Consider the following 71486-nt stretch of genomic DNA (forward strand, 5'->3'; position numbering starts at 1 on the left):
GGTAACACTGTATATTGAGTATAGTATTGTATAGGTGTACTGAATATAATGTCAGAAAAATGTCAACTTACTTTGAATTTTCACACATAAATGCCAACCCACAGTAGTAGAAACAGAACACCAAAACCCATGAAAATAGAGGCCACAAAAGAAACAACCAATTCCTTTTTAAGATCTCTGGCAAATTTGGTGCTTGTTACTTCATAACTGAATTCAATTAAGGAAATTATTGTGCCAGTTCAACTTTTCATAAACTGTGTGTACTAAACATAAAGACAACCTCTAAATTACGAGTAGGCTAAGTATTAAACTAAGTTCTAAAATTTATTCAATTAAAAAAGGCTAGGACATATTATCAAGAAGGTATGAATAGTAGCAGAATTAATATTCCACCTAATTTGCAAATAAGGCCAACCAGAGTATCTTTCACTAGCGTGTGTGGTAAATCATTCTTTTTAGGTCTACTATTTTTTAATATAAAATGTTTTCAAACATTGGTACTGTAGGCCTACATCTACTAGGCTAAAATTAGAAAGTTTTACAACCTTACTTATTGAAGTTATTGATAACCACCAAACTAAAATTTAAAATACCTGCTACCCTCCTCTACTCAAATACATCCCTAGCACTACTGACAACATTCACTTAGTATGTTTAATGTTAAAATTTCAGTGACTCTAAGATTACTTATCTTAGGCCTATATGGAGTTCCACACTGGTCAACAGTAAACTCTAAAAAATTATTATCAGGCTGTGCCAGACTAAGTCACTGTCAGTTATTTTCTAAATAAGGTAAGGATACACAAAAAACCATGCCATGAAGAAGATGCCAATGCCCAATAAAACCACCGTCAAGTGGGGAAAAACTGCTGGATTAATTGGTGAAACATAACGGCTCATAACTTCAACGTCCAACTGTTGGAATAAAAAATAATAGAAGTTCATACAAATTATAACAATACCAGTGATATTAACAACAGGAATTTTCAAAATATTGCTACAATACAATGTAGCTGCTTTTTCCCTTTTTAGAATATATCAGAAAAACACCTTGATACAATCTGTAGTTATCCTAGCAACCCAAAACGACCAAATTATTTAAATTAACTCATCGCTTACACTTGCAACTACAATAAGTTAATAGTTAACTTTATCTGGAAACATTTTTTTTCAACGGGACATGTATATTTTACATTCACACTCACAGAACATATTATATTTTAGAAAAACAAACACATCACTCAATCTAGAATGCGTGTTGTGCAATTTAATGAAAGTAACAAAAGTTCATGCAGGATAATTACAAGAAACAGAAATGCAAGTTTCAAGTACACACAATTTTAAAGGAAAATAAAGTCAGCAACTGAGATATATTATGTTATGTATAACAGCACAAGTCTGGAACATAACCTTCATGTAAATTTCCCTGAGGTCGCAACCTTCCTGCCACTACAGGGACTACATCATTTTATTGCACTTTAAAATATTTTCTAAAGCCCAATGATAATAACAAAGGTGAGGTATTTTAAAAATCTTTTTCCAGGTTTGAAATAATGTTCATTCAACTATAGCTAATAGCCAAGCCAAAATAATTAAGGTTCAAGTATAATAAGTATAAGCTAAATTTGCTGTGTGTCCTACATGTTCAAAATTCATTGTATTTGCATCTTAAATGTCATCTGATTAATAGTTACCAGCAAAACGAGGTAAATAAACAGATAACTGACCAGACCATGACAAAAAATTAGAAAACATTTTTGGCAAGACTCGATACTTTTTTTTTAGTGCTTATGACAATTTAGCTGATATTTTTAATAAAAAAAGTTTCTGTTATTCCAAAACAACTCCTGAGTCATTTTTAATTTCTATTTCCTAAATAAACTGTTTTTAAATTTCACACTTTAAAAAAAAAAGGATATGAAAATACTATTTACAAACATTAAACCAATTTATTTTTTTAAATTAAAAAAAAAAATGCTGGTTGAATGAAAAGCGCATTGTTTTCACCCTGCCTTAGGGGAAATAAAATAGTTTTGATACCAAGGCCGGTAAATGGTTAAATGCATGCTGTCTACCTAATCGTGATTGTATTGTTAGTAATTTAATTTGTATATCTATATATATAATTCTCTTCTGGGATCAGTTAGAAAACAAGCTGCAAGCGCGCCTTTGCAGTCCCCTCTCTTCCTCTCTATCAGTATAACTACCACCCCCACCCCACATGATCTGGTGAGCGGTGTTCACTCTGTTTACATTTACAATCACAGAGACGGGTTTGGTGACGGCTATTAGGGGCAGATAATTTAGTTTGAAACGATTTTAAACTTAGAGGAGGTAACTAAGAGGAGGCTGCTTTCACGTTGGGGGGGGGGGGGGGGTAGTGTTTTTAAGCAAATATTTTCAATGGCAGCATTGGTACTGTCGAATTCACAAATTATAAATTACTGAAAAGTAGAAAAAAAAAACAACTAAATGGCGTATGATACGCAGCGGGTCGGCTCGTATAATATAAATATGATAAAATAAACCTCGCGTATCTAGGCCTATCTGGAAGGCCAAATATGATAGATACAGGTAACTCAAGACAGGAAATCCAGGTAGGCTTTAAGTTTACAAACACATTTTGTTTGTGTAATTTCTTTCATTTAAAACTGAACAGCTGGCATATAAGTGAACTGAAGTTATCAGATCAATGTTTTTATGTGTGTATTGTGCACGAATTATGATTTTTAGCACATAACTATAAATAAGGGTAAGTAGAACTTGAATACTTAAAATATCAGTTAGCACATAGCTAGTGTATAGCAACAAACAGGTAACCTAGGTCTGATTCTAGTCTAGTCTGTCAAAATTAGATTTCAGGAAAAACATACTTGGCAAAATTTTACTTCAAACAAAACTAGAGTTGAAAAAATGAAAGATATGTATATTAAAATATGTTTAAAATAACAATTAGGAGATAAGTTAGTACATTACATGAGAATACTGTTGTTAGTGTATCAAAACTAAAAGCCGGCAGATCAGGATGAAGAAATATAACAATGGCGTCAACGCGATCTACATACGGTGACTACTTTCAAATGAGTATTTACTAATGGCAAAATATCCAAAAACAAATATTTCTATAAAAATGAGATGTATCTGCTTGTATCTAAGAGGAAACTTTACAAAAATAGAGTTTTTAACGCATTTGAAACTAAACTTTATACAGAGGTAAGACCCAAGCAGAGACAGCATTCAATCAGATCGCAAAACCATCAGAACAACGGAAAAACAACTCTTCTTTTTATTTAGCATTGGGAAATGACCTTTTAAACTTAATTAGGCCTAGGCCTAATTATTAAATTAATAATTACCATAGATTAAAAACTCAGTTTCAAAACCTAATCTCGTGCGCTCTGTATAAAAAAGTAATGGGAGATTTCAGGTCATGTTTTTACCGCTAACTGGGACGATGCCGACAACCCTAAAAATATGGGTTATGGAATGATGTGTCATATTCTATAGCTGTGAGTGACAATAAAAATAGGCCTAGGCCTATATATTAAATTAAGTAATTTAGTTTAAAATGAACTAAAAACCTCAAAATTAGTGCCTAATTTATTAAATATGGACGTCTATTATTCAGTGATCATGTTTAAATTGAAAATTGAGTAGGCTAGGCTCTAAATTTTAGATTTAGTCTTTAGTGTGAGAAAATCTAATAAAATCATCAGAAACTGAGAGGCCTATTGAATCGTATTGCTGGAAAAGTAATTTAAGTACTGGAATGGGTCGAGATCTAATCAAGATAATCTATATCTAATTTAGATTTTAAAATCGGCTTTTATACTAGATCTAGTCTAGTTAAAAATAATAAAAAATTATTTTATTTGGACTCTTGTGTAGTACAACACTACAACCGGAAGTTGAATTCGAATAGGCTGGAGCGAGACGTGGCACCATTATAATTACACTTAGATCTAGAAAATATCTGCTTATTTTAAGTCAAGAGCGAATAATTAAACTTAAGCATATTATTCCGAAGCAAATGATGAGAACAATAAACACATCAGGTTAATAAAAATGAGAAAGCTAGTTTAAACATCGACCATACCATGGTGACTTTTGGCTACGATTGCAGTCGTCGTAAAAAGGGAGATAACTTAAAATCTAGACCTATGTTTACACCGAAGCATGAGCATGCGCAAACGATAAAATGAAGTGAACCTTCTTGGCTACATTGTTCTCATTATGCATGCATTACATTTTTTGTAATTAAATGAATATACATCATTACTGTTATAAAATTTATTAATTAGTAATTATGTTGATGATATCTGAAATATATTTCAGAAATGCCTTTTAAATAATATTTTTAGAAACATTTCTGGTTTCAATTATTGTTGATTTATGAATGATCCCCCCTGCGAAAATGCATTTCCTGGATTCTTAAAGCGTCGTAGGTGATCAATGAAAGTAATTCACTGCAACTTAATTAAATATTAATAAACAAGGCGGGCAAAGAAAGTAAAGAATCCTCTCCTTTTATGGCCTTATAATTTCATAACAATATGGATAGATGAAATGTGTTTAAATCTAGTTAAATCTAGTAGACCCTTTATTTTATTTGCGTGCTTATTAATTTTTATAGTATAAGACAGTATAATAAGTGAATAGGCCTAACACTAAGACTAAGTATTTTTATTCTATATTTTAGTATTTTATACTTTTTTTAGTTGTTAATAAATACTAGTAATAACTTAATAAGTAATATTAGTTATTTAAGTAATTAGTATTAATTAGAGTAGTGAGTAGACTTAAGACAAATAACTGGAAAGTATAAGTAGTAAGTAGTAGTGTAGTAGGGCCTAAACTAAGTATTACTAAGTAAAGTTAAAGTACTTAAAGTAGTGCAGGCTTAAAAATAATCTCATTTTTATTAATTTATTTTAAAAAAATAAAAAGGTTAGTTAGTATTAAGAGAAGTTTCAAGTTATAGTTAAATCACAGCTAAATTTAATAAAGATAATGTCAACAGTACAGATTTGTTGTACTTTACTGCTGTGTTTAATAAAAATAGTAATTATTATTTAAGACCTAGGCCCATACTATTACATAATTAAGCCCTAGCTACTAGCTAGGCCTACATCAATAAGTTTCATATTATACCAAAACTGAGATATTATGATCATTATTTCCAATCACAATACATCTTAAGTAACCCTGGGTCAAGTTACTTTACTAGCCATAAATTGACTTTAATGTAACCTATTTTATTAGAAACAAAAAACAGAAACATAGAAAATCTTATTTCTATCAAGTCAGGATATTTGCAGTGTGTCACACAGCTGCTTTTCTTTGGTCTATGTTGATTTCAAAAGGCTAATGCTGATTATTTTTAATCAAAATGAATGAATCACTTATTTCAGAGGCGTAGCGACCCTTCCCAAACTTATGATTTGCACCCCCCTCAAACGTTCGATTTGTACCCCCCCCCCCCCCCTCAAACTTTCAATTTGGCGCCCCCCTAAGGTCGGCGCCCGGGACATATGTCCCCCCCCCCCCCTTCTCGCTACGCCTCTGACTTATTTATATTCAATAGAAATAATCTCCCCATAATAATCCAATAAACCAGGGGTTGGACTTATGGTAAGCTCATGTAGTCATCAGTGGTTAGGGCTAAAGTTTTACTTGGAGTTTAGTTAGTTTGCAGGAAATCATCGTCATGAATTATTAATTTAAAAATAAAAATGAGTTATAATAAGTCATTAAAATAAAATGTCATCAATTAATACCTTTTTATTTTTCAGATTTAAAATGATTTAAAAGCAACACGTACATGAAAATGGCAATTTATAACTAAGTGCATGATGTCAGTTAATATGTTGAGTTCTCTTTCTCGAGGATATGGACCATGGAATGGATCATTCAATACCTTACCTAATGTAAGTATATAAAATATTAATTACTGTCAAGGATCATACACATATTATTGTTTTACAAGAGGAAGATAGTGTAAATATATGGAGGCCTATATCTGTCTGTCTGTCCGTCTGTTTGTCTGTGTATTAATCTATGAGGCACCCTTCAATTAGGCTCCATTTGATGTAAAAAAATTAATTGCTCTGTATCTCCTATAATGATTACCATGATATTCTCAGCAGGACATTCTTCCAAGTCTAGATCAAAATTCCTGCCAGCATAGACACGGTGTTACGCCACGACCCAGCACAAGTGCTACACTCTCTACTGTGTCAGTTGCTAACGATGGTCACCTAGATTTACCTAAAACTTACCTTACCCGCAAGGGAGCCTTAATGCTGTTCACATCCAATGAAGATATACCACTTGAACCCCCACCAGTACCCACACTCAAGAGAAAACGGCACAAAAACAGGGATTTAATTGACCTTAGTTTAAAACTTAGGACATTAGAAAGACTTTCTATGTCAGTTCTGCAGTTTGGAGATAAGGTATGTATAGTAGTTCATTAACATAGTTAGTAATGCAGCTAGAGTGTGCTGCCTAACATTAATTTACATTGTCACAATAATTTTTCTTTGGTGTTTTTTTTTTGTTTTTCTTTATATAGTACTCAAAATTACAGTTTATGTTTGTTGTATAATTTGACACAAGCACCTACATCATAAAATAATTTTGAAACATTATTTGTATAATTTTCATTTCTTACATAACATAATTACAAATTATATTCAGTTTTTCAAGAATACTGATAACGCATAAAAATAATTCAGATCCACGTGAAATGATAAGACCCCATTATGTTTTATTTCAGTCGTATGATAAGGAAACTGCAAGCATCTCTGATCAAAATACGAGCTTATTTTTTAACTTCCTTCATGACTTGAGCCAAGAAAATGAATTCAATGATGCACACTCTCAACCTGGAGAAGAATTAAAGTTTTACTTGAAAGACCTCAAGCGCAGAGCTAGGTAATATTCTTCTTTGGATTCTTCAGTTTTTTATTCAGAGCTAGATAATTTTCTTTTCTAGATTCTTCAAATGTTTTTTCAGAGCTGGGTAATATTCATCTCCCAAATTCTTCAAAGTTTTTTTATGCAGAGTTAAGGTTTATTCTTATTTGAATTATTTAAAGATCTTTACTGTAAAATACATTTGTATTTACACAAATGATTCTAAAGATTATTTGTGTGGGTGAAATCTTAGAGTTAAGGATTGCATTAACTTGATTTTACCTCTGCTTCATTTTAGTTACAGAGGATATGGAGGTCAAGATGGGTCATTCCATCGGGCCAGGTCTGCAGAGCTACAGGAAATATTAGATGAGTTGGAAAAAGTCTGGCCACATTCCACTAACGTACACAGGGGTGATGTTACTAGCATCGATGGGGATGACTTTTTCTTTGCAACCCCCACTCCCAGCACTAGCAGGTACAACAGCAAGTTATACTTTAGAAGTTGTAACATGGCTTAGAAAGTGATAGATCTTTTTATTGTACCTCTTATACTTATACTTTAGCCATGGTGAAGTCATTGATCATTTATTATTGTGGTTGAAAGCTAAAGATCAAGTTCATAAAATGGGAATATTCATGTTTCTAGACTCCATATAAATAAATCAGTAATATTTACTATTGTAAAGCATTGATTAGTTTTTGAGATTGCCCAAAGAGTTGTGAAGCAATGTTATAGAGGATAATGTCAGTAAGAAAATACTAGTCATTGTGTTAACATTTCTCCATCTTCACCACACAGATCTCTATCTAGGCACAGAGTGTTGTCTAGTAAGAAGCTCACAGGATCACTCAAATCTTTAACTTACATGGGCAGACCTGTCACAGCAGGTAATTTGTTACATGGGCAGACAACGGAGGTGATTTGTTGTATGGGAGATAACTTCACTGTATGTTTCAAACTATAATGTACAAAAACCTGATATTCCGTAATGTAAATTTGAGCTCAGCACTGATTTTGTTCAGATGGACTGCGAGATATTGGGGCATCATACAGAGGCAACAGTGGTTTGGAACATGGTCGACCTAGAAGTGCCTTGACCCAGGCCTGGTCTGAAGGTGCTCCAGCCAAACAGCGCAGGCCAAAGACTTCCCAGAGCTTAAGTCGTGTTGACTCACTCAAGGCAGAGCTGACAAGACAAGCCATGCAAAGTCCAGAGGATGATGGTGACACAACTCACTTCACTCGTGGTGAGTTTATTTTGTGTGATGGTGACACACTTCACTTCACTCATGGTGAGTTATTTTGTGGGATGGTGACACACTTCACTCATGGTGAGTTTATTTTTGTGTGTGATGATGACACATCTTACTTCATGCATGATGAGTTGTTTTTTTGTGATGGTCTAATGGTGAGCATCTTGTCTGTGTATCATAGTGATGCTGGTCACTTTGCAGATGACGTTTCCTCTAATTGAGGTGGTTACATCATTGTCTTTGTAACTTGTTAATATTTTTTGGTATACCTGTAATGTATAGCTGCCTTGACCTAGGCAGTCAATCTAAGTACAGTGATGAGAAAGATTTAATCTGATTAGAAAGATTTAATGTGATGAGAAAGAGTTGTTGTACTTTGCTTTAGTGGGGTTCTTCCTTATTCCAAACTACCCCCAAACACAGATTTATTTTGCTGCCCTAAACTACGCCACTGATTTATTGTTAAAGCTATGTAAGCCTCCCCTCTGGCAAGTTACACACTTTTCATAGTTTGTCCAGCAGTACATTTATTGTTAAAAGTCAAATCTAAGGATCTTTTATAAACATATTTCTTCCCCATGCAGGTTCCTATTGATACTTTTTAATCATATTCTGGATCTCCGTATTGCACTGCAACTTAGTGCATTTTACCTTTGTAACTGCCATTTAACACCTTAAATGAGTGCACTTTAAATTATATTAAATAGCGTTTCTACTCTAGACAAAATTTTGTCCTTTGAAAAAATGCCTTCACCAAAAGCAGGGAACTATTCTTGTCTTAATGACATGCAATCATTATAAGGCTATTTCCTGTCCAGGTAGCGCAGTTCATAGAGACGCCAAGAATAGTACCTGGCCTAGGCCGCTCCCCTCACCCCACCCCTTACACTTAGATCAGGTAGACGTAACACTTAGCGCTGTAGATACAAATCGATAAATCGATTTTAATCAAGCCTATTCTCCCACTGTCACTAGCTGTCTTTGTTAACATTTTTTTGTTGCTGAATAATTTGTTATTTAAAGATATCCATGGCACAATAGAGGTCTGACCGTGTCATGCTAAAGCCTACACCAAGGCCAAATCGATTGGTTTTAGGGAGGTGATAACAAAAGTTCAATAAACGTTTGAATCAAGGCCAAATCGATTGGCTTTAGGGAGGTGACAACAAAAGTTCAATAAACTTTTGAAGCGATCTGCCACGATACTAATTATAGGTAAACGGAGAAGGGGATATTCTGCATCTAAATGTGTTGGTTTCTCCCCCCCCCCCCACCACCAATCAGACGATTCAAGCTGTCATGTTTTGTACTCGCCCGTTCTAACCACGCGGCTTAATACACAAACGTATTCAATGTTTAGTGTGCTAACACTATCCAGTGTTGTGTGTTATCCATAAATGACGTCACACTTTTAGAACTATTTTTATCCCCTCTCTCTTCACCGTCGTCTCGCTTAGTCACAAAAAGAAAGCTACGTCAAATTACGTCACACCTCAGCCTACCATACCATACCAACCGCACCCCTTCATCAAAGTTACACCAAAAAAGTATTTAAAAAACACGAAATAACGGCTAAAATTAATTTACTAACATTCCTTTTTAATAATGGAAAACTGTGTTGTCATACTTTCTGCCACCCCCCCCCCCCTTTATCAAAATTCAGTGCCACCTCTAGGTGTGTGACGTCGTTTAAGGACGCACCCATGGGGGAGCGGCAAAACTTTTTTTAAATAATAAGATTTTCTATAAATCTTGTAACATCCACGTTAAAACAAATGTTAGATATAGAATCTATATCCTTTTCCTATTTTTCTGAGCCAAATCTTTTTACACTGAAAGCTAGTCAATGATGGAGCCACAGTGGATCCCTGAGCCGCATTTTGTCATTACCCGAGTAGCCCATTGATTCAGTGTGTAGGCCGCACTTGTGTGTGTGTCGCCATGTTTGTTGTGACGACACAGATACTGTGTATTTAACAACGATCTGTATTCGCGCAAGAATGAGTTTTCTCTCCGTGAAGACAATAGAATCTTTAATCATGCGTGGAAGGGGGAGGGGGCGCTGAAATAGTTCTATACAAACCCCTTCCTCCCACTTCCTCTTTTAGCCGTGAAACCGCCGCGTGTTCAATAATTCAAACGACATCCCAAGCATTGTATTGGGGCTTGGGGGAAGATGTTGACACGTTGAGTTTTTCCCCATTGTCTTTCAACTAAGAATTGAACGCTGTTCATATTTCAATTTCAACCAAGAAGCCTTGAAGCTCCTCCGCAGCTACTTTAGCACCAGTGTTTCTTTCAGACTTTCTTCTCCGGGGGGGGGGAGCACTTGAAATTTCCGGGAGGGGGGACGACGACGACACTGTTAAAAATATATTTTTTCTATATGAATTCCATTTTGTTCGGGTATGCGGTAGACCCCGAAGAGATGCCTGGAAGAAACTCTGTTTAGCACCTAGCGCCACCTGGGGTCTGGGGTGATATTTGAACCGACAATCAAACTTCTTGAGTGGCATGCTACGGCGCCCCGGTAGTCGTGTGATCCGGAGCGACCCGTGCTCTTCCATGAGAACCATGGCGCCTATATTCGCTTTAACGAGCTGCCTTCACTAGGGATACGGTGGGCTACTACTAAACCAAACCAGCGAAGGCGCCCCGCAGTAGTGACCAACCCCGCACCCCAACGACAAAACCGCAATAAATGTAATATAGACACTGTTTACATTTAAATAACCTGAGTTATAATCAACCGAAAATTATAATTGTAGCATCGAAGAATAGCGTATGGCGCAAACTGATATTAAACGTCACCTCATACAGAAGTGAGGTTTGATGCCGGTCTTAGTAAATAATTACTTGACAACATTCGGCGTATGCATTATTTGAAAGTTTAAACGTTTGAAATAAATAAAACGACACTGTAATGTTTTCCGTTTAAAAATGGACGAGAAGCTTTTTCGTCTTAGATGGCGGCTGGTAAGGTGGTGTAACATGTCGGGGACATGAGTTGGGTTATCAATCTACTAAGTGGGGACATTTGTGGTAGGAGTTTGGTGTAGACTAGTGTAGAGCAATGTTTCATAGCAATGCCTTTTGTTGATTCGTAGTTTTGAAAGAGATCAAATTTCGAATGATCGCAGATCTACATAAAGATCTATAAGTTGCCACACTAGGCTAGTAGCCTACACATTATGTTAAGCCAATAGATGCTTTTCTGGTGATTCTGTTCAAGATGTGAATCCCATATTTTAAAAAATCCTGTGTAGTTAAACTAGTTTCATTTTTTTTGTCGTGGTGCGTGAGTGAAGGGATGGGGGACATATAGGCGCCCTATTTTACGGTACACCAGTCACCATTTTAGTCTCCACTTTGCGGAACACCAAGCACCTATTTAGCTCCCCTCTTTGCGGTTTACCAAGCACCCATTTAGCTCCCTACTTTGCGGTTTACCAAGCCCGCCTTAAGCTCCCCACTTTGCGGTTTACCAAGCACCCATTAAGCTCCCTACTTTACGGTTTACCAAGCACCCATTAAGCTCCCTACTTTACGGTTTACCAAGCACCAATTAAGCTCCCTACTGTGCTGTATAGCGTTACATGTTCAAGTGCTCGAGTGCACGTGACTAGAGCTATCATTGTCACCATCGTAACTGAAGAGTTCTCCTGCTGCGGATTTGTTCAATTATTCATGCCAGCCCCGGTCAAGTGATCTACCAGCTAAGGGAAGGTCACCCAGCGCCATCTAGCGGTGAGAGAAACGTCACGTGGTTTTGCTGAGACAGGGGAGGATAATTACATTACATAATCCACAAGATTTTAAAATTAATTACCACTTTTAAGTTGTTAATTTATTGGCATATTCAGTTATTTTCAACTATAAACGCTCGTACTGTTGAATAGCCGTATGTCCTGATAAAGAGCTACCCCTTACTTTACTCAGCATGATACTTTTTGTTTATGTTTCATTGCGATTGTTTCAGTACTTAGAGATCTATGCATGTACAACCATCTTAACAAAGCCATTGTTTGAATGTTTAAAAATGCAGCCTCGATTGTAGATATGATTATAGAGCTATTGATTAGGGCAGTGTGTATATGCCGCATGGGGAGGATAGAGAATGGGGGGGGGGGGGGGTAGAGTATTGTTGTCATTGTCGGCATCTTTTTGTTTAGACACAATAAACAAAGCCAATGTCGCGTTGATATTTGTGTCCGACCGCTGTGTTTGTGTAAACAGCACGAGAGGTTTAAGCTTCACCCAACTTCAGACTACTGGATCTGTTTCTTGAGTAGCTGATGAGTAGACCAGCCTAGGGTCAGTTTGTGGTCACTTGGTGCTCATCTAGTGAGCTGGTCTTCAGTGAAGTGTAGTATGTACAAGTTTTTCTGTAGTCTTTCGGATCACGTGCTGCCCGCACACCTTCCTACGCTGGGATCTCTTTCCAGTGGTGAGTTTTCTACACAGGGCATTCCGTGACTTGGGCTGGTTCAGTCACCCCACAGGTCCGTGGGCCCGTCACCCCACAGATCCGTGGGCCCGTCACCCCACAGGTCCGTGGTCCCGCCACCCCACAGATCCGTGGTCCCGTCACCCCACAGGTCCGTGGGCCCGTCACCCCACAGGTCCGTCCCTCTGGTCCAGCCACCCCACAGATCCGTGGGCCCGTCACCCCACAGATCCGTGGGCCCGTCACCCCACAGGTCCGTCCCTCTGGTCCCGTCACCCCACAGATCCGTGGTCCCGTCATTCTAGTCCAGCCACCCCACAGATCCGTGGTCCCGTCACCCCACAGATCCGTGGTCCCGTCATTCTAGTCCAGCCACCCCACAGATCCGTGGTCCCGTCACCCCACAGGTCCGTGGGCCCGTCACCCCACAGTGGGCCCGTCACCCCACAGATCCGTGAGCCCGTCATTCTAGTCCAGCCACCCCACAGATCCGTGGTCCCGTCATTCTAGTCCAGCCACCCCACAGATCCGTGGGCCCATCACCCCACAGATCCGTGGGCCCGTCACCCCACAGATCCGTGGGCCCGTCACCCCACAGATCCGTGGGCCCGTCACCCCACAGGTCCGTCCCTCTGGTCCAGTCACCCCACAGATCCGAGGGCCCGTCCCTCTGGTCCAGTCACCCCACAGATCAGAGGGCCCGTCCCTCTAGTCCAGTCACCCCACACAGAGGCGTAGCGACCCTTTCCGGCGCCCGGGGCGAACTTTTAGTTTGGCGCCCCCCCCCCTATATATATATATATATATGTGTGTGTGTGTGTGTGTATGTGTGTGCGACAGTCCGGAAAAAAATTAATAATTAGCTGTATGATTGTCGTTCCCTAAAACTTTACCCCTTAAGATACATTATCCTTAAAAAATGATGATTAGTAATGTCAGAAAAAAATAAAAAATTGTAGCAGGTGCTAATTCTTTTATGACAGTCTTATGTTTTTTTTTCTTTGGAACAGTCTCTTTTATGATATAGTACATATTTGGATTATAAGTTTGTTAGATTAAAGTCATACAAGTGACATACAATAGCAAATTATTGTTCACATTGGAATATGATATGGGTATTTCGTTGACTGGTTGATTGTATAATGAAACAAAGTGGAATCCAACGGACACAACAGCTGAAGTCTTGGATTTATCAGATGTGCGCTGCCTTCTCGCACACAGTCAACAACAAATGCAGAACTAATTGTACTGGTTGAAGAAGCTGTAATAACTGGTTTAATGATAATAGCTGACATTCAGATTAGAATCAGCAGCGATAAAATGCGTATTAACATTCTAAGCTAAATATAATGTATCTTTTATGGTATAGCTCGGAGCTACGTTAAAGACAGTTGAGAATGAAAAGGTGCTGGTTAGGACACAATATGAGAAAGACAAAAAATAACATCACTATGCAGGTGCTTGTGTGAAGTCCATGGGGAAAGAGGAAGAGAAAAAGACTAAATAAGTTCTGAAGGAAATCGTTCGAAATAGAGAAGGGGAAGCTGGATTATTAGGGTTCGATCTTCATAAAAATCAAGTGAGTTGACGAAGTGTTGCCTATGCCTATGTTCCTAATGAAGCCGAAAAGAATAAAAAGAAGAAAATCAAAAGAGTTTAGAACAGTGGGTTCCATCAAACCCAAGATGTTCGGTAATTCAGTCTCAGGGTCTCCGCGGAAGTGATTCACGATTTTATCTGTGTGAACGATACAACTATTAAGAAGGGTTCGGTGAATGTGCATATGAAACTGGTGGGGTTCGGTACCTCCAAAAAGTTAAGAACCACTCAGAGGCGTAGCGACCCTTCCCGGCGCCCGGGGACATACTTTCAATTTGGCGCCCCTTTGGGAGCAAATTTTCGATTTGCACCCCCCTCGAACTTTTCATTTGCACCCCCCCCCCCTCAAACTTTCAATTTGGCGCCCCCCTAAGGTCGGCGCCCGGGGACATATGTCCCCCCCCCCCCGCCCCCCCCCCCTCGCTACGCTACTGGAACCACTGCTTTAGAGTGTATTTTGTAGTAGGTGCAAACTTATTTGGTCTACTTTTGGTCGAGTCTTTAGAACAACTTCGATAATAGTAGGCCTATATTATAATTTTAAGTTATCAGTTAGGTTGAGCAAAGTGTTATGAAAAAAGGAATTTAAAAATGATCTATTCATTGCAATATACCAATTTTCTTCTCTCTTAAAATTTTGGCAAAGTAGAGTGTCGCTTTCCACCACCCTCTCCGACAGTCTGCTATTTTACTTATCGGATAGCGATACAAGAATCCGTGATATTTATTTCTCTTTAATGAAGAGATCCTGGTAAGATGTAATGCAATCAAGTTAAAGTATCTGATCAATCACGATGAAGTTGGACAAAAATGGTAGAGCGGATTTTAAACGTCACTAACTCTTGTTTTAATGTTACACAATCGTAAAATGCGCTTTAGTTCAATGGGTTTCTTTTCTGAGTGATATCGGTTATTTATTCCTTAATCCGGTGTGATATCTTTCCGATTTTAGTTTTCGAAAAAGCGCCCCCCCCCCCCTTCCCACATCTAGGAAAGCTGGAAAGCGGTTTTCCGGTCACGGTTTCTTAAGGATACACGTTTTACAGTTACACAATCAAGGTAGAAAACAGTTAAATCAGTATGCAAAGGCTCTCAGCCGTTAAATTTCTTTACTTTGGCTGTTTATAATTCAAAACTGCAGCTTTAAATGAGCTTTTGAAATAATTTTCTACCCCTTTTGGCGCCCCCCTAGGGTCGGCGCCCGGGGCGGCCGCCCTCCCCGCCCTCCCCTAGCTACGCCTCTGACCCCACAGTACTGAAGCTCAAACATTTGTATTGTAGTGTTCGATTTTTTTCTTATTTAAAAGGTAGCTGAAACAGTATCGCAGGTTCGTCTGTATTTTCTAGAAAACTTGACAGTTTCTCAACAGTTTCATCGCTACGACCTCAAGAAATACAAATTCTTGACACTTCAAATATTACTGCAGTATTCTTATGGGGTCATCCATAAATGACGTCACGCTTTTTTGGAAGATTTTTACCTCCTCCCCTACCCTCCGTCACACGTCGTCACAAAAAGCCAGACCCCCCCCCCTAAAATGACGTCACACCTCAGCCTACAACCCCCCCCCCCCACCTCAAAATTGCAGTTGAATTTTTTTTTAAACATCGATATTTTTCCAAAATCTTGTCTGAAATATGTCAAAATATAGTATTTTAATCATTTCCTATTAAAATTTATTAAAACTGTTTTCTAAAACGCACCATCTGAAACCCCCCCCCCCCACCCCTCATCACACATCGTCACAAAATTACCGACCCCCGACCCCTACGAGTGTGACGTCATTTATGGACGACCCCTATATACTTAATTTCAACGCATCATATACATTATCTATATATATAATTCTCTTCTTGGAGACGTTAGAAAACACCAAGCTGTAACCGCGCCTAGCAGTCCCCTCTCTTCCTCTCTAGGCATATCGCAACCACCCCCACCCCCACATGGTCTGGTGAGCTGTGGTTCACGCTAAATGTTTACAATCGTAGAGCCGGGTTTAGTGACGCCTATTAGGGGGAGATAATTTAGTTTGAAACTTTTAAACTTAGGGGAGGTAACTTAGAGCAGGCTACTTTCACGGGGGGGGGAGGAGGGTTTTAGTGTTTTAAAGCAAATATTTTCTGTGGCAGCATTGGTACTGTCGAATTCACACATTATGAATTACTGTAGAGGAGAAAATAAAACTAAATAACGGCTCGTATACTGTAATGCTAGTGACATACGGACACCTAGCTTAAAGATGACCCTTGTGTTTGATTATGCTAATGACTTCTTACAATGCTCAACAGGCGGACAGGCGTGGGGTGACCAGAGTGAACAAGATGCATCTGAAACACCCCACAGGGAGCAGTCGGCCATGGAGGAAGATGAAAGGGAGGCGATGCTTGCTGAGGCAGCCAGTGTTCTCTCCTCTTTAGCTGAAGAAGGGGACATTGATGTCCCCAATGGTTAGACATTTTTCTACTAATGTGTGGGGTATTTTTATTGTGGGTGCTTGGATCTTTATTTTTCTACTGTATGGGGTATATTTATTATAAGTGATTGGATGGTTATTTTTAATTTTTAAACTGATGTCTGCTATAAATCAACTTTTCCCATTTTTGATCCAGATGATTCGACAGAATGGGATGATGATCAGCTGGAAGATGACCAGTGGCCAGAGGAGGAACAACAGGGACATCTAGTCATATCAATGTTAGTTGGTGTAGTTGGTTACATATATTTTTAGACCGTCAGACATATCCATGTTAGTTGGTGTAGTTGGTTACATATATTTTAAACTGTCAGTCATTCTAGTCATATCAATTTTAGTGGCAGAAGTTGGCTAAATGTATTTTAAACTGCCGGTTATACTAGTCTTTCCAAGTTAGTAAAAGTAGATGGCTAAATGTATTTTAGTTTTAGACTTCACATTATTCTAGCCATATCCATGTTAGTTGGTGTAGTTGACTAAATACATATTGAAAAAGAGTGTCTGATGATTTTTAAATATTAAGCAACATGAATAGGGGAAGTTTAAAAAAAAAGGACAGCATTTTGTTAGTTGAGAGGTTGTTTTTTTCAGTATTACAGTTGAAATTTTTAACCTGTCAGGGGAAGCAGTCTAATGATAAGGGATGCTAATTTATATTTAAATGTTTTTTTTATTGATTAGACCAAGTAAAGTTTATAACCTATTTGTTTGTTTCATTAGAAACATTCAAGTGATTGACTGATCTCTTTGTTTCAGAAACAAAACACCTTATCACCCCCCACAGCAGTGAGCTAGACCCAGCTACAGGACCCTTACATCCACCATATTCTGGTACCTGGCTTACAATGCTTGGCATATCCTATCACTTTTTATAAATGTTGCTGTTTGTAGTACATGGAAAAACCTCTTCAAATGGTTTTTAAACTGTATTTACAGGTGTCCTGGATGGATCTGCAGTGGAGGAGAGGAAAGAGATAGAAGAGTTACACGGTAACTTTTATTTAGAATCTTGTGTTTCTTCTTTCTTATATATTTTTCTTGTCCAAGGTATTGCCAGCATATCCTTTAAAGGTACAGATTTATCCCCTGCACATTAATATATGTGACAAAATATTTACCTAGAACATGTTAAATTTGTTTCTACAAAGATAAAATTTGACCCTGTAGCAGTGTAATTTAAATAGATGAAATAAGATGGCATAATGGCATTGGCCTAGTTGGCTAAGATAGCACAGATGAGAATTCTTGACACACACCCACACTAAAAAAAAGAATATGGATATTACATTAAATAGACATGCAAAAAACAACAACACATAATCTTCAGACTCAGAACATGCCACAACAGACTAAAACAGCACACACATAAAAAACTAAAAGTTGGTCCTAGCGAAATTTGCGCATGTGGCATGGCCCCGGAGAATATTGAGTGCATCTTTCAGGACTGTTCTTTACATAGCCAGGCATGATCCAAACACTGGCCCCTATACACCCGACTCAAGGAAAAACTATACCAAGTAACCGCGGATCTGGAGACCACAGTCAAGTTCATACTTGAAGTTGGACTTGTTGTTTAAATCCTCCACCATAAACTAAACTTAGAGCGCAGAAGAAGAAGAAGTATTCTTGACTAGGGCTAAAAATGTGTTTTTGTATTTTTTGTACTCTGAGGAAGCTTAAGAAAATTTTAAGATTTTTAAAGGATCAATGTTACAAAATTAGCAAATGCAGATAACTTGAAAATTATTACTTTTTGCTTTGAAACTTCATTTCTATTGATAATATAAATTATATGCACTGATAAATCACATTAGTGCATCCAATCTGTAGAAAAGTTATACATACAAAGACTAATCAACTTAAAACAGTATGTTATAATGACCCTGCACATCATTTTTAAAATAATTAATGTCCACTTGAAATGGGCCCATGCCATTGAAGAATGGTTCTGGATTTTGTAATTTAAAAACATTATATATCAAAATGTGATATTTTAAAAGACATTACTTAAAGAGAATAATTAACAGATAATATTATATCCTGTAAGTGTGTAGTAACATCCCTGTCATTCCCTGCTTGTTCAGATACCCATTCAAGGGGAAGCTTTGGTACACCAGTCCCTTCATCAAGGGGAACAACTCCATCAGTCAGGCATAGCAATGCTGAACACAGCCTAGAGCAAGTAAATGAAACCCCAACAATTTTAGAACTAGTTAAGTTTCTTTATCCAGTCTCCCCACACACACCCGACATTAAACAATGTTAACCTTGTTGTACCAGGTTTTATACACCAAGACAGAACTGGACAGAATGCAGGCAGGAGCAAACATTGCCACTGAGTCTGATGTGTCTGTACAACATAGCAAGGAAGCTGAAAGAGGTTAGTAGCTTTTGTCTTATTTTGGTTCTATTGTATGTTAAATACTTATTTACGAGATAAATGGCCCATTGAGGAAGGATACAATGGGCGCTAAGTTGATAGTGCTGTCTCTTTTCTCTAAGATTAAACCAAAATCATGGTCTTAATCAAATTTAACAGGAAATGAAAAATTATGTTGAAAATGCATTTTTATCCAGAATCCGTACTTTAATAGGATTTAAGCTTGATCTACACATAGTTACTGCACATTGGTACTAAATATAGTCGTAGCCATACCCCCAAACCAGGGGTCGGCAACCTGCGGCTCACGAGCCACATGCGGCTCTTTTGATATCAAGGTGCGGCTATTCCGCTCTATGAACAAATATTAATAATTATTTTATTTTATTTTTAAAACTCATTAAAATATTAGTCTGCAACAATCGGTAATGAATGATATATACTTCCTAAAGTTTCATGGCGATCGGATGAAAGGTGTAGTAATGAATAACAGACAATCAGACACACACATATATATGTATATATATATATATATATATATATATATATATATATATATATATATATATATATATATATATATATATATATATATATATATATATATATATATATATATATAGATATATATAGATATATATATAGATATATATATATATATATATATACATATATATGGGAGCCGGACGTTTTCCCGAAAGACACTTGCCCGAATGCCGTTTGCCCGAAGGCCGATTTCCCGAATGGACACTTGCCCGAATGCGACAAATGCCCGAATGGACACTTGCCCGAATGCGACAAACGCCCGAATGGACACTTGCCCGAATGCGACAAATGCCCGAATGGACACTTGCCCGAATGCGACAAATGCCCGAATGGACACTTGCCCGAATGGGACAAATGCCCGAATGGACACTTGCCCGAATGCGACAAATGCCCGAATGCCACTTGCCCGAAGGCCGTTTACCCGAAAAATGTTAATATTAGATAATAAATATTATTTCCAAATAGACATTCTTTAATCAATTTAAGTTTGAAAATTTGATTATAAACACAATTCTAAGCATAAAACAAATTTTTCTATATTTTTAAATTTAGCTTTTATTTTTTTTTCAAAACCGAGAAAGTGCAGTAAGAAAAACTTTAATCTTTAATAAATGTAAGGTGATGTTGGCGGCTGTGTTCTAACATTCTTTTGATGAATGATTTGAACACCTTGTTTAGCCGACGTGTTGCGGTGGTTATATAGCTTTTATTACACGGCGTAGGCGGCGCGGCGTCTCGCAACATTGAACAGAAGCGCGTTTGTTTGTTTATCTTATTATGCCTAACTTGTGTGGTGATCATTTAACAAAAGAATGAGGCGAGGTCTAGGTGGCAAATTTAAAAACTAAACGTAGTCAAATATGTTTGATTTCCATTTAATGCACCTTGTTAAGACAATGTGTTGAAGCGATTACTTAATAAAGAAAGCAAAACTCATTTTACAATCCGGAGATGAATGAAAATTGTATTTTGTCTAATTTCATATATGGAAGAGAAAGTATGATTCTACACTTTTTAAACATCAAATACAAATTAATTTAAAATATCTGCGTGGTAATATATAATATTATTTTTTTTCACTTTCTTTTTGCGTAGATGTGTTTTACTTACCAACATTTTAAATTTAAATTGATTACGAATGATTATTTAGTAATATATAATGTTAACATTTTTCGGGCAAAAGGCCTTCGGGCAAGTGGCATTCGGGCATTTGTCGCATTCGGGCAAGTGTCCATTCGGGCATTTGTCCCATTCGGGCAAGTGTCCATTCGGGCGTTTGTCGCATTCGGGCAAGTGTCCATTCGGGCATTTGTCCCATTCGGGCAAGTGTCCATTCGGGCATTTGTCGCATTCGGGCAAGTGTCCATTCGGGCATTTGTCGCATTCGGGCAAGTGTCCATTTGGGAAATCGGCCTTCGGGCAAACGACATTCGGGCAAGTGTCTTTCGGGAATTTGTCGTAGACCCCATATATATATATACATATATATATATATATATACATATATATACATATATATATATATATACATATATATATACACATATATATATATATATATATATATATATATATATATATATATATATATATATATATACATATACATATACCTAATCCTAATCAAAGGTCGTAATATTGCAATTAAAATGTTAGTGGCTCTTTAAAAGTTGGGAAAATTTGTAAAATGTAACTTTTCACTCTGCTGTCTCAAAAGGTTGCTGACCCCTGCCCTAAACCTTGCACCTAATCTCAATCATGACAAAAGTCACATTTAGAGTTTCTTACAGGCGACTCTACTTGCCCCCCCCCCCCCCCCCCCCCCCACCCCAAACACATCTACCATCCTATTCAACGAAATATAATTTATATAGAAAATATACTTTCACCCTGCCAGAAAGTTTAGTCCATTTAGTTCACCCCCACCCCCTCTGGGGAGGAAAAATGAAAGAAACACTGGTCATATTTGTAGATCATACCGCCTAAAGGTTGAGCCTACCCGAAGATATGCATGAAAGAAACTCTGCAACAAACCACTTTTAAGATTAGAAAAAAAAGGCGTCAAGTTTTTTTTTTTTTAATTACTATGCATGTTTTTACTCGTGTTTTCTTTATAGTAAAAGCATTCCAACAGATACATAGATAGATAGTTAGATAGATAGATACACAGATAGATACACAGACAGCGAAACTATTAGTATTAATGGGTTTTTAAAAAATAAAAACTGTTGGAGGACTATGGATATATCAGTAGCTGATTGAAAGGGAAGAATGTATGATTTGTTGTGTCTCATAGTACTCTACATATCATTCATGCTGCTTATAATATTTTTCCCCAAAGTTATTTCAGCTCCTGTTATAAGCCAATACCTCCTCAATCCACCTCACAGGAAAATTGCTCTTATACTTATTTTTTCTACAATTTCTTTGTTTTCTCTCCACTGAACATTGAATCACCATTTAAATACATACACTTACATTTTCAGGTTTTAAAAATAAAATTGAAAATAGGCATTTTGTATTATTTACAAGTAAACCATCTTCAATGAATGAAAGACCATGTCAGAAAGAAGTCCTCACTAGTCAATGATGAAAACTAATACTAAAGCAATCATGGCAATGCAAATTGACACTGTAAATTACATGTCTGAGGCAAATAAAAAAAAATAAAGCTAATTTTTTAACCAAAAATAATTTTATAGGTTGCAGATCGAAATAAATAAAGCGAGATTTTTATAAATAACTTAGGAACTAGCTTTAGTCCGTTGTTATGAATACAACCAGAAATTGAGGCCCAGCTGAGAATATCCAACATTTGGCTGTACACTCCCCTTGTGTGTATTGGGCTCACCCTAATTGTACATACAGTGCAGTTATCAAAGATCTGAACCTAAGATATTTGATCTAACAATCACAGGCTCAATGCTCTAAAAATATTGGGCTCACCCTAGTCGTACATACAGTGCAGTTATCAAAGATCTGAACCTAAGATATTTGATCTAACAATCACAGGCTCAATGCTCTAAAAATGTTTCTTTCCTTTCTTGCATGATTTGAATAAGATTTGACTTGCCTTGTTGTCTTTATGTTTACATTACATCTGATCTTATTCTTGATATTTTCTCTTGTTCTACATTCACCCAGTGCGATTTTATCTTTTTATTCTCTTTAATTCTGTAGCTGCCAAACTTGCAGCACTTGACTACCTGTTGGCGCCATCAAGTCAGTCAAAGCCCCCAGAGTCTACAACAACAGAAGCCGCGCCTGCCACACAGGAAGAAAGTGATGAAGATGTCATTGAAAAACCAGAGCCACTGGCACCTAAAAGAAGAGAGCGGCCTGCGGATGTGACGATACCTAAGGTAGAAGAGGAGGAGGGGGAGAAGAAGGAAGAGGATGTTGGCAGAAATGAGGAACCTGTGACGTCATATTCAGAGAGAGTGAAGCAAGAGAGGGAAGAGAAGGAGAGAAAATCTGCAAAGCTAAGGGAGGAAAAAGAGAAGGCGGAGGCCAAGAAAAGAGAAGAAGAGGAACTGAGGAGGCTGGAGAAAGAGGATAAAGCTAAGGCTGCAGAGGAGAGGTTGAGGATGAAGGCGGAGGAGGCAGCGAAAAGAAAAGAGGAAGAAAAGAGAAGAGCACAGGAAGTGAGTTTTGCCTACATTTAAAAAAAGTTTTTATCTTTAATATTAGTCAAAAAAATTTTGTATATTTAACGTTTGTTTGCAGCCACAAAATAAAAATTGAAGCCTAAAGTGTTTAAAATTATGACTTTGTGTTGGCACACGTTCCCAAATATTGAGTTGTATACATTTTGAAATTTGATCACTTTTATGTCTGAATTATTACTTGATTTGAATAAGATTCAGTTATTTTAGATGTTGAATCTATTTTCCACATTTTTTAGCCATACTCTACACTTTTCAGTGAGCTGATTATGTTTGTTAAATAAAAATCGTCAAATATGATTATTTCTGGTTCTTCAGGATGCACCTGCTGGTAAAACTCCAGACATTGTATTGAAACCCACCCCTCCCCCAGGTAGGAAGGAATCACCAAGCAGGTCCAAGGGAGGCAAGTCAGTGAAAAAAGTCCCAACAAGGGACAGTAAGGCAGCAAACAAACAGTTTGTGAAAGCCTTGGATGTGTCTAGTGCTCAGCAAGATGGCGCTGCAGTCACAAGCTCTGCTGTAAGTTGGTCTCAAGCCCCAGTGAAGGTTTTATCAAATCAGTAGCAGAGTTTTGTTTTACATAGACAATCATTTATCAAGGCGGGATTAAAAATACAGGACTTTAATTATCTATTTTAGCCGATTTTTAACACCCATCCCCAATTAAATACAAGAAGTCAGACAAACCATTTAAACTGATGTCATTAAATCATAACCCCCCCTCCCCCAAATCAAATAAATAATTGCAAGGTTGCTCCTCTGTGGACAACCCGTTTTAGTTTGTACATAAATTGGGTTTTCCCAATATAATGTAACGTAAAACACAAACAATCATGACATGAAATAGTCAATTCTATTTTCTTTGCACATCTAGAAACCTGCAGCAGACCAACCCAACCAAGTGCGCAGGGGGAGGGTGACAGCTGTGAAGAAAGAGCCAGAAGTTCCAGGTCATCTGATGGAGATGTTGTCCAGAAAAAGTGCCAGTCAGACAGAGCTAGAGATGGAGGAGGAGATCCTCAAAAGTGAGGGATGGGCTGGGTGGGGTGTTATAGGGTCAGTGGTGGGGTGTTGGTTGGGTGGGGTGTTGGTTGGGTCAGGGCTGGGGGTGTTATAGGGCCAGTCAGACAGCAAGAGATGGAGGAGGAGATCCTGAAAAGTGAGAGATGGGCTGGGTGGGGTGTTATTGGGTCAGGGTGTTGGTTGGGCCTGGGGGATTATAGGGCCTGGGCTGGGGGTGTTGGTTGGGTCAGGGCTGAGGGAATATAGGGCCAGTGGTGGGGGTGTTGGTTGGGCCTGGGGGATTATAGGCCAGTGGTGGGGTAATGATAGGGCTGGGTGGGTTTTGACATACATTTTGTAACCCTAAAGAGTGAGGTAGATGGAATGTAGAGCTGTCGGTAAAGTAAAGTTTCCCTTTCAAACCTGACGGTCTATGGGGCAAGTGAAGTAGAGTTCACTTGTTTCTGTGACCTCAGCATATGAATGTAGAGCTGGGCATTATCAAAACTTTTGAAGTGCTGACACAGAATTTATCACAGGGTTAGGTAGTCAACAGTTCCCTAGGAAAGGGTTGACAAACTACCTTGATGACAGAAACCTAATTAAACTCCCGTTATTGCTCATGCAAAGCTCGCCTCTAGAAAACTGGTAATGTATAATTTCAGTGAAAAATGCAGTTGACAATGCCCTGGCAGGAAGTGTTGTTCAAGTAGATGGTGAAGAGGGTTTGACAGAGGAAGATTTCAAGGCTGCCCAGGAAGCTTTAATGGTAAATATGGCGTCACAACTACCTCACACACTTCACAATCCTTTACCATCTTTCCTCTGTTTGAAATGACTGGCCTGGTTTTTGTAACCATTTAAATTGTGTATTACATCTCGTCTTTTAGTTATAAGTTTTTATGACACGACAGTTAAAAATTCGCTTTAATTAACTTTAAAGTAAATGGATTTACGTGAAGACAAATTAGCCTGTTAATTCAATAAAGTAATCAGACAATGGAGAATGTTTGATTTAGCTCTCTATCCCAACTGATCATGTTACGTTTCTATAGTTACAAAATTTAAACCAGGCATCAGTCAATCTTTAACTGTAAGAAAAACAATGCAGAAATAAGTTATTTTCTAAATTTATTTTACTTAAAATATGTTAAGATCAGTAATATCACATATGAATTATATAATAATTCATGTGCCATTAAAATAATTATATGTATGATGGATACAATTCCAATCAACTTTGTGTAAACAACAAACCTAGATAAAGTTCTGAAATAAATGTTGCCATGATTCAGGAAAAGATCAAGAGAGCGGAGGAGGGTATACAGGAGCCCACTAAACAAGCAGGGAAGAAAGGGACGTTAAGCAAAGTCAAACCTGAGCTCAAACCTCGTCTGGGCAAGGCTAAGAAACAGCAGGAAACAGCCAAACGCGATCTAGTCAAGGAAAGGGAGGCAATCAAGGAGCGGGAAAGATTAGAGAAAGAGGTAGGTCACTATTTTTCTCTGGACAATCCTTTCATCCTTATCCTTGTAAAACAGAGTTGGTCATGTGCTGTGCAATGGTTTAAAAGCAACGCCCAAAACAGCAGCCTTACTTTGAGGTCACTGACTTGAAAAAATAAGTTATCTCCTCAGTAGCACAGTGAATCAGGCAAGTTGTAAAAAATCCCTCTGTCTTGATTACCTTGGTCATCATTGACCAACATTTCCTGTCAACTTCAATCAACATAGACACATAACAGTAAACCAGCAGTATATGAAACCCAATTATTTATTAAGTTACATAAATATAAGATGGCACTAATTACATGTTAATTCGAAAATCAGCATGTCAATTTTTAAAAAATTGCAATGTTCCAGTAAAAGATATCTCAATCTAAATTCATTGCTATTGCTCAAGGATCTCTGTATGTAACACAGCTACAGCAAAGAATTTGATACACTTGTGGATGGTTAGAGTGTGCTTTCCTCAGTAGGACATTCTACAAATACCACTTTACTAGGGGTTTCCATATTGAGGTTGTTAAAATTCATAACAGATATCAATGGAATTATAGATGATTTAAAATATATCTGAAATATGAAAATCCTTTTATATCCAATGCTGTAAACAAATGGTTATACAGATAGGTATTAATTTTTCTGTGCGATAATATGTAAACATCTGGAATGAAAAATGTAAACAACAAAATAACAGTAGAGAATCATCACAGATAAAGTAATGATTAAAGTACATAGCTGCTCTCATGTAATGTAAAGTTTACATTTTGCAACAAATAACAGTAACAAAAATACTTGAGTTCAAAACTTGGTTGTCTGCTGCCCATACCTTGGCTATCCTAACTTCTCAACTTTACTTCTGTAAGAATTGGGATTACCAGTTTTTAAATTTGCTATTACCTCACCCATTTTTAGAATCATGTGTTTTGATTGATAAAACATCCAATAAGTTATTTGGTTAGATTTGATGTGTAAAGACAAAATGTACTACTAAATCTAAAAATATATCATTTAAAAAAAATTGAAACACCTTTGCGATACAATATAACAATTAACAGAAAAAGGTTTTATAATCATATGACATGTTTAACTTACAAAATAGGTAAATGTTAGCTTGAAAAAGATTGTAGGATAAATATAATTAAAAGATGTGTGTACAGATTCACAGAATATAATAAAATGATACATCACCGGAAATGACAAGAATATTATAAGATCATTTAGAGCAATTTAAAACAAAATATTCAACAAATTTCTGCATCAGAAAAAACATGGATGATCAAATCCTTAACTTTTTAAAATTCTCGGTTTTGATCAGTTTGAGTTAATAGTAAATCATTGCCATTTATTAATTAAGTAAATCACCATCAACACATGAGATTAAAACAACATGGTTTAGACATGTAGGTCATCAAGTTCTCCTGTAGCTTAGTCCTACAGGGGACAATACAAAAGAATCATTTTTGTATTGTGTTGTGAATTTGGTTCCTAAGGTAACTTGGTACAATGTTATCCTAGAGCACAATCACTGTTGTTGATTAATGTCTGTGCTTGCAGCTAAATCCCATTTAACAACAAGAAATCTCTCACAGCCATAGCCCATACTGATGAGCTGATCAAATGTAATGTTCTTGTAGGTGTTTCTCTTTGTCTTTAGACAGACACGGGCCTCTGTGACCAGCTCTTTGCCTGGCTCAGGCCGCTGTGATAGCCTTGAGTACACCTGCCACAGTTCAGAGAAGCCACTGCCCCCTGACACCTTGGCTGAGATGTAGCCGGTCCCTGTCAAATAAATTGGCAACTCCACCTTTGGCGTAGCTGATATGTGTACGTACACATGTAGGCGTCGGCTTGTTTTATCCAGTTGTAGACGAAGTCGAATTTTGCAAGTGAGCTTGCTGGTCAGGTAGTAAGGGGTTAGGAAATCTTCCTGTGTGTTGTAGAACAAATGGCTCTCTGGTATTTTTGTGATGATGCCATCGCTTGGTATGAATAGTGGTTGAGGCAAGGAGTTTGTAGGTTTTGTAGGCTGATTGGATTTAACAGCTGATTGGGGCACTGTTACTGAATTAGGTGCTGTTGAAGGATCAGTGGATTTAATGGCTGATTGAGGCACTGAGTTTGGTGCTTTCAAAAGATAAGTTGATTTAACAGGTGGCTGAACCACTGATGTGGAACTGGCTGAGTTGGATGCTATTGTAGCATGACTTGATTTAAGAGCTAATTGTGGCACATTTATAGTGCTTACTGAGTTTAGTGATTGTGAAGAATGGGTTGAGGCACTGGCTGGCTTAGACTGTGGTGCTGTAGTAGAACTCACTTTCTGAGGTACTGGCTGAGGTACATGCTGAGACACTGAAGTGACCTGATGAGCCAAACCTTTATCACTAGTTTTGACATTTTGATTTGGCTGGGAGGTTTCTTTTTTCCAAATGCCAGCTCCAAACTGTGGTGTGATAATCTCTTTTGTGGCACAACTTTCCATAGCTTTGGTGTTGACATCACCAATGAACTGTAATGGGACATCATTAGATTGTTTTGAAGCAAGGCATTTAGGAGTAACTTTTTGGATAACTTGGGAGTTTGCTATCAAAACTGTGTGCTGAGAGTTCACTTTATTATTAGAATCATTTGTAGCATTGATGTCACTTTTTTCAAATGATAAATTGTTTGTCCTTGAAACAGCAAAGTTTTCACTTCCAGTACCAGGTAGAGGTAGAGAGAAGGAGTTGACTGAAACCATTGAACTGTCGTCATCTGTGCTATGTGATGATGATAAGGAAGAACGTTTAACTTCCTGACTCACTTGAGCTCTTCCATTATTGCTAACTACTGATGAGGCTGTCATTTGGTTATCTTTCACTGGTAGACTTGGGGCTTGGTTAGGCTTAACTGTCTCTTTAGTGGACAGCTCACTTTCCTTGAGTTTTTTAAACACTTTTTCCAGCTGACTGAAGACCTCTCGCCTAAGGGAAGTAATGCTGCTTTTTATGTTGTCAACTTCAGCCTTTAGAACATGAAGCTCCTGAGAGTGGTGCTGCACTTGTTGTTCAATGTTTGCATTAACAAATGCTTGATCTGACTTTTGACAGACAGAATTGTACTTGAGCTCTTGAATCAAAACATTTAGGTGGCATAACTCCCATGAATGATGCTCCAAAACTGCCATTATCCCATTCTTTTCTGGCTGTTGATATAAAAATTCAAGACATTAGCTGTATGTTAATAGAGCTGTGGTGGACAATTTTTGTATCTGCAAGTCTTTGAAATAGTGCTCCTTTATCATTTGTATTGTTGAAATAACCAAGTACAATTTGCTGCAAATGTTGTCCCTTACCCCCTCCCTTTCTACATCACAGCACTGCTCTGCTTGAAAGTACTGATTGATTTAACAACAAGCAATTATTACCTTTTTTATAACTTATCCTACTTAATCTGCCATATGGAAGATACTTCTTTTCAATTAATACCTTATGAAAGCAAATAACAGTATGTCTAAAACAGTGTCAATAAAACACTTTACCTGGGTATGAAGATCCTTGTAAGCTGTGTTTCCTAGATTCAAAACACCTTGATTCATCAGCTTTAGAGATTCTTCCCTGTGCCATATCTCCATAAACTCAGCCTGGCCAATTCCCATTTGTTCTGCCAGTGCTGCACCATCAAAAACCTCCATGTTTTATTAATTGATGTAATTCTAGCTGGATAGATCTGCCTGTTTCTCTATATTTGATGTATATAATTTTCAAGTTAAGAAGTTTTCATGTTAAGAAGTTTTTAATAGAATAAATTCTTTAAAATATAGGATAAAGTTAGAAAAAGGGAACTGTTATATAATATCAGCTGGCATTGTACTGAAAATTACAATCAATTAGGCCTAATTAGTATTAATAATAATATTAATAGGCCTTAACTATTTTATATTAGGGTATTAGGCCTAGGCCCTATATTTTAAATAATAAAACCTAGGTAGAAGTTTTTATGGTTTTATGGTAATTTTTACTAATCTGTCTAATAAACTCTAATAGTAGTAATACATTAGCAGCCAAAAACCATGATCCATACTGCTAGTTTCCGAAGTCTTTCTAAAGTATAAAAACTAAAAACTCTGTAGTAGTTTAGTTAACATACATTTACTCTTACTTTAATATAAACATAGGCCTAGTTAGATTATATGATGATCTGGGCTTTTTAAAATCTGGCCCTATAAATCATCCTGGATTTCTAGTTATGTAAATCTAGATCTAGTAGAAGTCTAAGTCTAAGGGAGCCTAAGGGGGTGCCTTAAGCCCACTTCACTTATTACTTTAATAATACTTTAAATTAAAGTAAGAGATATGAAAATATTACTAATACATTCGGCTAATTTTATTAATTAAATAGGCCCTAAATAGCTTTTATAATGATATTCTACTTCTAGGCCTAGATCTATAATAATCTATATTATATACTATACTTATTTTTTACTACTAACTTTATATGCCCTGCTCTATAGAATAAATCTAGATTCTAGAATTTCTAGATCTAAAAATTAAGTAAACTTTAAATAAAAAGCTGTCCAACATGCGAACGAAAGTATTAGGGCCTAAGTGTGTTGTTTTAGGTTAGGTACGTAAAATCGGCGGCTAGTAATGTGCGACAAAGTTGCCTCATTGTTAAGGCTTATAGAAGTATATTGTGATATATTTGTGTCAAATACTATAGATAATTGAATAATAAACTAAAATCAATGACTAAACATATATATCAAGCAAGATTGCGAGCAAGATTTGCTATAGAAACAGCAGCCATTTGTAAAATAGAGTGCCTTCTCCTGAATCTCCCACTATAATTTGACTATAAGTATAAGTTTACCAAAAACCTTAAACAAGATTAGATGGCTGCTAAAGTAAATGAGCTTTGTTGAATCTGATGAAAACATCGCTAGTCTTTATTTATTACTGAAAAGTTTTAATACGCTTGTTCAAAAACAGGCAGATCTAGATTTCTACATGAATCATGAAATTGAAACTTTGTAACATTTTTATTAGAACTTTCAAAACATAGATTCTAGAAGATCTAGCTAGTCTAGATCTAGATCTAGATTCTAAATAATAAAATATAGGGCCTATTAGTTAAGTTTAGTATAGTCTAAGTATAGGCCTAATAATTTTATAAAAACTAAACTAGACTTAATAACTTATTAATTATATTAATTAATAATTGCTTTGTTACAAACACACTGCCAAACACTTCTGACTTCAAATAGGCTTATAAACCATAGTATAGGCCTACTCAAAAAAGAGTCAAAGTACTCATACACTACACGTATCATAGTGAGTAGTGTGTAGGTAGTGTAGACCTAGATCTAGAAGTAGATCTAGTAGTGTAGTAGAAGTGTAACCTTTTGGATTTTACATTAAACATCAAACACCAGGTCAAGAAAACGGGAACTTACAAGCCTAGAATCTAGATTAGAAGCTAGATTTAGATTTGAAACCGAAACTGAAAAACGAAGCACTATTTATTTACTAGGAATTTCATGCATGACCAGATCAATTTGTGAAGGCTTTAGGCCAAAGCCAGGATTAATTATGCTTCTTACAAAAGTTAACCTTTCACCTAGACTATTAATTAGCAGATCAGGGGAAAGCTGTTTAACTCTTAGTATTTTAAAACGGTTTCAATTGTTTAGAATATATAGATTCCTATTTTTTTTAGAATTGATAAATGTTTGCTTTCTAATATCAATAGTAATAAAACACAAGTTTTTTCTTCCAAAATGGCAAGCTAAAATACCTAAAACTAGCACACGGGTGAAGGCGAGACCCACTACCGGGTTGCTGTGTATTGTATATAGATTCTAGATCTAGTAAGTTATGCAGGCCTATATTGTATGGGCTGTTTTAGGTATGACAGGGCCCCCAATTACACGTTTTTTTTTTTCTGGGAGCCTGACGCTTATTTATTCTGGCGAATATAGAAACTAATGCTGCTCCCACCCATAGAAAAAAAAAACAAGTAGGCCTATAGGCCTAGTTTAATATCATTAATTTAATGAACTTCGAGCTCCCCCACCCCCAATCCTAGGCCAATGGGATCCACATATTATAACGATACAGATCTAGGCAATGTGAGAAAATGTTAGAATTAAGTTTTTCACTGAACTATGGTAAGGTGAAATCAGCGATGAGCGAGAAATGTTTTTAATATAGATCTAGGCCTGTATTCCTATTTCTACTTCTGGAAGCTTTTTCATTTACATGGTTCCTGTTATTGTGTGTATTTTATAATTAGAAGAGAAATCATTCACGTGATGTATTACTATTTCAACTGACAATAGGGTGTAACTGGCTTGTGTTCTTTACCAAAAGCTTTCAAATTATTTGTATCTGCCCCCCCCCCGCCCCTTTTCTCTGGCACCTTTAAAAATCTCTATAATTTGGGCTTTTCCGTGTCCGAATCCTTTTCAAATTGTAACAACTTTAGATAGCAAAGAACTTCACAAACGTCATTCTACGCTGTCTCCCGAGAAAAACAAAACAACCTTTATAGCCACTTATGTATAGGTGTTGGTCGACATTGTAGGCCCATAGATTATATTTTTCAATTTTTCTATATTACGACCAATACAAACCATAGTTCCCACATCCAGTTGTTTCAACTGTTGAATTGTTTTTTTTTTGTTTTTTTTAAAATACACATTTTTTGGTGATAGGCTTACATTTATATTCACTTCATGAAGACGTGCTCGCGTTTTTGTTGTGACGAAAAGCTTGCTTAAAATAATAATCTTTGTTTTCTAAACTTTTTGCTTACGCTCTTTCGTCTGACACTAGTGCACGTACATAACTGACCTAACACATACGTGCACATACATACCTGACCTAACACGTGCACATACATAACTAACCTTACACACACGTGCACATACATAGCTGACCTTACACACACGTGCACATACATAACTGACCTTACACATACGTGCAGATACATAGCTGACGTTACACACACGTGCACATACATAACTGACCTAACACACGTGCACATACATAACTGACCTAACACGTGCACATACATAACTGAACTAACACACACATAACTGACCTAACACGTGCACATACATAACTAACCTAAGACACACGTGCACATACATACCTGACCTAACACACACGTGCACATACATACCTGACCTAACACACACGTGCACATACATACCTGACCTAACACGTGCACATACATAACTGACCTAACACGTGCACATACATAACTGACCTAACACGTGCACATACATAACTGACCTAACACACACATACATAACTGACCTAACACACACATACATAACTGACCTAACACACACGTGCACATACATAACTGACCTAACACGTGCACATACATAACTGACCTAACACGTGCACATACATAACTGACCTAACACACGTGCACATACATAACTGACCTAAGACACACATGCACATACATAACTGACCTAACACACACGTGCACATACATAACTGACCTAACACGTGCACATACATAACTGACCTAACACACACGTGCACATACATAATCAGCAAACTAGCGACTTAGGGAGTTGTTTTATTTTACTATTTTCTTTTAACTGAATATTTATTTCAGTATGCACTATCTCCGCCCCCTACAAAGCAAGTTTAATGTACAATCGCTATTTAGCGAGTTGCTTGACTTCAAAACACCACCTGAGTTCGAAACTATCTTTGCCAACATATCCCTTCTCGGCTAGTTGCTGGTATGTTATGTTAAAGTATTCGTTTCTAGCCGTCTGTAAACATATGTAAGGCTCAAAATTTGTCAAGGAGATTTCTGGAAACTTCCGTTTGACATTCGTGACGTGCCAGAGCTTGGTGTAGCTGTTGGATGTGCTGTGACGGATGAAGCCGTAACTGTTGAAGTAGAAGACGTGTGGGGTGGCCGCCGTATCGCGAGGCGAGAAACACAAGCCGACTGCGACGCTGCCGTTGCTTCTGAAGCTCACTTGGAAAATGATGTCGCAGTTGAGTTTCTTGCAGTAAAGCGGCGGAGCCAGGAAATCGCCTTTAGTTTGGTACAAATCGCGAACGTTTGGTACTTTAGTGCACACGTAAGAGCCTAAAGTTAGGTTGGCGGGTTGCTCCACATGGTCAGCGCTTGATTCAGCTTTCACTGATAAGTTGGTTGTACTTTGTTTAGCTTTGTTCAATGGGATGTCTTTAGCTGATTCAGCTTTGTTTAATGGAATGTCTGAAGTTGATTCAGCTTTGTTTAATGGGGTTTCTGAAGTTTTTTCAGCTTCGTTTAATAGGATGTTTGTATCATCTTTGTTTACTAGGGTGTCTGAAGTTGATTCAGCTTTGTCTAATGGAGTTTCTGAAGTTTTTTCAGCTTCGTTTAATAGGATGTTTGTATCATCTTTGTTTACTAGGGTGTCTGAAGTTGATTCAACTTTGTTTAATAGGGTGTCTGAAGTTGATTCAGCTTTGTTTAATGGGGTGTCTGAAGTTGATTCCACTTCCTTTCTCGGTTGCTCCACGAGTTTGGTTTCGTCATTGACCTGATTATCTGAATCTACATGAATTAAATTAGAAACGGTTGTTTTTAGTTCTCCATTGTTTACATTGTCGCCCTCAACGCTCGTGGGGTTCAGGCTAGTAGAGTCGTCAGTCTGGCAGGGTTTGGTCCCTGCCTCCTTGACCTGCAGGTCAGTCTGGCAGGGTTTGGTCCCTGCCTCCTTGACCTGCAGGTCAGTCTGGCAGGGTTTGGTCCCTGCCACACGCAGGTCAGTCTGGCAGGATTTGGTCCCTGCCTCCTTGACCTGCAGGTCAGTCTGGCAGGATTTGGTCCCTGCCTCCTTGACCTGCAGGTCAGTCTGGCAGGGTTTGGTCCCTGCCACACGCAGGTCAGTCTGGCAGGATTTGGTCCCTGCCTCCTTGACCTGCAGGTAGACATCTATAGCCAGCTGTGGTATTCCCTGGCTCACACTTATGTACTGCTCGGACTGCAGCAGTTCATACGTCACTTCCTGTTGAACCATACCCTCTGAAGCAGAGAAATTTAACGGAATTTCTTGAATAGGTGAGGCATCGCCTTGAGAAAAAGTAATCGTCTTTTCCCACAAAATAGATGTCTTAGATCCATTATGTATCACTCCATATATTTTAAATGCTAACGGCCATTTTGGTGATGTGCAGCTCTGTGTTTCAGACACGTCTACGTAAACTTTCAGCTTGCCCTTTAGGTCAAACCAAGAGCCAAAACGAAGAGAAACCGGCCAGTGTTTTGGCTTGATGTAGTCGCTATACTGGCAAGTAGTTGACGGCAAGTTAGTTAACTCCCACGTGGACTTGAAAGTTGTCCACTCTTGTCCACAGCCCCTGCAACACTCTGGGACAGACTTGACCAGCAGACAGTTTTCTTGGTTTGTATCAGGTATTTCAATAACAGTTTCACACTTGCCTACATCGGTTAAATTTAGTTCAGAAAGTGATAGCCATTTGCCCAGTTTAATTTTATTTTGTATTTTGGCGTGTTTCCTGTCGTTTTTCTTTGCATCCGTCTGTTCTTTGCTTGCCACTGTGTACTGATGAACTACATCTATCATGAGCTGTTTAATATCTTTTTCTAGCTCATGCTTCAGGTCAAACGTCGTGTTTTCTATCAACTTCTTTAAAATCGTCTGCTGGGAAACTAATTCTGATTTAAGAGTTACGTTCTCTTGTTTTATGACTGCTAGCTGTGCCCTGATTTTCTCCAGTTCTTGCTTGATCTGGCCATAACCTGGGACTATGACGGTGTCCAGGGCCTCGCGGTTCTGATTGAGTAGGTCAGTTCTTAGACTGGTCAGTTGCTGCTGGAGGCTTTGTGCCACCGTCTGCAGCTCGCGAATCTGTTGTGTGTTGGTGGCCAGGGACGAGCCGAAATCTGCCGGATGTTGCCTGGTTGGATCTGACACTTGTTTTGCCTGCTTGGATGAAAAGAAAAAGAAAACAGCTGAACAACGTATCTAATCCTGTATGTTAGATTTGAGGTATGCTGTGCGGTTCTGTGTACCTAAGGCTTATTACTTCTAACACAAACTAACTATCCCATCAGTTTTATTTTTTACCTGAGGTCTCACGGCTTGAGTGGTCTCAGAAAAACACGATTTGGAGTCAGGTATTTGGTTCCGCTCTCTTAAGGCCATCTCCTTTATGGCCATTTCCTTCTCCCAGATGGCCTTGAACTCGTCCCTGGAGAACCCGAGTGTCTCAGCCTCACAGAGTAGTCTCAGAAACTCCATTCTCGCTGTCTGGTCAGACTGTGCTCCAGACCTTCTCTCTTTTAGTTAGCTCAATCTGCTCAACTAAACAAAACACAAACATAAGTTACACAAGACAACCTATCACTTGAACACAAATGTAAGACTCTGATTGAAGGTTGATAGTGACTCTATGATAACATCATTTGTGTTTAGACAGTTATGTCATGAGACATATTTCGTTTGACATTTGTGTAATGACACGGAGAGCTCATGTTAAAACAAAAACTCTCATTATGTATTATGTAACCATCTAACACCAGAAACACAGAAGTTGACCATTCCCTTCTAGGTTTGCTTACCTCAAACTATCCGAATCCTTGAAAGGAAGATAAAATCACCTTTGATCTACCACAGCAACAAAACACCAACAAGCAGATCATATAGCCAACATTATTTTAGCTATGCCAAACAAAGCCATGTACTGTTGTACTAGAACACTATGTTTATCTCGTGTCACGTGGTATTGTTTACTTGCGTCCTAAATGGGGAAGGGGCGGGGAGCTTTAACATACAAATCCCGGATATAACCCGACCGACACACACATACAATCGTATCAAATAGCAAACACGAAACGACACACATACAATCGTATCAAATAGCTAACAAGGTCACACGTCACACTCACGGCTTTCTATACATTTAAAACACGGATTATTTAGCAATCGATAAGCACATGTACACGTTGTTGGTATCTAAAGAATGCTACAAACATAGCTTATATAATAAATACTTTTATTTTTCCGGTATGACAATATATTATTATCATATCGAAGACTTTTTTTTTGCCTGTATCTGGGTTAGGGCTACGGTAGGCGTAAGGCCTATGTGTAATTTTAGCACTAGGATTAGGGCTATGGTTAGTGTAAGGGTTAGGGCTATAGTTAGTTCTAACTAGGGTTAGGGCTATGGTTAGTTCTAACTAGGGTTAGGGCTATGGTTAGTTCTAACTAGGGTTAGGGCTATGGTTAGTTCTAACTAGGGTTAGGGCTATGGTTAGTGTAAAGGTTAGGGCTATGGTTAGTACTAACTAGGGTTAGTGCTATAGTTAGTACTAACTAGGGTTAGGGCTCTGGTTAGTTCTAACTAGGGTTAGGGCTATAGTTAGTACTAGGGTTAGGGCTATGATTAGTACTAGTATTATGGTAACAAGAACAACACTAAGTTGATACTAGCCTATCGGTGAACACAAAAGCACAATTCTAATAGTCTTACCGTAAATGAAACAAAAGAAACACTACTACGGCAACTTACGTATCAGTGAATTGGCTCTAGATTTAAAAACTGGCATACGGCCGAGATTTGTGGCGTGTGGCTGCGTCAACCAGCACTGTCGATGGCTGTGGTGCAGTGGTGTGTGACCCTGTCGCTTTTCTAGGAACATGGGTTTCAAACATCGACGGGGTTAGAGCAAGCGGAAGGGGAATAAAGCTGTAAAACTAGAACAGAATTGAAAAAGTTGTACTCATAAAACGTAACAAAACTAGAAACAGATTACTCTTATCTTTCGATTAATTCGAACGAAATTGACGTTTCACTGTTACTGGAGAGAGGGTTGTTTCAGTGTTATCGAAGAGGGTTGTGTTTTGGCGTTACCGAAGAGGGTGATGTTTCACTATTACTGAAGAGGGTTGTGTTTCACTCTTACTGAATAGGGTGGTGTTTCACTATTACTGAAGAGGGTGGTATTTCACTATTACTGAAGATTGTGGTGTTTCACTATTACCGAAGAGGGTGGTGTTTCACTATTACTAAAGAGTGTGGTATTTCACTATTACCGAAGAGGGTGGTGTTACTATGCTACTGAATAGTGTTTCAGTATAATTTTAAATGACTGGTTAAAATGTAAACACGTAACTCGAGCAGCATTCATAATATAACCCCCCCCCCCCCACCCAGGTTATACCTTAGGTACCCATTGAAGCTGACAGGACTGGGTGCACATAAGCTACACCGACTTGTCATGTGACCACCGCATATCCACATGCATTTGACTAGTATTATAATTATAATTTTACTGAATGCTACACCCCCCCCCCCCCCCTCTCGCCCAAACTTCACACAAAAACTACCTAAAAATGACGCATCACTTCAGTGTTTCACTCCCCCCCCCCCCGTCACGCAACCAAAATGGCGCTATTTTTCCCTTTAAAGGAGCTCTTTCTTTAATTTTCTTTCTACTGTATTAATGAATTAAATCAAGCTGCTCTGAGATAAGATACAACGTTTTATTTGCATTACAGTTTGCAAAAAAAAAAATTAATAAAAAAAAATTATATCGTCTTAAATTGTAAACGGCTGCTGAGATTCATTCTAAAAAAAATCTTAGAAAAACAAAAAATGGGATCATTAGCTGATGGCCCCTAATCGGCCCCTAACCTTTTGTTTTGTTTACACTGGACGTCAAAACGCTTTTTATTTATTGGCATCTGAGCTAAGAAGCTTTTTTTGGCTCATAATATTGATTTCTTAGCAGTAAAAGTAAAGTTCCTTTTTCAAACCTGACAGTTTATAGGGCAAGTGAAGTAGAGTTCACTTGTTTCTGTGACCTCGGCGTATGAAGAGATAGTGTGGTCAGCACTATGCCCAGCCGCCTTTACTTTCCCTAACGTCAGTTAGGTACCCATCAGAGTTGGTTGGACTCAGGGACGGTCTACTGACTTGAACCCGGATTCGAACTCGAGCTTTATTTGAAATATATTACTGCTAAGAATATTATTAATATATTTCAAATAGCTCTCCGTTTAAAATTGAAATATTGAAATGTGCGCGTACTCCAAACAAAAGCACCTAATCGAACGTTAGCATCTTTACCATACGTAGACAGTAGACGAACAGACAATGTTTAATACAGGGACCAGTACAATGTCAGAGTCAGACAAAAATGTTTGTTTAGTCTCTTTTAAGTAGATTTAGTTGCTTTATTGTAGATTCTGTTTCAATTTTGGGATATTAGCTGTAAATAACTGTCCTATCTTAAGCAGCCAAGTTGACTCAATACTGAAGTAAAAAAATAACATAACACAAAACATTAAGATCATTCACAATCTTGTTGTTTTTAAACTTGAATCAATGACTGCAAAATGTACGTTACGCTTTCAAAACAAACTCTGGAAACCAGATCTTCTTGAGCATGTAACACCTGGATAATTCGTCCTTAAACGTCAGGTGTATCCGAAACATTCGAAAGCCAAGAAAATAAAGGGATTTACCAATTATAAATCAGAGTGAATGCATTAATCCATACTTTAAGGAGAATAAATGTATTAATTTCTTAATTAAATAATTGGTAACTAACGCTAAGCAAAGTTTTAAATGGTATTTTACCCTCAATGCAAAAAAATAAAAAATAAAACTTCTCTTCAGGGCTATTTTTAGCCTTTATCTGCTTAAAGTTAAATCTTGAGGGCTGTTTTATTTGGTGACTTATGGTGAATCTATTTGGTGACCTTTGGTGAATATATTTGGTGACCTTTGGTGAATCTATTTGGTGACCTTTGGTGAATCTATCTGGTGACTGCCAGTGAATCTATTTGGTGACCTTTGGTGAATCTATTTGGTGACTGCTAATGAATCTATTTGGTGACTGTTGTTGAATCAATTTGTCTGACATCAAGAGACCACTTGAGATGAAAGCAGCCATTGAAAACATAACCCATCTCCTGCAGCTGCTGGTACGTGATCTTGTAGTAATTTTGTTTGCTGGTCGTCAAGACTAGAACAGGTTCGATGGTGGTAGGGGACTCTCCTGGGAAGTCGCGTCTAGCGTTCAAGACACTCCAGAGCCTTGAGTACCCGCGGGAGTTGCTGTTGAGGATGTAGCCGCAGCTGTTGATGGTGTGCTGTGTGGGTGGAGCCGCTCTATCCCAGGGCAGGAGAGTGATTTCTACAGTGATGTAGCCGCTGCTGGTAAAGCTAACACGGAGGATGATGTCGCAGTATAGCTGTGTGCAGTAGAGTGGTGATGAGAAGTAGTCGCCCTTTGTGGCGTGCAGGTGACTCACGTTTGGAATTTTGACCAGCATGTCTGGAATCAGGAGTAGCTCAGTGGTAGGGTTAGAAGATGTGTTGGTGGTACATGATGTGTTGGTGCTGGGTGTGTTGGTGCTACGTGTGTTGGTATTTGGAGTGTTGGTACTGGGTGTGTTGGTGCTACGTGTGTTGGTATTGGGTGTGTTGGTGCTGGGTGTGTTGGTGCTAGGTGTGTTGGTGCTGGGTGTGTTGGTGCTGGATGTGTTGGTGCTGGGTGTGTTGGTGCTGGGTGTGTTGGTGCTGGGTGTGTTGGTGCTACGTGTGTTGGTATTTGGAGTGTTGGTATTTGGAGTGTTGGTATTTGGTGTGTTGGTACTTGATGTAATGTTGGTACTGGGTGTAATGGTGGCCTTGAAAGTTGCCCACTCTGGTCCACAGCCCCTGCAACACTCTGGGACAGACTTGACCAGCAGACAATTTTCTTGGGTTATGAAAGCCGGATCATTTTTCAACACGACTGTTTCATCACTATCCGAACCAATCAACTTAAGCTCTGAGACGGATGACGATTTTCCCAGTTTCATTTCCTCTTGTATGTTTTCTGGTCTCTTGTCATTTCCTCGCGAATCCGTCAGTTCTCTGCTTGCTACTGTGTACTGATGAACAACATCTGTCATGAGCCGTTTAATATCTTTTTCTAGCTCATGCTTCAGGTCAAACGCCATGTTTTCTATCAACTTCTTTAAAATCGTCTGCTGGGAAACCAATTCTGATTTAAGAGTTACGTTCTTTTGTTTTATGGCTGCTAGCTGTGCCCTGATTTTCTCCAGTTCTTGCTTGATCTGGCCATAACCTGGGACTATGACGGTGTCCAGGGCCTCGCGGTTCTGATTGAGTAGGTCAGTTCTCAGACTGGTCAGTTGCTGCTGGAGGCTTTGTGCCACCGTCTGCAGCTTGCGAATCTGTTGTGTGTTGGTGGCCAGGGACGAGCAGAAATCTGCTGGCTGTTGCCTGGTTGGATCTGATTCTTGTATGCTCATCTGGTAAGATAGGGGGCGAAAAGTCACATCTTGTCAAATGTAACAATGCAGTATGGTATAGTGCGACTCAGCTAAAGTTAATTACTTCTGGCATAAAACAGTGTGTATTTACCTGTGGCCTAGCCGGATGAGTTGGATCAGGAAATCGCTGGGCTTGTTGGCTCCCTTCTTTTCTGGATAACTCGGTGAGGGTCTTCGCTTTCATGGCCATCTCTTTAATGGCCATTTCTTTTTCCCAGATGGCCCTGAACTCGCTCGTGGAGAACCCGAGTGTCTTGGCCTCACGTAGCAGGTCCAAAAATTCCATTCCTCCAGGTGCTATTTCAGGCTTGCATCTGTCAGTCTTCTTAGTTTATATAACTGCCCAGATCTTATACACACGAAACAGAAACACGTCATTAAAATAAAAGTTAAGTTTGCTGGAATTTTAGTGGGCAAGAAAACGACCACAACAATCTTTGATGGATAGTTTAGCTAAACCCAGCCTTCACGAAATAAAAAAAATGTAATTCCATTGCCTTTATTCTTATTGCTATCTACATTTCTTCAATTTGATGATTAAAAATATAATACAATTTTACTACTATTGCCACTGTACCTACTATAGTTACCGGTATATCAATCACCTGTGGAATATTTAATAACAAACACCAGTTTAGATCTACCAGGACCGGCAACTCTTTGTTTACATGGCTTATAGACAGTACTGAACAGAAAATCTGGCCTAATTACACCTAGTTGTAAACATCCATGTTTATCTCGGGTCACGTGGCTTTGTTTACTTGTGTTCTAATTGTGGCCTTAAAATAAAACTCCGTGTGAAACAGTTATTTGTCTTATGTCACATAACATCCTAGAGCACACAATCGATATTAACAAGGTCAAGCGATACACGAACTTGTTACATATACAATTTGGAGATTATCAAGCTGTCAATAAAAAGTTGCTGATAAGCGAAAATGAATGTTAATAACCATCGTTTATGAATATATTATTTAAAAAAAAATGATCCCCATTTTTACCGTTTACAAAACAAACTACAGTATACATTTCTCAAGTAACTCACCGTGTAAGTGTGAAGTTGGTGTAGATTAGTCTTGTTGTTGCTGTCGCACAACGTGGCGTGTGTACGCGTCACACAACACACGTAACACGTGATCTAGCGTTGTGTGACCTTATCGCTTGACCTAGCGTTGTGTGACCTTATCGCTTTCATTTCTAAGAACCCAACTTTCGGTAGACCTGTGCACTTATAACATGGTTGTTGTTTTATTTATAATCGCTAGAAAGCTTCAATTTTGAAAATGTGAAAAGCTCAGGAATTTTGAAATCAGTGCAAACAAGGACAGTTTACAAGATCATAGAGTACATGGGGGGGGGGGGGGGCTATCGAATGACGCTGGAATTAGTATGTTCAGCAATACATTTCTCCCATTGTGTATTGATGAACAACATCTGTCATGAGCTGTTTAATATCTTTTTCTAGCTCATGCTTCAGGTCAAACGCCATGTTTTCTATCAACTTCTTTATAGCCGTCTGCTAGGAAACCAATTCTGATTTAAGAGTTGCGTTCTCTTGTTTTATGGCTGCTAGCTGTGTCCTGATTTTCTCCAGTTCTTGCTTGATCTGGCCATAACCTGGGACTATGACGGTGTCTAGGGCCTCGCGGTTCTGATTGAGTAGGTCAGTTCTCAGACTGGTCAGTTGCTGCTGGAGGCTTTGGGCCAAATTTGAATTTCTCGATCTAAAAATGAAAGTGGTGTCAATTTGAAAATCTAGAATAGTCTATCTCTAACACGATGTTGTAAACAGTGGTCAATCTGCATGGGTCAGTTGTTAAACCTGACACCAGTCAAGTTACTGTCCATGTGATCAACGCGATACAAGTGTCCTTGATTTTTGTAGTCTGTCTGCCAAGCCTTGCGCCGCATAGACCCTACCATCAGGGCTTTAGTTTAAAGTAGCATCCCACGACTTTATATGGACATTCTTGGAATATCATAATAGAGCATCATTCTGTTTACATATCGTTATATGGACATTCCCAGAAGATCATAGTAGTGTATCATTCTGCTTACAGATCGTTATATGGACATTCTTGGAACATCATAATAGAGTATCATACTGTTACAGATCGTTTGTTTGGAATGTATCGTGAGGAATCGATAAGATGTAGGCGTGTTCTATTGATCAATGAATAGGTGTGTTCACATGTTAGTTTCGTTGGATGATTGTGTTGCACTATTTAGTCTTAAGATTATGCACCATCTAGTCTCATGATTGTGCATCATTTAGTCTCATGATTGTGCAACATCTAGTCTCATGATTGTGCATCATTTAGTTTCATGATTGTGCATCATTTAGTCTCATGATTGTGCACCATCTAGTCTCATGATTGTGCATCATTTAGTCTCATGATTGTGCATCATTTAGTCTCATGATTGTGCACCATTTAGTCTCATGATTCGGCACCATTTAGACTCACGATTGTGCACCGTTTAGTCTTATGATTGTGCACCATTTAGTCTCATGATTGTGCACCATTTGATAATCTGGCAGTGTTACAAATATTTTTTACCAGCCAACAGGTCGCGGTATGACAGCGAGGAATGCAATTCAATTCGCGTGTTCAACTTTAAAATAATGGATCAACTGAACACTGTCAAGTCATTTACTAAGATCGTCGTTAAACCTGAAATTTGAGTGAGGGCCTAAAAAATATCAGCCCTATGTATCGGTTTGCGTCAGTTATTGCTAGATATCAAATGTTAGATTATCGCTTGATTGGCACTCGAGTTATTGAAATGTGAACGATTTGGGTTCAACGATTCTTGGAAAAAAGTTTTTGGGGGGTCCTGATTCAAGCGCCATTGGTTGTGCAGTTTAAAGACCTTGAGTCCACGATGATCACCTTAACCTTGCTTGTTTAGTCATTGAATGTACTAGCCAGTCTTATTCCTAGTGTAGGGCGCTCTTTGAAACGAGTGTCGGCGCCATGAAGCTCATCGGGAAGCTCCGCATAATTCATACTACAGCCATTAATGGTGTGAATACATACACGTCAGGCACACATACAGAGAAAAACATACATTAATTTACAATATAGACTTAGTAAATGTCTACTGATCATGATTTTTATTGACAATGATATTGAATAATAGCATATACATATTTTCTTTTGTGACACGGTGACCCGTGGCACACGGTGACCTGTGTATGGACACACGGTGACCTGTGTCACACGATGACCTGTGTCACACGGTGACCTGTGTCACACGATGACCTGTGTCTGGACACACGGTGACCTGTGTCACACGGTGACCTGTGTCACACGGTGACCTGTGTATGGACACACGGTGACCTGTGTAAGGACACACGGTGACCTGTGTCTTGGTACTTGATGGCTTGGCGTTCGTGGTTTAACGCCTACCTTTTGTGTTTTTAACACACCTGTATTATATGCATTTAGATTACGTACACTATAGGATAGTTATATTACTAAAAAGATTATCGTATTTAAACAAAATGCAAATGTATATATATATATATATATATATATATATATATATATATATATATATATATATATATATATATATATATATATATATATATATATATATATATATATATATATATATAACGATAAGCCATATAACATTTGTATTTGACTCTCGATTCTATGGCATTTGACCAGCCTGTCTCTCAGAATGGTTTGACGGCTTGGACATTCCACAGAAATCTGAGAGCGCCCGTGTGCACGTAACTTGCAAGCTTTGAGAATGTGATGTTGGCGGTGTCGTACCTGAGTGTCTTCAGGTAGACGCCTGCCTCCAAAGCCAGCTCCGAGCCCGGCTCTGGGAGCGACACAAACTCCGAGTCGAGTTTCCACACCTGCGAGTGGGCGCCCGGGCTCAAGTTGTAGATCCTACCGACGCCCGTGAAGGAGATCTTGGAGGGGGTTCTGGCCTCGTTAGCTGAGACAAGAACCTTAACTCTAAGATACTCTTCCCTGTCGAACATGGCCTGCACACGCACACGACAAGGCGTGTTGCTTAAAGTATAGAATGGAGAGTAGAATTTTTTGCCGGAAGTAAGAATTTTTCTGGTGTAAGGGATGTTGAAGTCTGCCCACGTGTCCTTGGACATGACCTTGACTTCCTCCACCTCGTCAGAATCATCTTCAGTTTCTGTTCCACTTCTGCTTGAAGTGGATGATTCCTCCCAAGTGAGTTCTAAAGCATTGGCTTTTCTTTTGCGACGATAGAGCTCCTTTAATATACTAGAACTGCCTGCTTTGCTAACGGTTTTTAGCTTAGGTCTTAAAGCTTTCTCCTTTTTGTCTGCGATAACTTTAAAACCAGACTCGAATTTTTCCGTCAGATATTTTTGTCTGTTGACGATCTCAGTGATACGTGAGTCCTGGAGTCTCACTTCCGCCCTCAGCGACTTCACTTCACGTTTCACTTTCGTTAGTTCGTCCTCCACCTCCCGAACACGTGACCTGCAAGAATCGTCTGACCTCGCCTCATCGTAGTCTAGAGGTGCTCGGTGTTCCCGGTCAGGTTTCTGCAATGTCAAGGCTGCTCTCAACTTCCGGGTCGTTGTCTCTATGTCTCTGAGCCGGTGAGCTGAGGGGGGCGTGTCCCCCATGTCGTCATCACTGTGGCCGTACGATGTAGATTTTATTGACAGCCTCACCTGCGGTGATAGAACAAGTTGTCATACATTGCTTCTACAATAAAAGCCGTGTCAAATGGCATGTACAGTACAAATATAACAACCTTGGTTATGAAATGAATACCAAGACTGAAGCATTTCAAGATTCAAACTGGGGGTAATACAGTAAATCCTCAAACATAAAAATCAATTGTGTTGAAAATAGGCAAACGTATATCTTCAGGTTAAAGACTAGGACCAGGTAAACAGGTGTGTCACTTACCTCCTGCTTTGTTTCTCGTCTTGCTAATTTCCTTCTGGAACTCATATCCTGTCCTTGTGGGTGAGACTTGCTTCCCTTGTGGGTGAGACTTGCTTCCCTTGTGGGTGAGACTTGCTTCCCTTGTGGGTGAGACTTGCTTTCCTTGTGGGTGAGACTTGCTTCCCTTGTGGGTGAGACTTGCTTCCCTTGTGGGTGAGACTTGCTTCCCTTGTGGGTGAGACTTGCTTTCCTTGTGGGTGAGACTTGCTTCCCTTGTGGGTGAGACTTGCTTCCCTTGTGGGTGAGACTTGCTTCCCTTGTGGGTGAGACTTGCTTCCCTTGTGGGTGAGACTTGCTTCCCTTGAGGGTGAGACTTGCTTCCCTTGTGGGTGAGACTTGCTTCCCTTGTGGGTGAGACTTGCTTCCCTTGTGGGTGAGACTTGCTTCCCTTGAGGGTGAGACTTGCTTTCCTTGTGGGTGAGACTTGCTTTCCTTGTGGGTGAGACTTGCTTTCCTTGTGGGTGAGACTTGCTTCCCTTGTGGGTGAGACTTGTTTCCTTTGTGGGTGAGACTTGCTTCCCTTTACCGTAGGTTGCTTCCCTTCTTACCTCAATGGGTGAGCAACTCTGTAGACAATATGTAAACTCTTGTTATGGTTTACTTGCCATAAAGTGTGTCCTGATATTAATAATCGTGTTTCGGTTTGCGACAGATAGGTTTTATCAGTGCTGGAGATGATGTAAGCAGACGATAAAAGCCAATTAACATTAGTTCTGGGTAGAACGTTTACAATCGCGACACTTTCACTTTCTGAGCGTATGCTACAGAATCCTGCACATATATTTGACTGTGTTAGTTTCTCACCCTCTACATGTAACCCTCGACACATACCATCCCATCTAGATAAATACCATAACTTTTTAGCTTACTCGAGTTATCATCTCTGTTTTTTAACTGTTTGAAAGAAGGTTGGAGGTCAGAGGTCACAGGCCGCTACGTCACTTATTTCTACTTTCTGTTTGAAAGAAGATTGGAGGTCACAGGCCACTACGTCACTTATTTTTACTTTCTGTTTGAAAGAAGGTTGAAGGTCAGAGGTCACAGGCCACTACGTCACTTATTTTTACTTTCTGTTTGAAAGAAGGTTGGAGGTCAGAGGTCACAGGCTACTACATGTCACTTATTTTTACTTTCTGTTTTAATGAAGGTTGGAGGTCACAGGTCACCCGATTGTTATCACACTAACACCTAATGTTGCTTTCTGTTTCAGAGAAGGCTGGAGGTCACAGGTCACCACACTAACACCTAATGTTACTTTCTGTTACAGAGAAGGTCATAGGTCACAGGTCACCACACTAACACCTAATGTTACTTTCTGTTACAGAGAAGGCTGGAGGAGGTGAGAGCTCTCCAACAGAAGATCATCATGAAAGAGGAGGCAAGGAAGGCCAAGGAGGCTGAGGCCAAGAGGAAGGCTGAGGTAAGGACTGTGGTGTGCTTATCACGTGGTAGGGTATGTGGTGTGCTTATCACGTGGTAGGGTATGTGGTGTGCTTATCACGTGGTAGGGTATGTGGTGTGCTTATCACGTGGTAGGGTATGTGGTGTGCTTATCACGTGGTAGGGTATGTGGTGTGCTTATCACGTGGTAGGGTATGTGGTGTGCTTATCACGTGGTAGGGTATGTGGTGTGCTTATCACGTGGTAGGGTATGTGGTGTGCTTATCACGTGGTAGGGTATGTGGTGTGCTTATCACGTGGTAGGGTATGTGGTGTGCTTATCACGTGGTAGGGTATGTGGTGTGCTTATCACGTGGTAGGGAATGTGGTGTGCTTATCACGTGGTAGGGTATGTGGTGTGCTTATCACGTGGTAGGGAATGTGGTGTGCTTATCACGTGGTAGGGTATGTGGTGTGCTTATCACGTGGTAGGGTATGTGGTGTGCTTATCACGTGGTAGGGTATGTGGTGTGCTTATCACGTGGTAGGGTATGTGGTGTGCTTATCACGTGGTAGGGTATGTGGTGTGCTTATCACGTGGTAGGGTATGTGGTGTGCTTATCACGTGGTAGGGAATGTGGTGTGCTTATCACGTGGTAGGGTATGTGGTGTGCTTATCACGTGGTAGGGTATGTGGTCTGCTTATCACGTGGTAGGGTATGTGGTGTGCTTATCACGTGGTAGGGAATGTGGTGTGCTTATCACGTGGTAGGGTATGTGGTGTGCTTATCACGTGGTAGGGTATGTGGTGTGCTTATCACGTGGTAGGGTATGTGGTGTGCTTATCACGTGGTAGGGTATGTGGTGTGCTTATCACGTGGTAGGGAATGTGGTGTGCTTATCACGTGGTAGGGTATGTGGTGTGCTTATCACGTGGTAGGGTATGTGGTGTGCTTATCACGTGGTAGGGTATGTGGTGTGCTTATCACGTGGTAGGGTATGTGGTGTGCTTATCACGTGGTAGGGTATGTGGTGTGCTTATCACGTGGTAGGGAATGTGGTGTGCTTATCACGTGGTAGGGAATGTGGTGTGCTTATCACGTGGTAGGGTATGTGGTGTGCTTATCACGTGGTAGGGTATGTGGTGTGCTTATCACGTGGTAGGGAATGTGGTGTGCTTATCACGTGGTAGGGTATGTGGTGCAGTTAGAAGTTGTTGGGTATGTGGTGCATCTAGAAGTGGTAGTGTATATGGTGCAGCTAGAAGTGGTACTGCGAGAGGTGCAGCTAGAAGTGGTACTGCGAGAGGTGCAGCTAGAAGTGGTACTGCGAGAGGTGCAGCTAGAAGTGGTACTGCAAGAGGTGCAGCTAGAAGTGGTTGGGTATGTGGTGCATCTAGAAGTGGTAGTGTATATGGTGCAGCTAGAAGTGGTACTGCGAGAGGTGCAGCTAGAAGTGGTACTGCGAGAGGTGCAGCTAGAAGTGGTACTGCAAGAGGTGCAGCTAGAACCATGGAGAGATCAGACCTGGATAGGGGTTCCATGACAAATGGTCTCAGGACAAAAGATCCCAGAGAAAATTTCTGAGGACAAAATTCATCATGGACAAAATATCTAGGACTGCAAGAGGAGAGATTGAGTGTTGGACATGTCTATTACAAAAGTAGGGATGGGTAAATGGATTGGTGAGACTAACACCAAATGTCTCACCTAAAACGTTTGCTCAAAGTTGAAAGTCATTTTTGTTGAGATTCTAAGTATATAATACAATTCATTTTATGATGGTCATATGGGGACCAGAGAGGTTCTGTGATTTCTGTATCTGTGATACAATTGTGATATCTATAGATCCTATATTCTGTTGTGATATCTATCATCATCATCGTGCCCAAGACACATGGGGTAGATGAAGTAGAGTTCTTCTGTTTTAGATTACCTCGGCATAGTGTGGCCATCACTATAGGGCTGGTAAGTAGGTCACCAACCACTTCTACGGCTCAATAAAACCTGCATGAGCCATAGAACTGTTTATTTACCTACTTACCAGCCCTATACCCAGTCACCTTTTTTTCACTAACGTGAGTTAAGTACCCATCACATCTGGTTGGATTCAGAGACGTTCTACAAAATTGAACCTGGATTCAAACTTGAGACTTTAGGGTTAGCAGTCTAGCTCTTTACCACTGATATCTATAGAACCCCACGTAGTCTGTAAACTTTTGTTTACACATTTATACTGTTTTCCTACAAAGTCTGTATACTGTTGTTTACATGCATGTCTATTGTTGTTTACATGCATGTATGCTATTGTTTACATAGTCTGTATACTGTTACTTACATGCATATCTACTGTTGCTTACATGCATGTCTACTGTTGTGAATGAAACAGGAACTGAAGGAGAGAATGGAGGCTCTGAGAGAGGAGGAGGCAGAGCTGGAGAGAGCTGAGCAGGATGCCAGGGAGCAGATAGAGGCTGTGAGGAAGGCACAGAGAGCAGAGAGGGAGGCTCGCAGGAAGGCTGAGCTGGAACGTAAGAAAGAGGAGGCCATTAAAAAAAGGTGTGTGGGTGTGTAGAGGTGTGCATGTGGGTGTGTAGGGGTGTGCGTGTGTGTGTGTTCAATCATTTACTTTATACATCATTGTATTTTTAGTTTTATTCAAACTGTTTCAATGATGAAAATTTAGCCAATGCTACAATGTCCCTGATAAGGATTTTAAAGTCTGTGATAAATTGATATTGTATTTTTATACTAATTTATCTAGATCAATATTTGTAACTTACCATGTGTAATACTATATGCACTAACATTAGTCTATAATCTAAGTAATGTTATAATACACTTAGTTACAAAAAGTGAATGTTTATCTATCTCTATCTAGGGAGAAAGAAAAAGCCATGGCCGAGGCTGCTAGGCTGAAGGAGAAGGAGATGCTGGACAGTATAGCTGATGCTGAGATGGCCAGGAGGCTTAGGGAGGAAGATGAGGCCAGGAGGGAGGAGGAGGAAATGGTTGCACAAGAGAGGTTTGAGGTAAGGAGGAAATGGTTGCACAAGAGAGGTTTGAGGTAAGGAGGAAATGGCCGCATAGGTTTGAGGTAAGGGGTCATCCATAAATGACGTCACACTCGTAGGGGGGAGGGGGGGGGTCCGTAATTTTGTGACGATGTGTGATGAGGGGGAGGGGGGGGGGGTCAGATGTTGCGACGTCACATTTTTGCATTATAAAAAAGCAATGTAAAAAAACAAATTTTAGACGTTATTTCGCGTTTTAGATAACTTTTAATAAATTATAATAGTTTAGTCAAGATTTTGGAAAAATATTTAAAATATCGATGTTTTAAAAAAATTCAACTGCAATTTTGAGGGGGGTTGTAGGTTGAGGTGTGACGTCATTTTAGGGGGGGGGGGGTCTGGCTTTTTGTGACGACGTGTGACGGAGGGGAGGGGGGAGGTAAAAATCGTCAAAAAAAGCGTGACGTCATTTATGGATGACCCCTAAGGAGGAAATGGCCGCATAGGTTTGAGGTAAGGAGGAAATGGCCGCACATGAGAGGTTTGAGGTAAGGAGGAAATGGCCGCACAAGAGAGGTTTGAGGTAAGGAGGAAATGGTTGCACAAGAGAGGTTTGAGGTAAGGAGGAAATGGCCGCACATGAGAGGTTTGAGGTAAGGAGGAAATGGCCGCACAAGAGAGGTTTGAGGTAAGGAGAAAGGGCTGCAAGTTATTGCAGAGCAGGATAGGATTAGATAATGTAATCAGTGGTAACAGTTTGTTTATGTTTATTTACAGGCTGCACTGCTGGAAGCACAAAAAGCTGCAGAAGAAGAAGAAGAGAAATTAAGAGAACTGGAGAGACAAGTAACTCAATATTTTTACAAACTTTAACTTGATCTCATAATGATGAACTGAGTATGGTTAGTTGTAAGAGTCCTCTTTAGAGGATCGATTGGCAGATGAAGTAGAGTTTATGTTTCTCGACCTCGGCACATGAAGGGATAATTTGGTCAGCACTATGCCCAGGCACCTTTACTTCCCCTAACCAATTAGGTACCAATTAGAGCTGGGTGGACTCAGAGATTTTCCACTGACTTGATCTCGAACTCGAGACTTTTGGGTTAGCAGTCTAGTGCTCTACAGCTAGGCCAAGAAACCAACAGGTTAGCTGTAAAAAGTTTAAAAATACATCTAAGCCTTTTTTAAACCAGTGATTGCATGGGTGTTCCATGAATGAGTTTATCTAAACACGTCTGTCCTCATTTAAACAAGTGATTACATAGGTGTTCTGTGAATGAGTTTATCTAAACACATAGGTGTTCTGTGAATGAGTTTATCTAAACACATAGGTGTTCTGTGAATGAGTTTATCTAAACACATAGGTGTTCTGTGAATGAGTTTATCTAAACACATAGGTGTTCTGTGAATGAGTTTATCTAAACACATAGGTGTTCTGTGAATGAGTTTATCTAAACACATAGGTGTTCTGTGAATGAGTTTATCTAAACACATAGGTGTTCTGTGAATGAGTTTATCTAAACACATAGGTGTTCTGTGAATGAGTTTATCTAAACACATAGGTGTTCTGTGAATGAGTTTATCTAAACACATAGGTGTTCTGTGAATGAGTTTATCTAAACACATAGGTGTTCTGTGAATGAGTTTATCTAAACACATAGGTGTTCTGTGAATGAGTTTATCTAAACACATAGGTGTTCTGTGAATGAGTTTATCTAAACACATCTGTCCTCGACTACCCAGGCTGAAGAGGAAGCTTTCCAACGACTTCTGGATGAGAAGGAGGAAGCTGAGACACGACGCAGAGAGCTTGAAAACCAGGCCAGACAGATGCGGGAGGATGAGGAGAGAATACAGTAAGGGAATTATTTTTTTTATCTATACACAGATGTTACCTAATATGTATTAGTTGACAGCTTTTACTTTGAATGCTGGTTGATTGGATGGTTAGTTGACCTAAACATTAATTTTTAAACCTGTTGGTTGGGTAACGTAAACATACATTTTTAAACCTGTTGTTTGGTTAACCTAAACCTAAATTTTTGCACCTGTTGGTTGGGTAACCTAAGCCTACATTTTTGCACATGTTGGTTGGGTAATCTAAACATAAATATTTTAACCTGTTGGTTGGGTGACTTAAACCTAAATTTTTAAACCTGTTGGGTAACCTAAACCTGTTGGTTGGGTAATCTAAACATAAATATTTAAACCTGTTGGGTAACCTAAACCTAAATTTGTGCACCTGTTGGTTGGGTAACTAAAACCTAAATTTTTAAACCTGTTGGGTAACCTAAACCTGTTGGTTGGGTAATCTAAACATAAATATTTAAACCTGTTGGGTAACCTAAACCTAAATTTGTGCACCTGTTGTTTGGTTAACCTAAACCTAAATTTGTGCACCTGTTGTTTGGATAAACTAAACCTAAATTTGTGCACCTGTTGTTTGGATAAACTAAACCTAAATTTGTGCACCTGTTGTTTGGATAAACTAAACCTAAATTTGTGCACCTGTTGTTTGGTTAACCAAAACCTAAATTTGTGCACCTGTTGTTTGGATAAACTAAACCTAAATTTGTGCACCTGTTGTTTGGTTAACCAAAACCTAAATTTGTGCACCTGTTGTTTGGATAAACTAAACCTAAATTTGTGCACCTGGTGTTTGGATAAACTAAACCTAAATTTGTGCACCTGTTGTTTGGATAAACTAAACCTAAATTTGTGCACCTGTTGTTTGGATAAACTAAACCTAAATTTGTGCACCTGTTGTTTGGATAAACTAAACCTAAATTTGTGCACCTGTTGTTTGGATAAACTAAACCTAAATTTGTGCACCTGTTGTTTGGATAAACTAAACCTAAATTTGTGCACCTGTTGTTTGGATAAACTAAACCTAAATTTGTGCACCTGTTGTTTGGATAAACTAAACCTAAATTTGTGCACCTGTTGTTTGGATAAACTAAACCTAAATTTTTGCACCTGTTTTTCAGACGTGAGATGCTGGAGGAGGAGAAGAGACTGGAGACTGAGAGAAGGAGGCACGAGGAGGCAGAAGAGGCAAGGAGAGAACAGGAGCGAGCAAGACTTAGAGAGGTAATAAAACTTGGACTGGATGGGATTGTAACTAGTCAATATTTCACTTCCACCCCATCTTACTAATGTCTCTTATTATTTTCTTTCTTAAAAACTTCTACAGTTTAAAAAAAAACTTTTTTTTACAAATATCTACAATAATTTTGTTTTCAAATATTTGTACTTAAAAAATTGCTTTCAGCTCCAGAGGCTGGAGGAGGAGGCTAGAGAGAAGATGAGGGGGGAGCTGGAGAAGAGACGGGCCTGGGCCCTACAGCGAAGGGAGCACAACCTGCGGACCAGGTCCTACATGGACTCCATCAAACAGGCGCAGGGAATCACAGAACCCTGGACCTTTTCTTACTTCGTTAGGTGGCCTAAAGAAACATACATGAGGTACGGTCTTACAGCTTAACACTAATTTTTAGCTCATATGTTGTTTAGCGAATTAATTAGCTTGTATATTGAATACAGTAAAATACCAGCTTTGATTGAAACTAATTCTATTTAAAAGTGGTATCAGCTGAACTATGTGACAGTTTGAATTATTCCAACAGATCTATGGGCACAGACCCCAAGAAGATAAAAGGACCACAGAAACCTCGAGCTAAAATTATCATTGAAGAACCTGGTGGTCCTGGCACGCAGCCTGTAGATCTTGTCTCTGTCAACTATTAGACTTGTCTCTGTCAATTATTAGATGTCATTGTCTCTGTCAATTTGACAACTTTGTTTGTCAACATTTTGACATTTTATGTTAAATTCCCGTTTTTAAGATGGTCCAGTCTGACCCCAACTAATAGGGGATATGTCTGGTCAGCTCATTCGTCAACATATGTCGTGTGCATCATAGGGATTTGAACTCTAGGCCTTCTGAGTTAGTAGTGCATACTGCTACCACCTGACCAGACCACCCTAAACATTTTTAATCTCAATACAAACATGACAGCAAATGAAGGAGATACTGTGGTACCATGTTGATGTACTGTGGTACCATGTTGATGTGTTGTGGTACCATGTTGATGTAATGTTGTACCATGATGATGTACTGTGGTACCATGTTGATGTACTGTGGTTGATGTACTGTGGTACCATGTTGATGTGTTGTGGTACCATGTTGATGTGTTGTGGTACTATGTTGATGTGGTGTGGTACCATGTTATTCTTTAATTTGCCTTTCACCTAAGTGTTATCCTTCTACTCTTGTTTTAGTAGTCCATCCATTATACACTTAGTTTATTAATTATAAGAAAAAGCTTTTCTGTGATATAGCAACTTGTACTGACAGTTTTTGTACAAGTTTTTTTTTAATGTAATGAAATTTTATGTTATGTAATGATTTAAAGAAACTTTTATAAGCAAATTTGTTTTTCAAGGAAGTGTCCTAGGTTTAATTCATACTTTGTTATAGTTACATGTTTTTGCTATAACTCTCAACATTACTTAATAGATCAATCACCATAGGCCAACAAGTTCAAGTCTATGATACATTTTTACTTATAGGCCTACATATTTTTACCTATTCATGGCTACCTGTATAATTTATAGTTAGACCTTTTGTGATATAACCTTTTTATATGCTTGTAAATAAAGTTGCAGTTGATGATTACACGCTGTAATATTTAACTTTTGCTCACTGATATGAACACTGGCTAAATGACTTCATGTTTGACTGGGGTTTCCACTGACCCCACAAATTCACCAAAACAGTGATTAAATGTTACATTAATTTTACTTGCCAACTGAGACCTTACTTAAAACATGCAGACCAGAAAAATAATTTTTGTTTACTTTATAAAAACAGGCACTGAAAATTTTTTCTTCTTTAAACCATACAATAAATAAATCTGTTAAAGTTTTGTTCTGAGTTTTTAGTTCACTGCCATTGTTAAATCACCTCTTAAAACTTAAAAATTTATTGCTAGAAAATAATTGTTAATCATAACTTTAAAATAAAAATACAAGTGTATACAGAAACTTTATGTTTTTCTATCTACATGTTATTGTACAGGAGTATTTATAAAGTAAAATAGTAATTAGATTTAGCAATGATCTATTGGGAATAGTTTAAAAATTCATGAACAAATCTTAATAAAAGAAAAATGTTACTGAAGTGGATAAATTTGCCATCCTCACTAAAAATACAATTACAAGTCGTTACAATTTAAAGTGTGAATTTATTGACTATGTTGTTTATGTGCCACAGTAAACATTATGTACCAAATGAGATCCCTAATTCTCAACATATTGGTATTTTTTTATAACATACAGGTCAACTAAGCAGCATGCAAGTAAAATAGTTAATCTGATAGCATACAGGTGAGCTTCACAGCATACAAATTATAAACAGGCAGCCAGTGTTTCTTCCACACTTTTTAACACGTTTTTCTTAACTCAGCTTCGCGTTTGTGGATTTGTTTGTTTGTTGTTAAAATTGACATCGAAAATTAGCCCACTTCTGATTGCTCTACAGATCTGAAATTTGGCATACAGGCTACTTTCGCCTAACAATTTCAGATGCAATCATAAAAACTAGCAATTAGAGACCGTAATTAGCTTAATTTAATTACGCCCCAAGGACCATAAAATTGAGGACATGATTTCTAAAGATACCGACAAGACTGGAGGCTTATTCACACAGTTACTTCGGCCCCAATCGATGTGAGCGCGCTGGCCGTGATCGTATAGTGGTTAGTACTTCGCGTTGTGGCCGCGACAACCCAGGTTCGAATCCTGGTCGCTCAAGATTTTTTAGTCCGTGTATTTATAAACACTTAGTCAAGTCATACTTAATCAAGTCATTAGATTAAGTAGAAAATAAACTATATAAAAAACTTTTTTAAAAACCATGTTTTTCATGTGTAGCAACGGACTAAAAAGGAGAAAATAAAATACTTAAAAAAAACTTTTTAAAAAAACCACGTGGGTCGGGCAGATGGGTCGGGAAATTTGATGGTGAACGTACCCACGTTTTTTGTCAGTCATCACAAGAACCTGCACAGCTCGAGGAAGCACAAAAGAAAAATTTATTTTCTACTTTTTAGTCCACAAGAAAAACGTGGTTTTTTAAAAAGTTTTTTTTAAGTATTTTATTTCTCCCTGGAGGGGGGGGGGGGGGGCGGTCAACATTTTCCGGGGTAGGGACACTAGTAAAAGTATATGTTACTATATAAATTCCATCTCGTCCCCCCCCCCCCGAAGAGATACCTGGAAGAAACTGCTGGCAGCATACAGGTTTACATGACAGCTTACATGTTCGCACAATACGATAGCATACGGGCTCACACGATAGCATACTCTATAATTATAAACATTCTTTCAAACTACCTCAAAGCCATAGTCAATAAACTTTTCACATATGAACTACATCTTTAATAGACCTTTTACGTCAGTAGATCTTGGACTGTGGCTTTTGGTGGATGTGTTAGCGAGAGGATTTATCTGATTTACTGTGGCTTTTGGTCGATGTGTTAGCGAGAAAGGATTTATCTAATGGACTGTAGCTTTTGGTCGATGTGTTAGCGAGAGGATTTATCTGATTTACTGTGGCTTTTGGTCGATGTGTTAGCGAGAGAGGATTTATCTAATGGACTGTAGCTTTTGGTCGATGTGTTAGCGAGAGGATTTATCTGATTTACTGTGGCTTTTGGTCGATGTGTTAGCGAGAGGATTTATCTAATGGACTGTAGCTTTTGGTCGATGTGTTAGCGAGAGGATTTATCTGATTTACTGTGGCTTTTGGTCGATGTGTTAGCGAGAAAGGATTTATCTAATGGACTGTAGCTTTTGGTCGATGTGTTAGCGAGAGGATTTATCTGATTTACTGTGGCTTTTGGTCGATGTGTTAGCGAGAAAGGATTTATCTAATGGACTGTAGCTTTTGGTCGATGTGTTAGCGAGAGGATTTATCTGATTTACTGTGGCTTTTGGTCGATGTGTTAGCGAGAGAGGATTTATCTAATGGACTGTAGCTTTTGGTCGATGTGTTAGCGAGAGGATTTATCTGATTTACTGTAGCTTTTGGTCGATGTGTTAGCGAGAGGATTTATCTGATTTACTGTGGCTTTTGGTCGATGTGTTAGCGAGAGGATTTATCTAATGGACTGTAGCTTTTGGTCGATGTGTTAGCGAGAGGATTTATCTGATTTACTGTGGCTTTTGGTCGATGTGTTAGCGAGAAAGGATTTATCTAATGGACTGTAGCTTTTGGTCGATGTGTTAGCGAGAGGATTTATCTGATTTACTGTGGCTTTTGGTCGATGTGTTAGCGAGAAAGGATTTATCTAATGGACTGTAGCTTTTGGTCGATGTGTTAGCGAGAGGATTTATCTGATTTACTGTGGCTTTTGGTCGATGTGTTAGCGAGAAAGGATTTATCTAATGGACTGTAGCTTTTGGTCGATGTGTTTACGTCAAATGACTTATCCCTCATCTCAACTACTTTTTCATGTTTATTTTTCATTTTAGTCTTATTTTGTCCTATCTTTGTTTTACCAGTGTCAACTTCTTTTGAATCTCTTTCGGAAGTAGGAACGTCTAGTGGTACAGCTTCAGATATTCCTACACAAACTTTGACCAAAATGTACCACTCTCTTCTAAACAAGAGAAAGGAGTCTGCGATCAGCGAAGAGAACGTGATATCTTTTGGAATTCTCTTCTCGTCGTATGTGACGAGAACTAACGGGATTTCCCATGACATCATTTGGTGGCACGTAGTGTGACGTAATATGATGTCGCCCCGGATGTTGAGAGTTGACGGGATATTTTTAACCTGCAGACGTATGTCCAGACAAAGCGGAAGTCTCCGGGCTGTTGTGGAGGTTTTGTCGGACAAGAAGACGTGGAACTTGAGTTTCTCGGTTTTATCTAGCCACCCCCCAAAACGTAGGCACACTTGCAATATGGGGTGATCGAAAGCCTCACTGTACTGATACACAGGTGAGGGGAGGTTATTCAGCTCCCACTCATAAAAAAACAATTGTGGCTGTGCAGGTTTTATTGTTTGGTCAGGAGCTGTCTCGCAAGGGACGTCAGCAAGGTCGGGTAATTTCTTCAGTGGAGTTACAGTTCCTGGTACTGATGAATCAATGCCTTCTGCAAATTGAAATAGTTGTTTTTAGTTTCCAAAACCACTCAACTGGTCACAGAATCGTATTACTTTTAAATATTACATCACGTTAATACAAATGTTTTTAAAAAAAATTCTATTTGTTAGCTATAGGCATACCATTAGTTGTCACTGAGTTTTGTGGGGCTGTAACCGCTTCTGAGAAAAATACCCACATAATAATAATAAATATATATATATATATATATATATATATATATATATATATATATATATATATATATATATATATATATGTATATATATATATATATATATATACTAGCTGCATCCCGTGCTCCGCCACGGTAAATCTTTTTTAAATGTACCAACTTTGGAACAGAACAAAACAAACAAAAACATAACACAAACACAAACAAAACACAACCACAACACAACACAACCACAACACAACAAAACAAACAAAAACATAACACAAACACAAACACAAACAAAACACAATCACAACACAACACAACCACAACCACAACCACAACCACAAACACAACCACAACACAACCACAACACAACCACAACATAACAACAACACAACCACAACACAACACAACCACAACACAACCACAACACAACACAACCACAACACAACCACAATACAACCACAACACAACACAACCACAACACAACCACAACACAACCACAACCACAACACAACCACAACACAACCACAACACAACACAACCACAACACAACCACAACAATAGAATCACCAACGAACAACACGCTTTTCTTAGGCATCCGCGCCCAGAGAGTGCCTTTCCAGCTTTCTCTATACTATAATTCTAAATTTTCACCATCTGTTAACACCGAAAAACAAAAACAAAAAAATAGTGATTTTGAGAGATCATAGTCTAATTAGAAAATAATGTAAATAATCTTAACATTTTTTCTATTTTACTTAACATATAATAATCAATGTGGAAGTAATAAAAAAAATTAACTTAATTTATTGAGAGTGAGTTAAATATTTAAAAAAAAAAACATTTTCCCATACGTCCGCGCTCAGAGAGAGCCTTTCCATTATTCTCAAAAAGTCTAATTTCACCATCTGTTTTCATAACACCGAAAAACAAAAGCAAAAAGATTTTAGAGAAATCATAGACTAATTAGAAAAAAATAATAAATAATATAAATAATCTTAACATTTTTCTCTTTTAATTATGAACATTAACATATACTAATCAATGCGGTAGTAATACAAAAAAGATTAACTTAAATTATTGTTGAGTTAAATATATTTTCAAATTACCTCCCTTGAAAAAAATTACCACAAAAAAAAGTTGAATTAATTAGTTTTTTCGACCTACTTTTATGGAAATGTATCCACTTTTTCTATGAATATTAACGAAAATGATATTTGACATTAATCTTTTTAATACGTTTTAGCAGTTTGCGTGTATTTAATATTTTCTTGACGTTATGCGAAAGAGTAAAAACCGTGGCAATTATAAAATAGCTCTATGCCGCTATATAAACAAACCCTACTCTAATACTTATAATAAGACACTGCGGTGCACTGAAAAGCACAGCATGGTGCGAATGTTTACTTTTATGGCTCCAAAATCTATAGCGATGACGGAAGGACTGACACACTACCTAGCCGCTTATATTATAGATATATATAGATATATATATATATATATATATATATATATATATATATATATATGCGTGGCTGTGTACCTGAATATAAGTAATATAACCTAATATGTTATTTCCATCTTGCCTATTAATAATCTTATAACCTAGAAATACTCCACCATTGAGGTTCTGATGCCCCTCTAGCTAACCTGAGGGCATAGGCATACATGCCATTGGCGTGAATTAGTGGACCGTTGCAGAATTACTCAAAGCAGCAGTGGACTGAGAAAGATTGGGGGGGGGGGGTAAGGGCGGCGGTTTCACATCCAGGGGCGTAGCGAGAGGGGGGCGGGAGGTGCGGACCGCACCGGGTGACACCATTTAGGGGGGTGGCACCAAGGCAAAAAATAGCAAAATATATAGAGAAAAAACTTGAGGGGGGGGGGGGGGGGTGCAAATCGAAAGTTTGAGGGGGGGGGGGGGTACAAATCGAAAGTTTGAGAGGGGGGTGCAAATCGAAAACTTGAGGGGGGGGGGGTGCAAATCGAAAGTTTGAGGGGGGGATGCAAATCGAAAATTGAAAGTTTGTCCCCGGGAAGGGGCGCTACGCCTCTGGGGGGTGACACCATTAAGTGCCGCACCGGGTGACACCCGACCTCGCTACGCCACTGTTCACATCTATTGGCTTTAAATAGAGAAAATTCTTATAATGATAAATGAACGAATATAAATAGAATTAAAAGCTTGTGATTTATTTTTTGTGTTGATCAAAGTTTAGCATTCAGTGACTGTAGGTTAACTGACGCAGATTTCGAGGATCCAAAGTTTATTTCTCAAAAATCTGGTCTGCCGACATGTTCCCCTTAAACTGTAGCGATCCGTTGGGTTCATAGCCCATTGCTTGCAGCTTGTCGTAGCTGATGTTGAGGTAGGTGTACTTGTTCGTCTTCAGATAAACCTGCGGCTCTATTACAGTCGTCCCCCCTGGGCAAGGCAACAGGAAGTTTGTCGACTCAACCCGAAATTTAACGATGTCATACAAGTTATTACATTTATTAGCAAGCAAAGTCGGAAATTAATTAAAATTGTAATTACCAGCTAAAATTAATACGAGCAAGCTGTACCTATTGGATATATTATATTCGGCAACAGACTTTGAAACATTTCTCTATCTGTCTTGATTGCCCCAGGAGAAACCTTGATGGTCTGACTAGGCAAAACACTAGCTCTTTCAGTGTCAGGTAATTGCTTTTGTAATTTTGTTATTTCTTGCTTAAACTGACAAATTTCCAGTGAGAATTTGTCATCAGCTTCTTTTCTTTTTGATACTATTTCAGCTTTCAAAACTCCTAATTCACTTTTAAGCAGCCGCATTTCCTCAGCTGTTTTTCCCACCGCCGTGTGAGTTTGTAGCGCGGATTTCAAAATTTGATTGGTCTGAGTTGCCACATTGGAACTCAGACTCATAATTTCTTTCTTCAGCTCGCGAGCTTCAAGTTTTAGCTCCTGGACGACTTTGATATACTCTGATAATCTGTTCCACAATTTGTCGTCTGTTCGCTCACGCTGTACCATATTCTGCAAAAGATAATTTAGTTATGCCAAAATATTATAAAAAGATAACCTATAGTCCAAAACACTTTAATATTTTTGAATCAAAAATTTTTAGGCAAAATTTTAAATACTTGCAAGCTTTCTCGTTTGAAAAAAATAATAATCACAAATATACATGTTGCACTGATATAGCATACAATTTGCATGTGTCCCAGAGGCGTAGCGACCCTTCCCGGCGCCCGGGGACATACTTTCAATTTGGCGCCCCCTTGGGAGCAAATTTTCGATTTGCACCCCCCCTCGAACTTTTCATTTGCACCCCCCCTCAAACTTTCGATTTGCACCCCCCCTCGAACTTTTCATTTGCACCCCCCCCCTCAAACTTTCAATTTGGCGCCCCCCCCCTAAGGTTGGCGCCCGGGGACATATGTCCCCCCCCCCGCTACGCTACTGATGTGTCCCTTACCTTACAAGCATGACCACCACTAGACCGTGACACTTCCGTTTTAAATCTCCGCTCCTTCTCCGACATTTCTGTTGCCCAGATTTGGATAAAAACATCTCTGTTGATGCCCATTGTTGTAGCCTTGCTCAGTGCTGCCAGAAACTCCATCCTGTCTCAGCCAGTTTAGTTGGGTCAGCTAACGATACTTCCAGAGTTTCTTCCAGGCATCTCCCCGAAAATTTTTTACCGCCCCCCCCCCCCCCGAACGAAATGAAATTTATATAATTTATATGGAAAATATATACTTTTAACAGTGTCCGCCCCCCCCCCCCCCCCGAAGAAAGTCGGAGAAAAAAGTCTGGAAGAAACACTGGATACTTCTTTGACCTCGCTCAACAAACAATATATAATCTCCGTACTGCAGGCTCAACAATCAACAACTACTACTAAACAAGCCAAGTTTTCCTGTTAAAACTTCATTCACTTTTTTGGTTTGTAAATTTTTTTTTACCAAAAATTGTGATTGTTTACTTGATACCGACCTTATCCGTGTATTTCTGATGCAAGCGTCATATCTGTAGGTATCACGTGACGTGTCTGGAATGTTATCATTGGTCAGGTCCAACCAATAATGTGTTTGAAATCGAGGTCGGGTGTCACCCGGTGCGGCACTTAATGGTGTCACCCCCCCCCAGAGGCATAGAGACCCTTCCCAGGGACAAACTTTCAAATTTTCGATTTGCACCCTCCCCTCAAGTTTTCGATTTGCACCCCCCTCAAACTTTCGATTTGCACCCCCCCTCGAGTTTTTCTCTATATATTTTGCTATTTTTTGCCTTGGTGTCACCCCCCTAAATGGTGTCACCCGGTGCGATCCGCACCCCCGCACCCCCTCGCTACGCCCCTGATGACAGTACATCTGCTCGAGTATGTCAGTGACGCAACAAATTTGATTTTTTTTTAAATTTAATTTATGATTGATCTGCAACAATGAACACATTTTACATTTAACATCTTAGGCATCGGAGATTCCACTTAAACACCATAACATCACCTTGCCCGTAACCCTTGTCCAACAGATCTTTGTATGTAATGTTAGAGTAACTGCCCCTGTTTGTCTTCAAATGGACGTCAGCCGGCAGCTTAATTTCTTTGTCCTCTGCTGAAAATCGGACATTTTTCGTCATCAGTGTCCAAAGTCGCGAGTAGGAACCTGGGTGGCTATTTTTTATCAGCCCGTTCCCTTCGAGGGTAAAGATGCCCACATGTAGCTGTTGATTTGATTTTTTAGTAAGCAGAAAGTTAACTTCAAGTCGACCGTCACCGTTAAACAGCAGTTGTAGTTGGACCATCAGGGGCGAGTCACACAGCAGAAACTTGGAGGAGTGGAACCTGTCGCAGGTGTGGACAAACTTGGTGATGTTTGACAAGTTGATGAAAGCCCAGGAGTGGGGGAACAAAACTGAGGCCTGGTCGGTTGAGGTCAAACTGCCCATTACTAGTCTAGGCAGCATCCATACAGGGTTAAGTGACGGAGTTGCCAGAAGACCAGGTTTGTCTGTTTGGTGTGTGGTCAAGTGGCCAGGTTTGTCTGCTTGTTGTGTGGCCAAGTGGCCGGGTTTGTCTGCTTGTTGTGTGGCCAAGTGGCCAGGTTTGTCTGCTTGTGTGGCCAAGTTTGCTTGGTGTGCGGCCAAGTGGCCAGGTTTGTCTGCTTGTTGTGTGGCCAAGTGGCCAGGTTTGTCTGCTTGTGTGGCCAAGTGGCCAGGTTTGTCTGCTTGTGTGGCCAAGTGGCCAGGTTTGTCTGCTTGGTGTGCGGCCAAGTGGCCAGGTTTGTCTGCTTGTGTGGCCAAGTGGCCAGACTTGTCTGCTTGTGTGGCCAAGTGGCCAGACTTGTCTGCTTGTTGTGTGGCCAAATGGCCATGTTTTTCTGCTTGCTTTGTGGACATACCTAGTTGTTCCCCTGTAGTATAATCAGCAGGTTCTATTGAAGACGAAGATCCAATGTCAGGGAGATGGTGCTGTTTATCTGGAGAGTCAAGTTCATGTTTATTGTTATACTTTGCTTGTGTGTCGTGTTCATGTTTATTGTTATACTTTGCTTGTGTGTCGTGTTCATGTTTATTGTTATATTTTTCTTGTGTGTCAAGTTCAAAGATATAGCAGGTTTCTTCTGAACTTGGAGAAGACACTTCACATGCTATTAAATCTCTGAGAAAGTTTTCAGCGAATGTCAAGACCTCTTGCCTCAAACTTGACTTCCTGTTCCTCAAGATCCCGCCCACATCTTCCCGGTGTTTCTTCACCTCGGCTCTAAGACCAACACAATCCTGGTTCACCTCACACACGCCAGCAACCACCTGAAGCATCTCTTGTTGTATGTCCGAGAGATTTGATTTCATAACAGACAACAGGTCCCCTTGAACGTCCGCAGTTAGATGTGACCTGACTTGGGTGAGTTGCCGCTTAAGACCGTCTGCCTGTGTCTGCAGCTGTTTGATGAAGCGATCCTGCTGCTCCAAGACTGATTTCAGCTCCATCTCCGTGGGTTCATCGTCTTGGTGTTGTGGCGATTTGGAGAGCTAAGCAAGAGTGGACACAATTAAATATTAACTGTTTAATCAAGAATATCTGCTACAAAACATGAATAGTTACAATTTTTAAAAAAAAACACACTGCATCAAAGATTCGAAATGGTAACTTCACTGCACAGAAAAACCCTTACTCAATTAAAAAAAATTCTAATTAATTCATAAAAAAATAATTAGGCATCCAATTAAGTCAAATTTAATGTCACGAGGCATTGTCTTCATGTCTTGACCCACGTACCAATTACGAACCGTATCTGTCAAGTAGAAGTGCCTGCAATTTCGCTCCGGTGTTTCGATCTAGACAGACAGACTAACGACTGACGACAGACTGACGAGGAAGTGAGTTAAATAAATGCTTGTAGAAACCCACCTCTTCAACAAAAACCCACTCCAATATCTAAAACAGAAAATACCACATCTCGACAATTAAATCCCAACCCTACGATAAAAAATACACCCTCGATAAAATTCAACCTGTTCAAGAAAACCACGTGATCACTAAAACTCGCATCTTTGATGAACGCCACAAAAAAATAAAAAAAAGAAATTAAAAAAAAAGAAACCCACATCTGTCTGTAGCGTCAACTTTGGATTAAGTCGTAACTCTTTGAATGCCATCTCCCTCTGCCAAATGTCCAAAAATTCAGTTTTTGAAATCCCCATCTTCCCAGCTTCTTCTAGAGATCTGAGAAACTCCATGCTAGAGAGATGTCCCTTGTCTAGTCGTAGACCTGTAGTTGCCCACGTAGAACTACTGATTGATTTGTTCCCTGCTGGTTTGGCCGTTACAGTAATACGCTTTACGCATCAATCAAATCAATAACAGAAGATGCATGTCACCTAGTGGATATAAATAATGATGAAAGTAGCTTGAGCTACTCAGAACCAGTCTGTCCTAGAGATGATTTACGAGAAAAACGGACGATGAATGAATCTAGCATTGCTTACCTTAATCTGTTCGCGTGTTTCCATTTACAGCCTGTAACTATACTGGGCTACGACACACCGAGAAACGAGGACGTGCAGGTAGTTTCATTTTAAAGTCGTGCGTACAGCGCATCGAGGTGAATACTAAAATAGTTTCCTAGAATAGTGCAACAGCTGATGTGTTAACTTGGTTTTTAAGTGGCTTAACGTCAAGGTCCATGGATCACGGTATGGGTTTATACCAGGAGTGTTAGGCCCTCCACAAGGGAGGGAAGAGGAGGGGGGGGGGGGAGAGTGGTGCCCCAGTTATGTTTGGGTCTACTTATTTGGCGCTGGGGGGGGGGGGGGGGTGCTCGATTTCCCCCTCCCCCCCACATAAGTATAGTTATGTGATCTAAATTGTGTGGTTAAATGTGATCTAATTTGTGTGGTTAAATGTGATCTAAACTTTGTGTGGTTAAATGTGATCTAAACTTTGTGTGGTTAAATGTGATCTAAACTTTGTGTGGTTAAATGTGATCTAAACTTTGTGTGGTTAAATGTGATCTAAACTTTGTGTGGTTAAATGTGATCTAAACTTTGTGTGGTTAAATGTGATCTAACTTGTGTGGTTAAATGTGATCTAATTTGTGTGGTTAAATGTGATCTAAACTTTGTGTGGTTAAATGTGATCTAAATTGTGTGGTTAAATGTGATCTAAACTTTGTGTGGTTAAATGTGATCTAAACTTTGTGTGGTTAAATGTGATCTAAACTTTGTGTGGTTAAATGTGATCTAACTTGTGTGGTTAAATGTGATCTAATTTGTGTGGTTAAATGTGATCTAAACTTTGTGTGGTTAAATGTGATCTAAATTGTGTGGTTAAATGTGATCTAACTTGTGTGGTTAAATGTGATCTAAATTGTGTGGTTAAATGTGATCTAAACTTTGTGTGGTTAAATGTGATCTAACTTGTGTGGTTAAATGTGATCTAACTTGTGTGGTTAAATGTGATCTAAATTGTGTGGTTAAATGTGATCTAAACTTTGTGTGGTTAAATGTGATCTAACTTGTGTGGTTAAATGTGATCTAACTTGTGTGGTTAAATGTGATCTAAACTTTGTGTGGTTAAATGTGATCTAACTTGTGTGGTTAAATGTGATCTAACTTGTGTGGTTAAATGTGATCTAAACTTTGTGTGGTTAAATGTGATCTAAACTTTGTGTGGTTAAATGTGATCTAACTTGTGTGGTTAAATGTGATCTAACTTGTGTGGTTAAATGTGATCTAACTTGTGTGGTTACTTGTAATATAGATTGTGTGGTTATAATGTATAATTTACATTGTGTGCTGGTTAGACCATTCCCAAAGCATGACTGGATTTTTTATAACAGATTCCTTTTAAACCTGATTATCGGCCTTAAATAATTCATTTCATAGCAGACAAATCAAAATGTGAAAAATCTTACATTTATTACCAAGCTTAAATTACAAGCAAATAAGTGTAAATATCTTTACCATATTATCACATTCATATTTAAAAATGTTAGACCATCTATATGTTCAGTATTCAACAAGAAGACATAAAACATTTGGTACCAATACCATTAGTGATTCAGGTTTACAGGAAGAGAAATAGTATCTGCAGACAGACACACAAAATACAAATCTGGAATGTCATTTTTATTGCATTTCAAGTCACTGAAGCTTTAGTTAACAAATATTTGTAAATGTATGGACGGATCATAATAAATAAACATGGAACTCTTCATTAGAGGAAGTCAAGTTTGTTGTGGCGGAATGTTGGCTGTGGAATGTCTTAATTGCATGTCATTCTTTTAATACAAGGAGAGAGGAAACATCATACAACTACTTTAAGTGCCACACATTACTCATTTGATGATAGGTAAAATATTTGCAAACACTCAACAAGATTGCAAGATTGTGCAAAAAATGTAAATTGCTATATAGTAAATGAATTTCTGATGCTCCAGATTTGGGATGAATAAGTGTTTTACTCAAATCAATAATTACTCAATAAATTTTCAATGATAAATGATTAATAATTTTTTTCTATTTTAACATTTTTACTGAACCATTGCATACTGTACATAATTGCTACATACTGTTTTTTTTGCAAAATAAACATTTGATAAAATAATTCAATTTCCTCATTATTTATGCTCTCTACACACCACAGCCCACCTTGTAAGATTTTTTCTCAAAAAGAGTTTCACAAAATTAATTCATGAAATGAAGGGTTAAGGCATTAAATTCAGGTATAATTGTTTAACTATCAGACAAACACAAAATAAAAGATGTTTGGAGAAAATAACCATTGTGTTAATACAATTAAAATACATTTGGCAACTACTCCAAGTTTAATCCTACTCTAAGTTTTATCTTGAAGCCTAAAACTGAACATGTTACTTTGCAACCGTTATTTGCACGTTTACTACATTCTTTTCATCACTTTTGTACCAAGTTAAAAGGTTCCTATTGATTCAGTCTAAGAACTCCTGAATACTACACTAACACAATCTAATACATGACAAACACAGATGACATGAAATCATACCTTTACAAAGTAAAAACATATTTTGTTAATAGTCAATTTATAATCTATAATCATCATAGAAATTAACTAAAAACATAATCAAAATTTCAATTGTTTACATTATTCAAACAAAAACTATTCAACGATAAATTTAAAAAAAAAAACCTCTGAAAGTGAGGCATGTTGCCTGTCTAATTAGCTAATCCAATGATTACCCATGGTCATCTGACTAATCAGCTTATCTAATGATTGCCCATGGGATCAACTTTGTGTATCATTGAATAAACAAATTTTATACATAATATTAATTACAGTGGCAGTGACAATGGCATAAAAGTGAGTTTGAGAATCACTGAGAGAGCAGAGGTCACAACATATGCATTCATCATTACAAGCCAGCAGTTCTCATGTCAGTTATGTAGATGTCTGTCACTGGCACTCAGAGGTGCCTGTCACTGACAGTTATGTAGATGTCTGTCACAGTTGATGACATATATCACAGGTAACATACGCAGGTGAAGAAGAATTAACCTCAAAACTAACACCAGCTCAGCTTGACCGACTCAAACAAAACAATGATATTCTTTTATCCCAAGAGAAAATATTCCAAGATTTTGACTTCCTCCTCCTTGAAATGACAACATTCTGGTACAGCTATATGTTCCATGTGTTACGCAGCTATATGTTCCATGTGTTACGAGACTATATGTTCCATGTGTTACGCAACACGTTAGCAAAATCTTCATCCTTGTCTATTGCAACACTCAGTCCCTCGTAATACTCTTCAAACTCAATGTATGAAATAAGTTCTTGTTTCTCGTTATCTCTGACAGCCTCAAGAAATGATTGTAGGGCACTGACGCTTGTGTCACCATCTGGTGCAAGAGTTTGAGAGGTTTACAGTAAGTTATAGGGGTAGGGGCGGGGTGCTATGTTTGATATGTGGGTACTGGGGTGGGTGCCACATTTGATATGTGGGTACATGGGTGGGTGCCACATTTGATATGTGGGTACTGGGGTGGGTGCCACATTTGATATGTGGGTACTGGGGTGGGTGCCACATTTGATATGTGGGTACTGGGGTGGGTGCCACATTTGATATGTGGGTACTGGGGTGGGTGCCACATTTGATATGTGGGTACTGGGGTGGGTGCCACATTTGATATGTGGGTACTGGGGTGGGTGCCACATTTGATATGTGGGTACTGGGGTGGGTGCCACATTTGATATGTGGGTACTGGGGTGGGTGCCACATTTGATATGTGGGTACTGGGGTGGGTGCCACATTTGATATGTGGGTACTGGGGTGGGTGCCACATTTGATATGTGGGTACTGAGGTGGTGCCATGTTTGATATGTGGGTACTGGGGTGGGTGCCACATTTGATATGTGGGTACTGGGGTGGGTGCCACATTTGATATAGGGTGGGTGCCACATTTGATATGTGGGTACTAGGGTGGGTGCCACATTTGATATGTGGGTACTAGGGTGGGTGCCACATTTGATATGTGGGTACTGGGGTGGGTGCCACATTTGATATGTGGGTACTGGGGTGGGTGCCATGTTTGATATGTGGGTACTGAGGTGGGTGCCATGTTTGATATGGGGGTACTGGGGTGGGTGCCACATTTGATATGTGGGTACTGGGGTGGGTGCCACATTTGATATGTGGGTACTGGGATGGGTGCAACATTTGATATGTGGGTACTGGGGTGGGTGCCACATTTGATATGTGGGTACTGGGGTGGGTGCCATGTTTGATATGTGGGTACTGGCACTTGTGGGGTAATCTGGTGCAAGAGTTTGAGAGACATGCAGTAAGTTATAGAGAGGGGGTGGTGGTGCCATGGCTAGTGAGAGATATGTGGGAAGGTCAAAAAAAAACAAAATAAAACCCTAACTTTAAACAATTAAAGACAACATGTGAACAAAAAAAAACACATTGTTTACAAGGCACATAAAAACTTAATGTTTACAAACTTAATGTCTAAATGTTTAAAAATATAAGTACCAATAGTTTACAAACAATGACCCACCTGTTTTGTATGTGGAGTTGACATTAAAAAATTTGTTGACATCACTGATGTGAATGGCTCCTTTTTTGCCACTGTCCAGCTTGCCAAATGCCTGGCACAGAGAAGGAAAAAATAACAAATGAAGGACAAATAAAAAACCACTAGTTGGCCTACTTGTAACTTACATAAGGCTGAAGAACGTTATAACATTGGACTCATTGTAGCTAGTTACTACATTTCCATTTTAATTCTAATTAATTTTAAGTAAAAAATTCTATTCTAACTAGAGTTAAAATCTTTTGTAACCAAAGCTAAAATTGTCTTATCAGCTAAGAACATACCATCCTGACCAGAGCTCAGAACATACCTTCCTGACCAGAGCTAACCAGAGCTAAGAACATACCTTACTGACTAGAGCTAAGAACATACCTTCCTGACCAGAGGTAAGAACATACCTTCCTGACCTGACCAGAGCTAAGAACATACCTTCCTGACCTGACCAGAGCTAAGAACATACCTTACTGACTAGAGCTAAGAACATACCTTCCTGACCAGAGCTAAGAACATACCTTCCTGACCTGACCAGAGCTAAGAACATACCTTCCTGACCTGACCAGAGCTAAGAACATACCTTCCTGACTAGAGCTAAGAACATACCTTCCTGACCAGAGCTAAGAACATACCTTCCTGACCAGAGCTAAGAACATACCTTCCTGACCAGAGCTAAGAACATACCTTCCTGACCTGACCAGAGCTAAGAACATACCTTCCTGACCAGAGCTAAGAACATACCTTCCTGACCAGAGCTAAGAACATACCTTCCTGACCTGACCAGAGCTAAGAACATACCTTCCTGACCAGAGCTAAGAACATACCTTCCTGACTAGAGCCTTCCTGTATTCGTTCATCTCACCAATAACACCATGCATGTAGTCTCCATAGTCCAACAGTTTATTTCCTTCAGGATCCAGTATATCAAAAACTTCTTCTAATTTCTAAACAAAGCAAAAATCATGATTTTATAACATTTAAACAGTATATATCGCATTTATGGACATAATTTACATTTTAACATTTAAAAATTTGTATTCTATTAAACAAAAAATGAAATTTAATTAGTTTTATTGTAACTTAATGTAAAAAATAATCTCTAAGACTCTTACATCAGGATCCA

General features: G+C 38.9%; 6 protein-coding genes across 12 annotated transcripts in view; 1 reads left to right on the forward strand and 5 right to left on the reverse strand.

Moving 5' to 3' along the window:
* The first annotated feature begins 4424 nt into the window (after nt 1-4424).
* Nucleotides 4425-55494, forward strand: LOC131939635 (trichohyalin). The gene is made up of 27 exons (XM_059298069.1): nt 4425-4509; nt 5793-5927; nt 6144-6455; nt 6779-6936; nt 7217-7396; nt 7721-7809; nt 7945-8169; nt 12476-12622; nt 16511-16669; nt 16832-16933; nt 17452-17526; nt 17632-17685; nt 18780-18877; nt 18976-19075; nt 22802-23265; nt 23605-23808; nt 24164-24314; nt 24957-25060; nt 25587-25778; nt 47404-47499; nt 49848-50017; nt 50340-50490; nt 51250-51318; nt 52216-52328; nt 53460-53562; nt 53744-53937; nt 54099-55494. The coding sequence occupies exons 2-27, from the start codon at nt 5850-5852 to the stop codon at nt 54217-54219; spliced, it is 3909 nt and encodes a 1302-aa protein (XP_059154052.1). The 5' UTR covers nt 4425-4509; nt 5793-5849; the 3' UTR covers nt 54220-55494.
* LOC131939627 (uncharacterized) lies at nt 26840-29485 on the reverse strand. Its single transcript, XM_059298051.1, has 2 exons — nt 29317-29485; nt 26840-28980 (listed from the first exon to the last, which is right to left on the reverse strand). Exons 1-2 carry the CDS (start codon nt 29467-29469, stop codon nt 27319-27321), a joined length of 1815 nt encoding a protein of 604 aa, XP_059154034.1. The 5' UTR covers nt 29470-29485; the 3' UTR covers nt 26840-27318.
* On the reverse strand, nt 33317-37529 carry LOC131939624 (uncharacterized). Of its 6 annotated transcripts, none has more exons than XM_059298049.1 (4): nt 36387-36511; nt 35893-36121; nt 34603-35751; nt 33318-34524 (listed from the first exon to the last, which is right to left on the reverse strand). In XM_059298049.1, exons 2-4 carry the CDS (start codon nt 36064-36066, stop codon nt 33457-33459), a joined length of 2391 nt encoding a protein of 796 aa, XP_059154032.1. In that variant the 5' UTR covers nt 36067-36121; nt 36387-36511; the 3' UTR covers nt 33318-33456. The 6 variants fall into 6 exon arrangements, with proteins under 6 accessions (XP_059154029.1, XP_059154030.1, XP_059154032.1 ...); XM_059298050.1 differs by having other exon boundaries at nt 33320-34524; nt 34723-35751; XM_059298046.1 differs by lacking the exon at nt 36387-36511 and adding an exon at nt 37340-37529 and having other exon boundaries at nt 33317-35751; nt 35893-36129.
* LOC131939628 (PH domain-containing rcdII-like) lies at nt 38966-42267 on the reverse strand. Of its 2 annotated transcripts, none has more exons than XM_059298054.1 (3): nt 42164-42267; nt 41210-41467; nt 38966-41097 (listed from the first exon to the last, which is right to left on the reverse strand). In XM_059298054.1, the coding sequence occupies exons 2-3, from the start codon at nt 41402-41404 to the stop codon at nt 39661-39663; spliced, it is 1632 nt and encodes a 543-aa protein (XP_059154037.1). In that variant the 5' UTR covers nt 41405-41467; nt 42164-42267; the 3' UTR covers nt 38966-39660. The 2 variants fall into 2 exon arrangements, with proteins under 2 accessions (XP_059154037.1, XP_059154036.1); XM_059298053.1 differs by lacking the exon at nt 42164-42267 and adding an exon at nt 41724-41826.
* Nucleotides 44714-46651, reverse strand: LOC131939629 (uncharacterized). The gene is made up of 2 exons (XM_059298055.1): nt 46041-46651; nt 44714-45799 (listed from the first exon to the last, which is right to left on the reverse strand). Exons 1-2 carry the CDS (start codon nt 46083-46085, stop codon nt 44804-44806), a joined length of 1041 nt encoding a protein of 346 aa, XP_059154038.1. The 5' UTR covers nt 46086-46651; the 3' UTR covers nt 44714-44803.
* Nucleotides 55495-68571: 13077 nt separating the features above from the next.
* LOC131939630 (calcyphosin-2-like) overlaps nt 68572-71486 on the reverse strand; it is a 14908-nt gene continuing 11993 nt past the window's right edge. The window contains exons 16-19 of the mRNA XM_059298056.1: nt 71476-71486; nt 71188-71307; nt 70334-70424; nt 68572-69172 (exon numbers count right to left, since the gene is read on the reverse strand). The exon at nt 71476-71486 is cut by the window's right edge and continues 144 nt beyond it. Coding sequence (XP_059154039.1) covers nt 69000-69172; nt 70334-70424; nt 71188-71307; nt 71476-71486 — 395 coding nt within the window. The 3' untranslated portion in view covers nt 68572-68999. The remainder of the gene's footprint in view (nt 69173-70333; nt 70425-71187; nt 71308-71475) is intronic.

This window comes from Physella acuta, unplaced genomic scaffold, assembly GCF_028476545.2.
Source record: "Physella acuta isolate Inbredline_101_S28 unplaced genomic scaffold, ASM2847654v3 ptg000285l, whole genome shotgun sequence".
Lineage (NCBI taxonomy): Eukaryota > Metazoa > Mollusca > Gastropoda > Physidae > Physella > Physella acuta.

Coding starts and splice junctions, on each gene's coding strand:
- LOC131939628 (XM_059298054.1), bottom strand. CDS start 41,404: ATGGAATTTTTGGACCTGCTACGTGAGGCCAAGACACTCGGGTTCTCC. Junction 41,098..41,209: donor CTCATCCGGCTAGGCCACAG/GTAAATACACAC, acceptor CTATCTTACCAG/ATGAGCATACAAGAATCAGA.
- LOC131939629 (XM_059298055.1), bottom strand. CDS start 46,085: ATGAGTTCCAGAAGGAAATTAGCAAGACGAGAAACAAAGCAGGAG. Junction 45,800..46,040: donor GACGAGAAACAAAGCAGGAG/GTAAGTGACACA, acceptor CTATCACCGCAG/GTGAGGCTGTCAATAAAATC.
- LOC131939627 (XM_059298051.1), bottom strand. CDS start 29,469: ATGGAGGTTTTTGATGGTGCAGCACTGGCAGAACAAATGGGAATTGGC. Junction 28,981..29,316: donor ACAAGGATCTTCATACCCAG/GTAAAGTGTTTT, acceptor TTATATCAACAG/CCAGAAAAGAATGGGATAAT.
- LOC131939624 (XM_059298046.1), bottom strand. CDS start 36,066: ATGGAGTTTCTGAGACTACTCTGTGAGGCTGAGACACTCGGGTTCTCC. Junction 35,752..35,892: donor CTCAAGCCGTGAGACCTCAG/GTAAAAAATAAA, acceptor TTTTCATCCAAG/CAGGCAAAACAAGTGTCAGA.
- LOC131939635 (XM_059298069.1), top strand. CDS start 5,850: ATGATGTCAGTTAATATGTTGAGTTCTCTTTCTCGAGGATATGGACCA. Junction 5,928..6,143: donor CATTCAATACCTTACCTAAT/GTAAGTATATAA, acceptor TGATATTCTCAG/CAGGACATTCTTCCAAGTCT. Junction 6,937..7,216: donor GACCTCAAGCGCAGAGCTAG/GTAATATTCTTC, acceptor GCTTCATTTTAG/TTACAGAGGATATGGAGGTC.